Here is a 70,827-nt window from a genome sequence, read left to right as displayed (position 1 = left end):
AACAGTAATGGCAAGATCCAGATGGTGCAGATCCATCGGGTGTATGTTGAGAGCCTCAAAGTTCACTGAATTCCACCTTATTGTAGCTTGTCCAAAAAGATTGCAGAAATGGTCATGGACTAGCTGCTCCATTTCATCATGTTGTGCTGCCATGATGTCACCGCCCCTCAGCGATGCAATTCTCTTCCGTCTCTGCCCATCCCTGGCCATTGCGTGAAAATACTTGGTGTTTGCATCACCTTTCAGCTATAGAACTCTAGACTGTTGCTGAGCAATAGTCCGTTCAAGAGACAAGAGGTCCAGGCACTTTTGTTTCAGTTCTCGATGGAGCTCAATCTCCTCAGGTGACAAGACTCTAAAATCTTGTGCTTGATCAAGTTTGAAAACTACCTCCTTGACCGAGAGCAATTGATTACGGATGTTGCCAATCTTCTTCACGGACCAGCTTTACAACTCACGGATGAGATTCATGTAAAGTTGGTCAATGCGCTTGTAGGGATCCATGATGCTCGTGGGGGAAGTGACACCCTCAGGTGATTGCATCTTTATAACCCTCCAGCTTCAGCCAGAAGCAGTCGAAGTGGCAATGAAGCTTATGATGATATGCAGCACTAATGCATAGAAGCAATTGACGGTGGTCTGAAGCATCAGATGAAAGCGCTTGCAAGAAGCAATTGGGAAATTACTCCTCCCAGTCCACTAACACTAATGCACGATCAAGCTTTATGAGGATCGGAGAATCTCGCTCGTTGCTCCAGGTGTACAATCGAGCATGTAGGTGAAGGTCGAGGAGCTCCAGCATGGCCACTGTGTGGCGGAAATTTCTCAGGTTCCTTCGGTTTATCCTTGCATTGTTCTTGTCGCTTTCTTCCACGATCAGATTGAAGTCACCAATGATCAACCAAGCTCCCGGGCAGGCATCCCTGATTGCCTCCATTTCTTCCATGAATATCAGCTTCTCGTTGTCCTCCTGTGGCCCGTAGACAGAAGTAAGCCACCAAGGTGCTGTATTGCCCTGGTCCGTGCCCAACTCAAACTGTACTATCAAAGAGAAACAACCAAGGTGTACATTGGATAGGGCGTCCTCGCCCTACCTTGCAACAATCAACACACCACCACACGTGTGTGCAGCCAGGAGATAAGCGAAATCGGCGAATTGCACACCCAACATTGACAACATAAGTTCCGGAGTTACAGAGGCTAACTTTGTTTCCTGCAAACACACAAGTCCTGGCCTAGTTTCATCTACTAGGGTGCGCACCGTGTCGTGCCATGCCCTCAAATTCAGGCCGCGCACATTCCAAGATAGGATAGAGAAATTATCCATTGGAACCCAAAATAACTGCCTAGTGAAGTACTGGGCATACAGATCATGCCGCCGCCGAGATCGCCTTGCGACCCCTAAATCCAGCCGTAGATCTAGCTGACGGGAACAGCTCACGGATAGCTGAGAACTCTTTTGGCACAAGGTTGGCCTTGTAGAGCTCATCGTATGCCTTTCTAGCATCACTGGTGATGGTCGTGCCCTCTTGCACGACCCCGAAGCGCTTCATCATGAGAACTTCTCCCCTTCTAGAGGCCGGGATGTTCGCCATGGATTGGGTTGCTAGGCGTTGTCTTCTTGGAGGGAGGTTGTTCACGGGGTCAGTTGAGGCCGTTGCCGCTTGTGTAGCTAGGCATTTAGGCGCCAGTGGAGCCAATAGGGAAGGGACTCTGGTTTGAATCGCAGCGGCAAACCTGTCGAGCTTCTGGGCCTCCTCCTCGACCGACACCTCGATCACCTTTGCAGGTTAGGCCATAGAATGGGCCACGACCTTGTCTCCCAGGTGGCCCAGTTTGGCTGCTGAATCAGTTGGGAGGTCCGCGACCTGCTACATGACTGGTGGGCTTAACCAGGGGAAGACAGGTGAAGCGGCTCACTTGGCTATAAGTGCCCCACATGGCGGGTGCTGTCTTTTTTAGCTTGGCGAAGAGGTGGAATCTGCCACTATTGCCGACCCCACCTGTCCCTTCGGGATTGGGTTGCTACAGGCTGGGACAGCCACCTCCGTGCTACCAGCCAGAAGTACCGCCGTTGCGTCGGCCTGTACCGGTGCAGATTCCTCCGAACCCATCGAATGGTTGGTGGCTGATAGGATCAGAAGGGGTGGGGGAGCCGGCGTAGCTACGACTCGAAGTGGTCCTGACGGCATGCACAATTCGAACTCCATCAACATTGGATCCAGCGCGAGGCAGTGATCCCTGGTCGTGTGGCGATCCATCGAACAGATGCCCGCCAGGTCTACCTCATCAACGGAGACTGCTTTCCGTGGCACCCGGTCTTCAACTGCCATCTGGCTAGTCGGGCCAGGAACTATCTTTTTGTCTTGCTTCTTTTGGAAAGCGGGGAGGCTGTCCGTTGCGCTAGGGTCCGGGACAGTTGTAGCGGCATCTTCCGCTTTTTGCTTTTGCTGACAAAGGTTTCATGCATGGCCGCGCTCCCCGTGACTGCCGAGCGTGGTGGTCGATGCGGCGGCACCGCTGCCGTCGATGACCCTGCAGAAGAAGGGGAACCCCTGGAGGCGCATCCCGACACCTCGCGTCTTGCCATACCCGCGATCTGGGTTGCTGTCGTGGCCGCCGTCGCCATCGGAGGAGGTGGCGATGGCAAGGTGGAAGTAGTCCGCGAGGAAAAGTCAGCAGTGCTTCTGAGGTGGATGATGACTGAGTAGGTGGACACCTTCTCCCTGAGGTACAGCGGGAGGTTGCCGAAGATGAGATGCATGCCGGGGTCCTCGTAGACGACCGACACCTCATCCTAAGTGATGAACAGCGGCACATCGGTGGTGATGGCACTGGGGTTAGCCGTCCAGGCAGTAACCCTGAACCTGTCCATGCTCATCTTGTTCAGCGTTGCCACGTCGGCGTGCTCGACCCAGTAGTGTACGCGCCATGTTCAAGCTCCAGGTGTGTGTGTGGGAGGGGGGGATCCCCTCGAGCTCGAGCACCACCTAGAACTTTAGCGTAGCAGAGGCCGCGTGCACCACACGGGTCCATGGCCGAGTTGCGAAAACGGTGCTGCCGATTGGGATGACAGAGTTGAGGATTCTATCCCTGGCTACTTGCGTGGAGCAGGTGATGATGAAGCTCTCCGGGTAGAAGGGCGCATCCCGGAACTCGCCAGCCTCGACGCCGATGGCAGCGGAGATCACTGAATGTGCAGCATCAACGGAGTGGGTGTAGGTGGCGTTCCTCACCTGGGCCACCAAGGTCAGGCACAATCTCGCCTCCTCCACGTTGATGTCGGCGTCGCAGTCAAGGTAGAAGGGGTTCCCTCGTGGGCGGAGGCTAGGGTGGCCCCGGAGGAAGGTCGCTGTCGGAGTTGAGGTTCATCGGTGATGGTGAGGCCTCCCTGTGGTCACCCGGCATACGTGGGGTGCTCTCCTGTGACCCGCGTGGTGTCCCCAAGCTGTCCGGCCGCCTCTGCGCGGGCGAAGCTGCGTGTCTGATGGGCATAAGCACCAGTAGCGGCCGCGGTGCCTCCCGAGGTGCGGCGTTCCCGGCCAGGGAAGGCGGCCTGGAATCTCTTGATCCCCTGGGAGTTCCGGGGCTGCCCGGGTTGCACCGTGCGCGAACGAAGCAACGCGGCGAGGACCTGCTGTCGATGACGGGGGTGGCGCAATTGGGGAGTCGACGTGGTCTCTTGCAGTGCTGGGCAAGATGGTGTAGCCCACAGCAGTGCGTCGGTAATCTGCAATCCGCCCGACGGTGGGTGGTGAGGGGCAGTTGAAGCATTTGTCGGCAAGCTCCAACGGCAGCAGCCTCGGGGACTGAGATGTCCTAGGGGAGCGCGAGGCAGGACGACCTGCCGCCCCAGGATCTCCTGCCACCCCTCGGTGTTTGGAGGGGAGAAACGGCTTCTCTCGGAGGGTCGCGGGTCGAGCCGAAGATGGGCGGGGACGCAGGTCATCGGGGTGGCTGCCTCAGAATGATGGTGGGAAGGGAATGGTTGCCGCTCGGTGGGGCGCCGACGCGGTGGTGACGGGTGACGGCCCTCCGGGGCACGGTGGGGCAGCTCGTGAACCAGCTGCGACCGCGGGCGGCGGTTGTGGCGGCGCGGAGGCTGGTGGCTAGCCTCACGGTCACTTCCAGGAGCAACTCCCTCCACTGGGCGCTGATTCGGGGTGGGGACGATGGTGGAGCGGAGCTGGCACCGCAGATCTTGTTGCGGAGAACCACCAACGTCCACACAGCGGGGGACCTCCTCCGACGCGGCCTGCATCAGAAGGGCATCCGGCTTGGCCCGTGATGTCGAGGCAGAGGCAGGGTCCGAACAAAGTACGTCGCGGTAGGACGACGGCAGCGCGGCGAAGTCATTGGAATCGTCGTCGGAGTCGCTCGTCTCCCTCCACCATAGGAGCTTGGAGGCCGTTGGGGACCCCGCTCGGAAGGAAGGGGGGCTAGGGGAGAGAGGGCAGCCGGCGGGGGTTGTGGTGGTCGCTGGGGCTGGTGTGGAGATCGGCGGGCTGGTGGGCGAGGAAGGGGTGGCCGCTGGGGCCGCAGTGGAGGTTGGTGGGCTGGTGGGCAAGACGTGAGCGACCGCGTGCTGGTGAGGAGAGGGCGACATGCATCCCCAGCTGCATGCACGCCCAAGCCCATGCGGCCATGCTGCATTGCTGCTGCGTCAGACCGTCAGAGACTATGCGGGATGCGCAACCTGGTGCCGGCTTGGTCGCATGCATGCTATTACTGACGATGATCGGGACCATTGCATTTACTTGTCAATATGTCATCATGGCAAAGAAAGCAGTCAATCATCAGCTCTCACACGTGAGAACGCTCCCTCGCTCAGCTGAGAGCACCCAAGCCTGGCTCGGGATTCCGTCGGCTCGTCTTGCGAGCGCAATGCCCCCTGCCTGGTTTGCTTTGGAACTCCATCGGCTGGCGACAGGCACTCGAACACTGTATTCTGGCATCAGAACACGGTCTTCTTCTACCTTCCCGTCGCGTCTCCGATCTCCCTCTCCGTTGTTAAAACGAAAACGATGGTAGAAGACGAGACCATCTCAGCGAAGAAGAGCGAACGCCCGGCGGGCCGCTCGCGCGAACAGGAGGCGAGGGATCGGAGCAAACAATCCCGGGCCCGGCCTTGTAGTCCCAGGCCAGCAGGCCAGCATCCTGTGTCGCCGTGGGAGCCGCGTCCGCGTGCCACGGCCAATCACCGGGGAATTATTACTGCGGCAGCGCGTGGCCCCGCCCGCGCACCTCGCCGGCGTCGCCGCGGCTGGAGGAAGTGGCGAGTGCAGATGGCCAGCCAGAATGATTGCGCCTGGCGCGCTGTCGGACCGCCCCCCGACAGGTGGGCCTGGCCGCGCATCATTGAGATTTGAGGATCCACCCCTCCGCTATCCGTCGTGCCTCCTGGGCCCGGCGCGGTAGATCACAGCCACGGCTTGCCGATCACAATCGGCTTGCGGTTCCGGCCTTGCTGATGGGGAATTTTGATTTGTTAGTTTATTTTTTGAGGTTTTGATTTGTTATTTCTGGTTATGCTCAGTGAGGGCTAGGATGGGCCATGGCAACTCTCAGTTTTGCTATTTTAAAGAGTATTATTATGCATCAAGCATTAAGGTTAAATTGGAGTCTAAGCATGGAAGTGGGCAACTGACCATCTCTATCTTTTCATAATCTAAACTCCGTTAAGCATTGCCCCCCGCTGAATTGCTGATCTCGTGTGGCCGCAACAGCGTAGCAACCACCGTCACCAAGAACACATTCGACCCCCTGGCCAAAATTCTTAGAAATGGCACTTGTGTCCTCTATCTTCTTATTCTTATTCTATTCCTCCTTTGTTGACCATCGTAACACAAACCGATCTGTAGCAAATATTAAAATTTTAAAATCGTGAATAACGGTATTTTAGTAATGGCGGTGCTTGAAGTAACTACCCCCTTCATCCCAAATTATTGTTCGTTCTAGCATTTCTAGATTCATAATTTTTGCGATGCACTTGGATATATTCTATATCTAAATACGTAGTAAAAATTATACATGTAAAAAATAAAACAAATAGTAATTTGGGATGGAGGGAGTAACATCAAAGCTTCTACACTCTCCACACGTAAATTTAAGCATTTTATGACATTGGCATAATCTACGATAAGCTATTTTGAATAACATCTAATAAATAAATAAAAGAAATCATTTTTTAATTATTTTATTTTCACTAACGATGTATTTAGGATCAACATAAAGTGTTTATATCAGCTAGGAAACGAGCAAAAATGCTAGTCAGCTTGACTACATAGAGCACTTCCAGTGTGTTGTGAGAATCGGCTCCAACCAAATCATACACATTTGGGCGATCGAACACGAGACGCCAGAAGCAAAATTAGATGTTGTAGACGCGCCGAACAGAGCCCCGATTTAAATAATATCTATGGCGTACGGATGTAACCCCTACTCGAACGTAGGTGAATGAAACACATTTATGAACAAATGTAGGGAGGAAGGGAGTCACGCAAATTTCTTTACTGAATACGGGTCCTGTAGCTCGATGTCTACGCTGCAAACCATGTCTATGTTCACACTACTAAAAACGATTCGTAGGGCGCTTCGTTTTTTGTAAGGGCGGCCAAAATCTACAAAACGGGAGCGGTAATGTAGCTGTGGTCCGTCCCTTAAGAAACGTTTACAGGGACGGGTGATGGTGCCACCCACCGCTGCAAATTGGGGCAATTTTCAAGGGAGGGTGACGGCATCCCCGATACCCGTAAGGTATTACGCTACTCTGGCAGCTCGAACCTGTATAAATCTGTGTCTTGTGTCCTCACTTTTACCTTCGAATTCCAAGTCCAGCGATCCCGCACCAACCAATCTACTACCTCGGGATACCCCTCGGTAGGTTGCCGGGTATAAAACACCGACATCTGGCATGCTAGGTAGGGGTGATCGTCGAGATCATCGGACGAGCTTGAAGGACCGCATCTTCAAAATCGATCTACTCCACGAGAAGCAATTCGTTGAGTTCCAATTCGAAGTGAGAAGCTTGGGAAAACAATTGGATCACGGGCAATTCCATCCTCAGAAGCCACGAGTCCTGTCCAAGTCCCTGTCCAAGTTGAATCCGACAAGACGGGCAGGCACTGTATCAATCTTTTGCGGTGTCATGTGAACACGGGGCGCGTCACGCTGAGACGGAATCCAAAACCAAGTCTCCATGTGTTCCGTGTCCCCGGTCAAGGAGTCCGAATCAGAGCCGAACTGCAAACATCAAGGCCTTGTTTAGTTGCCCAATTTGGGTGCACCCAAATTACTGTAGCAACACTGTAGCGTTTCGTTTGTATTTGTGAATTATTGTCCAAATATTGACTAATTAGGCTCAAAAGATTCGTCTCGCAAAGTACAACAAAACTGTGCAATTAGTTTTTGATTTCGTCTACGTTTAGTACTCCATGCATGTACCGCAAGTTTGATGTGATGGGGAATCTTCTTTTTGCATAGTGCCAAAGTTGGGAGTTGGGGGTGAACTAAACATGGCCCAAATAACAACACATGTATCAAGATGGGACAAAGCATCAAACTACTATTGCTGAAATTCAATTCAAGTAAAATTACTACACGGATAAGGAAGATGTACCAGGGAAGCTGCCATGTACACCAAAAATCGTACCAAACAGGATTTTAGCTCGCGCGGCAAAACCTACAATCGGCAAGCCGACACACCAGCGACAACCTCGACTACTTCGACTACTCGTCTCGACTAGAAAACTAGTTGGGACAGACTTCACACCATCGGCAACTAGTCGGAATCGTCTCCGATTAGTCAGCTTCATCAACAACCGTCGCGGCTTCACGACGACCGCCACGGCTTCATCGACAATCGTCCATGAATCAAGCTAAGTCACTTTTTAATTATTTCATATAATTTTTCCGGCTCGTTTTCCGCATGCAGGGCAACGCTGAGTACGTTTTTGTGTACGCCTCTCAATGGAACTTACCCTCCAGAGCTACACTTTGCCAATTATTCCTGGGGCATATTGACCAACTGTCATGGGCTTGGTACACTGAATTACGAATGCTATCACCACGGGTTTGGTGCACTAAGTTCTGGAAGCTCCACCACAGGCTCGTTACACCGAATTAGGAGACTCCGCCACAAGTTTGGTTGCTGGAGGCTCACAGCAGCTACACCATAGTGAGGCACAAATTCTATGCGCGGCAAACACGCGCACTCCTCGCCAAAAGGTAGAAAAGTCTCAATAACTACTTTACGCGCAATCACGCTCTCTTTTTGTCACAATGTCAACTACTTATTTTTGTTGTCTCCTCTTAGCGGCCACTAATCTACTCGGGCAGAATACGCCTTAATGCGTGAAAGCCTTGGATCTTCTATCATGCCTAAACGCTAGGACGCGTACACGAGACAAAGACCTCAGGCGCGTAGCAGCAGTGCCAGTACGCGTACATGAGACAAAGATCTCACACGCAGTGGCAATGGCTAAATAGGGACTGAGAGCCTAAACGTAACAGGCTAACTACTCGGGAGAAATATGGCCAAAACAAGAGCATGACACACAACATTTACATTATATTCATCATTGAATAAATTTCAGTAGTTTAAATATTCTACAAATATGCTACATCATGTATGCATCTCTTTTTGCAAGTCAAGCTTCGGGATGACTCTCCAGGACGCTTAGTGTACCTCCAATGGCTCCGCTAGCTCCCAGGCTGGGGGGCTAAGCACCAATTATGACTTGAAATATCTCCAATGGCTTAGCTAGCTTCCAAGCTTGGGGGCTAAGTGTCAAATAACTACTCGACGTGGCTCCTACGGCTCACCTGGCGTATAAGCTCGGAGGCTGGACGCTGCAAAACTACTCAGACGACAACTGGTGTGAACACTAAAGCTTGGTAGACCCTCGGATTGATTATTTAATCATTCCAAGGCTTGGGGGCTCATAACCTACACCCAACAGTTGATTTTTTTCAAGATTTTTTTTACCCTCAGCCTGATTCTTCGATTCAACCTAAGGCTTGGGGGCTACTCCATATGGAGTGTGACTTCCGCCACCCTCCATATCACATTCCATAGATGAAGATTAAAAAATCAAGATGATCAAGGGCTTGAGCACACCATAGGCTCATGGTAGCTTTGAGGAACTTTGAAGATTCAGCCAAACAAAGTACTCTCGAAGAACACCAAAACTACTCGGCGAGGATCTGAAAAGTACTCGAAGACTGCTGCGTTCGACTATGAAGCGCTCGGGAGGTTATCGGGGATAGATCCCCAGTACCCGCAGAATCCTACTAGAATTCCTATGTAATCTTACTAGAACTCATACCATGTAATCCTACTATGACTCCTCTTTGTAACCGACTAGTAATCCCGCCCCCTGGAGTATATAAAGGAGGGCATGGGTCCCTAGATCGGTTGGAGAAGACCTCATATAACCACAACAGAGAACCAAATCCTTAATACCAAACAACACCCAAACAGGATGTAGGGTATTATGCTACTATGGTAGCTTGAACCTGTATAAATTTGTGTCTTGTGTCCTCACTTTTACCTTCGAGTTCCATATCCGGCGATCCCCCACCAAACAATCTACTACCTCGGGATACCCATTGGTAGGTTGCCGGGTATAAAACACTGACAGCACCCGCCCCCGTAAATGATCTTTCCAGGGATGGCTGACGGCATCACTCGCGCCTAGAAATGGGCGACAAAGCAGCCAGCTGGGCTTCTTTCTCCTCCCAACATCACAATCACTGCTCGGGGGAGGTGCCGCTCGAAAATTGAAAAAGTGAAAAAGGTGGGGGAAGGTTCTCAACTTTTTTTCCTTGGAGTTGGAGCTTATAGGAGGTAAGTTGTTGCTAATTCCTTGTATTGTTGAAGCTTATTGCATAGGTTTTAGGCTCAAATGGAGTTCCATATACCTCTAGATAGATCTAGATCTCCAAGGTGTGGATTAGCCATTTGGAGCTCCATTTACCTCAAACTTTTGGATGAAGCTAGGTTATTTAGGTAGGAGAACAAGATTATCTAATCATTTGTACTCAAATTTGATGTTTAGCCTCATTCATGAATGATGAATTTCCAAGATATTCATGGAGGAGAGAGAAGAAGATTTGGTTTTTTCTATATTGACCCATGCATGATATAATTTTCATTTTTTCCAAGATTTTGTGGGACAAAACAAGTTGACATGGATGATGAATAATAGTTTTTCATTTTTTCCAAGATTTCTATATTTTCATTTGTTTATTAGGAAATACTACATGTGTGTAATTATATATATATGGTGTAATTTTTTTTGCTGTTCAGAGAGATGGGTAGGAAATTGATGTACCAAGCATGAAGAACGGATGCCTATTTCTGTGGAGAACTTAACAAATTCATTAAAGGTGAGGAGAATAATGCAATGGTTCAGAAGACAAAGATGATGGCTTGTCCATGCAAAATCTGCAAGAACATGAGAGTATTTGGGAGACAACTACAATAAGATCGCATGTGATGGTTCAAAGTTTTGTTGAAGACTACATGGTCTCGACACATCATGGTGAGAAAGCACCCCCACAGAATCCACTCGACGAAATCATGGAAGATGTCAAGTTTGATAGAATGTTTGATGCTTATGATTGTTTTGATGAGGGTGATGGCGATGATGATGGTGGTGGCTCTGATGGAGATGATGGTGTTGACGAGGGTAGCGATGGTGGTGGTAGTCACAATGGTGGTTATGATAGTAGTGGCGACGATAAAATTGATGACAATGATTTCCTGAGGTAGTTGTTGTGTCAAACCAAAGCGGAACTATTGGTTGGTGCAAAGGCGTTAGGAAACTTCAAGACAGTGAAGGAATCAACGGAGGAGAATGTGTACGAGTGTTGAAAGGGGTGTCCAAAACACTAGACCGTGCTTCGTTTCATACTTGAGTTGTTGATTCTAAAGGCTAAGCACGGCTGGTCCGACGATAGTTTCAATGATCTGCTGCATATCTTGGCTTGGTGGCTTCCAAAGCCAAATAGAGTGCCCGCCAACACATATCGAGCAAAGAAGCTTGTCAGTCCGTTCACGATGGGTGTGGAAAGAATTCATGCATGTCTAAACCATTGTATCTTGTACCGCGGGGATACTTTCAAAGGCTTGAACAAATGTCATGTATGTTCTGCAAGTCGGTACAAAAACAATTCCAGTTATTGTGATGATGATAGGCAAGATCCAAACGATGGGAATAAAAGGAAGATGAAGGGTGCAAGGAATAGTATTGCCACTATTGAGCCAGAAGATACTACTTTAGGCATTTCTGAGAAGCAGAGTAGAATTCCTGCCTTGTTCATGTGGTACCTCATTGTTGCCGATCGCCTTAGGCGTCTCTTCTCAAACCCAAAGGATGATGAACTGATGCGATGGTAGGATTCAGATAAGCGCAAGAAGGGTGATGGAAAGCTTCGACATCCATCTGATGCTTGCCGGTGGAAGAAGTTCGATGAGCGGTATCCACAATTTGGAAACAATCCAAGAAATGTTTGATTTGCACTAAGTACGGATGAAATGAATCCGTTCGGTGAAAGGACCAGCACTCACAGCACATGGCCAGTGATCTTGATGATGTACAACCTGCCAGCATGGTTGTGCCAAAAGAGAAAGTACCTTTTGCTATCCATCCTTATACAAGGACCATAGCATCCTGGCATCGATATGTATGTTTTTCTTGAGCCTTTGATGCAAGAGATGGAAACTTTATGGAACAATGGTATTAACATCATTGACAGTTTTACATGGCAGGAATTTAATCTAAGAGCCATTATCTTCATCACCATCAATGATTACCAAGCGTTGATTGTCTTGTTTGGACAGGTCAAAGGTAAGACAGGATGCATTGTGTGCATTGATGACATGTATGGTCTTTCCTAGAAGGTTCTAGAAAGGTACTTTACTTTGGGTACAGACGCTTCTTGGTCGAAGGACACAGGTACCCAAGTAACAAGTTCTATAGTTTTTTTGGCGGCAAGCCTGACCTAGAATTTGCTCAAGAAAAACGAGTTGGGCACTATGTTTTCAGCATGGTTAGGGTCATCCAAGTTCCTTATGAGAAGATGACAAAAGATGGGAAGAAGAGAAATAGCGATAAGCCACATATCGATGGCGTGCCATTCAAGAAGCTGTCGATCTTCTACAAGTACTTGCCGTATTGGCCGGACCTTGAGGTCTGCCATACCATCAATGGTATGCACCAGAAGAAGAATGTGTTTGGTAACACAATCGGTCTCTTCCTGGAGACATCAGCAAAGATAAAGGATACCCTGAAGTCACGACAAGACTTGGTAGCCATGAAGATAAGATAATACCTTCACCCTATCGATAAGGGGAATGGAAGATATGAACTACCCCTGGCTAGCTACACCTTGACACTAGATGAGAAGAAGGCAGTGTGCCAATCGTTACGGGGGATTAGACTACCAAGTCGATTCTCATCCAACATTAGAAACTAGTCTCTATGAAAGATCTCTCGCTATCCGGATACAACTGTCATGATTGTCATGGGATGCTGATGTTTTTCCTTCCAATTGCAATTAGAGCGATCAAGCCTGTATATGTGAAGATGTTATCACTCGGTTGTGTAACTTCTTCAACAAAATATCTCAAAAGGTTTTCGATGAAGATGAATTGAAACACCTCCAAGAATTTATTGGGGAGACTATGGTGTAGTTGGAGATTGCTTCCCTCCGGGATTTTTAGATATTACAGAACATCTCATGATTCACATGGTCAATCAGATACGGGCACTGGGTCCACTTTACCTACACAAAATATGGATGTATGAGCATTTCATGTCAGTTCTCAACCGGTATGTTTTGAATCGTGCTTATCCCGAGGGATCCATGATAGAGGGATACAATACATAGGAAATCGTCGAGTCTTGCCTAAGTTACCTAAAGGGTAAACTACGAATTGGTTTGCCTATTCCACGATTAATGGGGAAGTTGGAAGGGATCGGAATAGTAGGGAGGAAAACCTTCATCGACAAGGACTTCAAAGATGTGCAACAAGCCGATTATAGCATCATGCAACACCTCACAATAATGTCATCTTTAGTCTGTCAACACTTGAGTGTGATTCGTGCTCAAAGTAAGGGCCGCTTAGAAGATTGGATCACGAGGGAACACAAGCGTCGTTTGACCGCATGGTTGAAGGACCTAAATCTACCAGATGGGGAAACCATGGAAGATCAAGTGATCAAAAGATTGGCAGCTGGCACGTCTAGCCAGGTCACGTCATGGCAAGGTTATGATATTAGTGGATATCTATTTTATACTGCCGCGAAGGACAAGAAAAATGTGTCTTGGAATAGTGGTGTTTTTCTTGAGGTCTTAGACGAGAGAACCGACCAAAGTACCACATATTATGGCGTCATAGATGATATATGGGAAGTCCACTATGATTCCAATATACAGATCCCAGTCTTTCGGTGTCATTGGGTCAAACACCTAAAAGGTGTTGAAGTGGACGGCTATGGGCTCACAATTGTTGACCTCAACAATGTTGGTTACAAAGATGACCCTTGGGTACTTGCTTCACAGGTCGCACAGGTTATGTATGTTATTGATCCTGCAAAAAATGCAAAGCACGTTGTAGTCCCTGGAAAACAAGAAATCTTAGGAGTTGATGGTGTCGAAGACGTTGAAGAATATAATTAGTACAATGAAATGAACCTCTTCACAGACCTACCAAAGAAGATGATGATTTTAGAAGCAAGTATAAAGAAAGATGAAATTCTTTGGGCACGCAAGGATGGAGAATCAAGAATTGTTACAGCATAATATATAGCTAGTTTTGGTCTATTTAACTCATGTAATATGTAGTTTGAATCAATTATCTCATGTATTTTGAATCAATTATGTCATGTAACTGAATCAATTACCTAACACTTTTGAAGTTGGCATATATGTTTTTTTCATTTGACAAGCACAATAACTTTTGAAATTTAATGTATCAGTATATGTGTGAGTACATGTGAATGTGTTTAGTGGATGTATTTTTTGATTAAAAACTTTTACAATTTATCTCGGATGAATATAAACTTTATATCAAAATTGTAGAGCTCAATGAGACATTAAACTTGGTAGTTGACAACTTTTGCATTTGAGATTATTTAATAGCTCAAAAATACATTTTAGAAGAAAAACAAAAATGAGAAACAATTTACAAGGGCAGGTGACGCCATCACCCGCCCCTAGAAATCCTTTCCAGCGGTGGGTGACACCCCATATATGGTAACGCCCGCGAGAAGTTAGCCAAATTTTTGGAGAAGCCCGCGAGACGCTGACAGACTACCAAAATTCCCCCCCTCCCTCCCCCGCACCGGCGCCGCTCCCCTTCCCCGCGGGCTCCACCGCAGCAGCGCCTCCCCGAAGCCGCCTCCACCGTCGGGCCGCGCAGCACGGGGCACGCCTCCTCCCCTCCTCTCCACCGCCACGGGGCTGGGCAGCCTCCTCCCCGAGCGCCGCCTCCTCCCTGCCAGGCTGCCTCCTCCTCCCCGCCCGGCCGCCTCCTCTTCCCCACCGGGCCTGGGCAGCCTCCTCCCCGAGCACCGTCTCCTCCCCGCCACCTCCTCGCTGAGCCGCCACCTACTCGTCGCCGGGTAAATTTCTTCCATTATTTTGTAAACCAACAATTGTAAATTTCTTCCATTAATTTGGACAATCATTGAAGTTGATTTTTGTGGAAAAATCTATGTTGTCTAAATTATCGTTGAAGTTGATGTTTGTGGAATAATCTATCTTATTATAATTTTATTTGGATAGTTTTGGCTAACTATGGCAAGTGGAAGTGGTGGTGGCGGCCATGGAGGTGGCCGCCGTGGTGGTGGCAGCCGTGAAGGTGGTAGGGGACATTACATATTCGAGGACCCTCCCGCTAGTGTAACGACCCCGGTTAATCCTTCAAGTTACCCTTAATCTAAGTCCCCAAATCCCTCTATCTCAGCCCTCCCCTGAGCTTAAGCGCTCCGCCTCCGATCAGGTTTCCCGACCCCTGAGACCCCGACCCACCCCATCGGTTCCTTCTGAGTTCCCCAAGGCAGTGTTCCTTCGATCTTAAGCAGAGGAGAAACCGAGAATGACCGGTGGATGGACGGGTGGACCCGCAAATCTTTTTCCCGGATCTCCCGAGGCAGATGCACTCGAGCGGCATGCATCGCTTCGGAGCTCTCCCACCGCGTGGCTCAACTTCTCTGACGCCCGCCGCTCCACCCAGTCGCCGGCCGTGACAGAATGGATTCTCGCGCCCTTCTCCCCCAATCGCCGCGGAAGCCCCTCTGCACCCTTTCTGCAGCGCCTCGTCTCGCTCGCGCCCTCGCCAGCCGCGCCTTGGTGCTCCGACGCCGCTATGGCAGAGCTTTGCCGCCTGCTGCGTCCAAACTGCCTCGCTGCTCGCGCCCATCATCACCTCGTCGGATCACCTGCTGCAAGGCCCGATGCCTTCCGGTTTTTCCGCCGCTTCTCCACAGTCGCGCCACCCCGAACTCGCTACGCGACGATTCCTCCATCGCCCACCCCGTCTACGGCCGCGACGGTTCTTTTCCGCCTTGCCAGAACTGTGCCCGGCAGACCGCCGCTCCGCGCTCACCCACGCAGCCACAGCCCGCCTGTCTTTTCATCTGTGCAACCTCGCTTGCAACGTCGTTCCCCCTGTCACACCCATCAGATCCGCCGCACGACGACGCGCACCTCCGCCAAATTTCAACCACCGGCAAAACCGCGCCTGCGCCGCCTTGTCTCCAGTGCCCAATAGCTGAGGACGCTATCTTCGAAGTCCTGTTCTGCCACCCATTGCCGCTCAATCGCCGCCATGGCAGCGCACTCCATCCTTTTCTTCCGGTCTTCGTGCTACTCCAACTCCCTCTCTCTCTGCGCAGCTATAAAAGGGAATGCCAGAGTCCTACTGGAGTTCCCTTTGCCATCGTTGCCTCGCCGCCTTGTTCCCCTATTTTGTGCTTGAGCGCCGCCACCTAAGTTCTTGAGAAACTCTCATTCCCGCTCAACACCCGCACCTCCCCAATCCACCCAGCCGCCTGCTCCTCCGCGCTGTGCTAGAGCTTCCTTGTTGCTCACAAGAAGCTCCGCCGCCACCGGAGCACCGCCGGACATCGCCTCCACCCCAAGCCTTGGTGCTTAAGTGCTTAAGCCCTTCCGCGCAAGTCTACTCCTTCCCGACCCCAAAGCTTCACCTATAAACCGAAGGTAAGCTGCCGACCCCTCACCGGTTCGCCCAACCTTATCTGTTCGCCCGACCCCTTTTCCGTCTCGCCCGACCCTGTCTGTTGGCCGACCTTTAGTTGCTTCGCCCGAGGACTCGGCTGTATCTTTTTCCTTGACCCGAGGGTATCTGTGTAAGATTTTGGGGACTTCTTTGTAATAGATCTGAGGACCCCAACCACAGTTATCCCCTAAGGTTTAAGAGTCAGATCATAAGTTTCTTCCAATTCTACTCTTGGTCTTGTTCTCTATCCACTGAAGTTTGAACCCCATACTCTTTTCGTAGCTTTGCTACAAGTTTTTGGGCTAAGACTTACAAGTGTTGCTGTTATAATAACCGTCTAAATGCTAATCCCTGCATTGCATGCGTGTAGAGTTTCGTCTTGCTGACGGCGTCTACGAGCTACACCCGGTGCCAGAAGACGGAGTCGTAGCTGAGCCACCAGTTCGAGAAGCTGAAGTCGCTCCAATCGAAGACCAGCTTCCCTCCCCTCCGCTTGAAGGCAAGCCCCGGAGCATGAATCCCAAAGTTTTCCCCCAAACTTGCGCATGCCTTCTTTCTTGTGTTTGTGCATTTACGTATAGGAGTTGTTTGCAACCTTAGATGCATGACATAGTTCCTTGATCTGAACACTAGCTGTTGGACCGAGTAGTCGCTATGCTTAAATAGGAAAGCGGTAAAAGTCGAGTGATTTCCTGTCACTCGCGAGTTATAGGAATTGTTTGTTTTTCCTTCTGTTACAACAATAAGGACGATGGACAGGGCAGGGTTTGGATAACTCTTTGGTGGTCGGCTGATCGTCCCGTCTGTCTATGGAGCGTGTTAAGGCCTGACGGTGGTGGTGTTCGTGATCAAGTTTTTGAAAGTACTAATCTCATACCTATTATGGGATGGGGAAGCCTAGTACCTGATTGAACTAGGACGTGGCTTATACCCCTGCTGTCCCTGGAACGAGGTTCCCATGGTGCATCATGTGGGTGCAGGTGCGGTCACAGTACGGTAGAGGCCGCGACTGTGGAGCATTGCATGCCAATGGAAGTTTGGACCTGACACGTGCCTGGGAATTGATGGGGACGGCCGACACAGGAAGCGACCCTTGTGGTGCGCGGATGTCGTGAGGTTAGGTTCACCATGCATGGTTAAGAAAACCCGAATCGATTCGTCTGCCCCTCACAGTTTGAGACTGCTTGATCGCTATGCTACACTGAGTAATGAAGGAGTCTGCTGATGACATGGTCTTGATGATGAGTTTATATACATAAAGTTGGATCCATGTCTGCTTAGAATAAGATGCCAATGTAGACCGGTTAATGAACTTAGAAATTGGAGCTAAAAACTTGAAAGTAAGGACCTAAATTAGTCGCTTTTGGCAAACAAACCCTCAGCCAAAGAGCCTTGCATGTCTAGATGTGGTGGAGTAGTTTTACCACCGATCGGTTAAGTCTTGTTGAGCTTAGCAGCTCAGCCTCGTTTGTGGCTTTCTTTTCAGGTGAAGTCGCAGCTCCTGAGTTCGCTTCTGTTGGCACTTGGCCGGCCCAGCTCCCTCCGGGTTGGACGGTTGAGTGGGACCCCTCCTCGGATGGCGAGGAAAGGGATCACTGATGTCCTGATCGGCCTCATCATGGACATCTGACCCCGGCGTTAGCCTCCGTTGTTTACCCTTTCCGCTGCTTGAACCCTGTAAAAACTCTGATTTTCGTTTGGATGTTGGACTAAATGATCAAATTTGGTTAACTCTGTGGATCTGTTGTATTTTCTGGAACCACTCACCTTCGTGTGAGTTTGCTAAACTAGGTCCTGTTGAGTGGTTTAATCGGATGAAATCCGACGGCACTTCGAGTTAACTTGACTAAGGCATGAGTGTCGCGTGTGAGGCGACTTAACTATGCTTTAATCAAGGTAATCCGAGGTGGATCCGCCACAGCTAGTTGTCTAGGACTTCACTTCCCTAATGGCGCCATTGACTTGCCAACAAGCAATCGAAGGAGCGGATCAGTTCCCAACATAGTAATATTCTTTCCTTCTTTTAATTGATTTTTACTACACATGAATAAATTCTAAATTTACTTATACGATGTAGCTTATCAACCCTATTAGATGGCTCAAAGATGTTGTCGAAGCTATAAGTGGTACTTCTATTGTAGTGCAAACCGAGGTTGTTGGTGAACCTCATTTTAAAATAGTACATATCTCTTTTCAAGTACCTATTCGAGATACAGATTTCACCTCGATGTCACCAGGAGAAGCCATCCCGATGGTTTCAATTGCCGCATGGGGTCAAGTAGCACAAAATAGGGTAACTTTTGAGAGGACCGTTAGGGAGGCCTGCCTAGACTTGTCATATTTTTGAATAAAGCAGCTCGAGAAGGGAGAAGGCAATGTGATTGTGACTACTGAGAGGCTTTGTCGGCTTAATCAGCATGACATGGTATGGAACATTCTTTTACCATTCTTAACTTTAGTTATGTTACATCTTTTAACTTTCATCATGGTATTATCATATTTTAGGATATATTTGGTACTACCATTGCGGCAGTGAGCTTTTGTGCGATTCTGGATCAAGTCTTGGATGTGTGTGACTTACATGGGTGGAAATCCGATATTCACAAGAGATTGGAAGTTTCAGGCTCATCTCACTTTCTATAGGCCACATCAATTAACATCTCCATTGTTCGAGATTTATAGTAGTGTATGTGACCGTTCATGTGAAGTGAAGGAGAGTGCACTCATCCGTGCTCTAACTTATTTTGATGAAGTTCTAGGCTAGACGATTGGAGACCTTAACTATGTTCTATATCTAAGGAAGCAAGCCGGATTAGTATGAAATATGTAACATGCATGGTTGTACCCTTATCCTTTTCTTACGGATTTGAACTTGTTCTCTCTAGGACATTTAAGTATTGATGTATGAACTTGCACTATTATCAGAACTGGTTATATTGTATTGTGGTATGAGATGTACCCCTACTCTTTCCTTATTGACGTAGGAACTGGTTATATAACTTTATTGCATGTACAGTGTTCTTTGAGTGTTGGATCTGAATGGGTTGATTGAGAACCACATTTTAAAAATTTGGCACGAAAATGGTATAAAATTTTGGCGGGAATAACATTTCCAGAGGTGGGTGATGGCTTCACCCGCCCTTGAAGACACTATTACTAGGGGCGGGTGATGGCGTCACCCACACCTGCAAATACACTTCCAGGGGCGGGTGATGGCGTCACCCGCCCCTAGAAACGGCTTTACAGGGGCGGGCCTTTTACTCGCTCCCGCAAACAACTATTTGTAGCTGTGAAAGCTAGGAGCGGGTGGCGCGCCCGCCCCTGCAAATACCATTTCAACTGCCCCTGGAAACCTTTTTTTAATAGTGTCAGCTTCTATGGATTTTAAAGTTTGAACAAGGACTAGAGTTGTCCTTAAACTTGTGAGCTGTGAGCCACTTCGTTAATTAGATTCACGAGCTTAGCATACAACATTGCGTGGTGATGGAGCTTATGACTAATGAAACTCGTATATCCAAGGCAGCTCGTTGATTAAATATCTAGTTATCTGGTATCCTAAATATGTCAAATTTTGGATTCTTTGGATCAACAATCAAAGTATCTTCCCTCATACAGATATATGAAACCCATACCTCTACACTATATGTTGCCACCCCCAGCCTCATCGGTTCGACCCATTCCCCCACCACGATGCCCCCTCCCCAACCATTGGTTCGCCCGCTGCCTCACTTTCTTCCTCCACTGCCATCTTTCGGCTTTTCCGTCTTCCGCCACCACCCGCTTGGCTCTAGCAGCATCCCCACGGCCAAATCCATCGCGGTGGCACCCCTCACTATTGCCATCACCCCGTTGCCTATTCCGTCCATCGGGGGGTCCACCATTGCCCACGGCGTCCCCGCCACCTCATCGGCCTATCCCCGTGACCGCGAGTGCCACCATCGATGGGTTGGCCAACTCCCCGATAGCCGGCGATCCCAAACCCTTCTAAACCCGAACTTGTAACTATAAAGCTCGTTGGAGTTTACAGAGGTCGTCGTTAGGCGTAGAGGAGACCAATTCAGCATGAATCTTATGGCCAAATCCTGAGGTTGGTAATTCAACATACCGAGAGATGTCTAGCATTTAACTTCTAATTAAGAGCAACTCCAATAGAGTTGCTATCCAACTCCTAAAATAAATTTCAGCAACTCAACATGAGAATCGTGGTCCAAAGGAATTGCTATCTGCATTGCTATCCCATCTGGCTGGCTAAACTTCCCCTCCCGCTGGCCAAACTTGGCAAGCCAATTTGCCTTGCCAACTTCCCCCACGCCATCCTATCCCTTTCTTCTGCGGTCCCTCCTAGCAACAGCATCATTCCCCTTCCTCGCGCGCCCAGTCCTCTCGTGATGCTGCCGCCGCGCTGCCGTCGCTCTCGCACCACCGCGGTTGCAGGCTAGCGAGCTCCCTCCCTCTGGTGACGACGCACCCATCTGCGCCCCTTCCTCCTCTCTCCGTTGCAGATGGGCATGGTAGGGCATCCCCTTTCTCTTCTCTCCACTACAGACCGGCAATCGCCTCCAACACTAGCCCGGTCTCCCTCTAGTGCCGCCGTCAGCCCGGTCTCCTTCCAGCACCGTCACTGTTGGCCGCCGACTCAGTTTGCCTCCAATGGCCGCACATCGTCGCCGCCGTTCACCACCGCCCCGGCCTACTCCTAGTGCCCACGCAGCCGCTGCCGTTCTCCACCGCCCCGTTCTGCCTCCAGTGCCATTCGTTGTTAGTTTCTCTACCCTCTCCAACGCTGGCCTCGCCTCCAACCACATGAAGGGGCCCTTTGGGGTGGGGGTGGAGCAGCGGCTGGACCGCACAACGCCATGTGGCCGCGCGGGGCGCGCACGCAGGTGCGGCCGACGGTGGGCCTTCGTCGGAACAAAGAGCAAGAGAGAAAAGAGAAGAGGGGAGAAGAGGAGAACGAGAGGATGAGAGAGCACGAAGACCGAGAGGATCGGAGAATCAACGGTGGAAAGAAAAAGAAACAAGGAAGGAAAAGAAAAAAGAATGGGAAGAGAAAAATAAATAGAAAGAAAAAGAAAAAAGAAAAGAAAAGAAAAATATAAAGAGAGGTTTACAACTAGCCGTTGTCGGGGATAGATCCCCAGTACCCACAAGGAAAGAAGAAGACGGACTTCTACTAGGATTCCCCTATAATCCTACTATGACTCATACCATGTAACCCTACTAGGACTCCTCCTTCTAATCGACTAGTAGTCCTGCCCCCTGGAGTATATAAAGGAGGGCAGGGGTACCTAGGTCGGCAGCTCAACTAAGCTCAGAACCATCAAGAATAACCAACCATCAGGCTACTCAACACCTAAGCGCAGGGCGCAATATACAACACCTCACATAGGACGTAGGGTATTATGCTACTCTGATGGTCCGAACCTGTATAAATCTGTGTCTTGTGTCCTCGCTTTTACCTTCGAGTTTCAGGTCCGACGATCCCCCACCGACCAACCTACTACCTCGGGTACCTTCTCGGTAGGTTGCCGGGTACAAAACACCGACAGCCGTTGGAATATGGAGAGTATAGAATCTGTTGGATTAGACGGGGAGCCTTTATTTTTAGAGAGGCAACTTGCCGTTGGGATTTTTTTCTCGAATACGCAGGAGAGCTGCGCATCATTGTATTAAGTAGAAAAATAATTTTAGTTTTTACAAACTCCGTGAAGCCTAAGGCTCAAGCCAAACACATTGCACCAGAAATCTATTCCTACTTCTACTGCTCCTACTTAAGACTACCTGGACGCCGAGCGCCTGCCGCCACCCAGAGATCGATATCGTTCTTGATGCGCTGCATCAAGTCCTGAGTCGTGGATGAGGAGGGGGTAAACAGTTGTGCATTGCGTTCCTTCCAGATGCTCCAAATGGAGCATAAAGAGTGTGTCCAGTCCCTTCCTTCTGTCTCGCGGCTGCTGTTTTCTAAACTTCACCCACCAATTTTGCAGCGAGGTGTTCACATTGCTGAAGCGGCAGCTGCAGTCCATTCCAGAGAATGCTTCCCACCAAACTTCTTTAGCGTATGCACAATTGACAAGGATATGACCTGAGGTCTCGTCTTCCTGGTCACTAAGGTCTCGTCTTCCTGATCACTAGTCGTTGGGATGTTGGGATATGAAGAATGAAAAATGAATAATCTGTTAAAATGAGCAACTTAATATGGAGAACAGAATTCTTTTTAACGATATTACGTCGGAGATACTCAAGTAAACATACCGAAGCGACCATGATCATGGAGTACGCGAACGCGAGTTCCGCCGCGGCGTTCAATCTGGCCCCAGAGGCAGTTGTAGGCTTGAGTAGTAGTATCCGTCAATCCGTGTATAACGTCAACCTGGCGCTTCACCAATCATCATAAATTCGGAACGGCGAACAAGTTCTCTCGTCTCTCTACCTCTGGCCCTCTGCCATGCTGCCAGAAGCCTGACCCGGGCATAGCTTCTTCGTGCCGAGCGCTGGTGCTGCTTCAGTACCGAAGCGAGCGCTAGCCGCTAGGCTACGACGCTAGTAGGACGGAACATCAGCAGCAGACCACTCACATAGACAGAGAGCCGACTGCCAAGCACCACCTCTGCCGCTCTGCGCAGCGCAACGTCGCGACGGCTTTTGTGGTGCGAGAAGGTAAAAGCGAGGACACAAGACGAATCTATTAAGTCTAATTAGTCCATGATTTGATAATGTGGTGCTACAGTAACTATTTGCTAATAATAGATTAATTAGTCTTAATAGATTCGTCTCGCGAATTAGACTTGCAATTATTTTTGTAATTAGCTCATATTTAATCCTCCTAATAGCACCCGAACATTCGATGTGATCTTATTAAAGTTTAGCACTCGTATCCAAACACCTCTAAACCAACGACCGTTCTAGCTGAGACATCAATGCCTGTGGCAAGCCAAGCGTGGTCTGTGGAGACACGGAGACCTTGATCAGTGTCTCGAAAGGAACGAAGCTCCTCGCTCACTCGAGCCATCACGCCAGGGTGAAGGAGACCAGACCATCCATCCTGGGCCCCGGCCGGCATTGGCCGCCTGCATCTCGAGTATGATCTCCGTCTGGGTCAAAAGATCTTCCCCAGCTATTAACAGCAACCGCGACGTGACCGTGCATCGCGATAGCCCTGTGCTGCGCCTGCGCTACGCAGTGCGCACCGCCGCGCTGCGTGTGCTCCTTCCCTTGCCCCACACCTATCGCCTATCGGCCCTCGGCTCGCACAAGGTCCCGCCCCGGCCCCGCGACGACGTAGAGAGGTGTGTGATGAGCAGAGAGCGCCGAGCAGGCAGGGTGCACGACGTGGTCCCCCGTGGGGCCTCGCGCGTCACCTGTGCTCCCCGGCCGGGCCAGACCCTTCCCTACGTGCTCCGTGCCGTAGCATCGGTGGGGGCCGGCGCGACCCGCCGCGGCGCTGTCTGCCTCTGCCCGCCTCGGGTCTCCACCGAGTGGGCGCTGTCCGTCTGAACGGTTCTGCGCGGAGCACTTGATTGCCCTGCGTGGCTTCAATAATTGCCGCGGCCGGCCGGCGTCGCGAGCCGTGGGGTGACTGGGTGGAGTGGTGCCCGCCGGGCGGCCGGCCGGCGCGGCCCACCTCTCGCTCACTCGCCACGCCGGCCGGCCGGCGTGTCAACAAGCGTGACGCCACCGCCGCGCGGACCCCCCCGGCTCGAATAATGCGGCAGGGCCCACGAGTGGTGTGTGCAGGATACAGTACACACCGTATGCTTCTCCATTTTGGTTGGCCGTTGCTCGTATGAATACCCGTGCGTGTGTACGTGTATCGGTAGCTAGAGAGTGGAGTACGTTGCAGCACTGGTGGAGACTGGCTGTCATCAGATAAGGCTACGAGCACAGCGCCTGACACCAAGCGATAGGAGGAAGGAGCAGCGGCAACACAGTAGCCCTAGCTGATACGGGGTCGTAGACTCGACTCGTAGTGGTAGTAGTAGGCTGGCAGCTAGGCCTAGGGAAGCCCAAGTAAAATCACGTCCAACAAGATAAGGCCAGACTGACACGGCCGAGTAACTGCAACGCAGGACGCAGCAGCGCTCTCCCTCCTCTCGCCTCATCTCGTATCCATGACAAATGCCTCATGCTTTGCTTGCACCCACATGCATCCATCTGTCCGTGTTACCGTGTACAGTGGTAGCTGCTGCCAAGTAGCAGCTGAGCTGAGCTGAGCATGGAGGAACCAACTAGTCGGGCACAGGCAGAGGCAGCACAGCTACACGCTGCCGCACATGCCGTGGCCGCGCTGCACGCATCCTGCGTCCTGCCCGTGCAGCGGAGCGGCGGGGCCCGGGGGGCAAAGCAGAAGGAAGGGGTGGCGCCGTGCGGCTACAGATTGGCGCTTGCGCGGCCTCGGGCGCGACCCACAGGACCATCGCCCATCGGCGGCATGGACCAGCGCGGGGAGCTGCAGCTAGCAGCTCAGACAAGCAGCGAGCTAAGCGAGGGCGAAGGCAGCAGCAGCAGGCATTGCACGGCGCGGCGCGGAGCGGACAGGGGGCGCGCGCGTACGCCCGTCGTCCTTGCATGGCGCCGCGTTAAATGCACGGCGACAGACGGAATTGAGCAGGGTTGCAGCAGAGGCAGGCACAGGCGGTGGGGGCGGGCGCCCGATGGATCGACACGCTCGGCGAGCCCCCGGCCGGCAGGTCCCCGTGCCGACCCCGCTTGGCATTTACGCGGGGCTGCGTCTGCGTCGTGCCCGTCGTCCCCACACCACCCTGCCCCCGCGCGTGATCCCGTCACGTAGCGGCCGTGGTGCGCCGACGGCGACGCGAACACGCACCGCCCGCCGTGGCCTGTGAGATGCGTTGTGTGTGGCACTGGCCACGGATAGCCGGATAGGCCTGCCGTGCAAGTACGCAGCGGCGTGCGCGCGTGCGTGCTCTTGCTCGCTTCCCCCTGGGACACTAGGCAACGCACTAAATTTTACCTGTAAAACCTTCCTTTCAACAATGTTCCGCTACGAAGCCGTTTCTTTCGTGATGGAACCTGGCCGCCACGCCGTCTTTTTCATCTGGGACGAGCACGACCTCCATCAAGCGCCTGAGACAATACACGAGCGTGCACGAGAAAGAACAGGTTAACAGGACACACGTACTCTTACTAGAACTGCCATTTTCAGTTCTTTTTGCACGCATGCATGTCGTAGTAGAAGTAACCACTCAACCGCAAGCACCGCCGGCCATCATAGTACCCCATCCCACGTTTGGCCGCGACCAGCAGCAGCGAGCACGGGCTTGGCCAGTGGCCACACCCACACGCAGTGAGCGGCCGGCGAGGAGACACGCCATGATTGGGGCTCGCTCGCTCCATGATTGGGGCGAGCCAACAAACCCGTCGGTTTGTCCCCAGCGCACGCGCCAGGAGGATCGCCGATTGCGCAATGCTAGCAGCTATCGCGTCGCGCAGGTGAGAGTGAGACACACACACACACACATGCCATGCCGTGGCCATGATGACGTCCGACGAGGGAGTGATGGCCGTAATCGTGCACATGCGTCTGTGTCCGTTTGCCTGCCGTGCGCCCATCCAAGAAACAGTTTTGGCCTGATTTGTGTTCTAGTGGTCTAGTCTACCACCACATGCTAGGCTTTGCCGGTTTAAAATAACAAGAGGTTTAGGGTAGGGCGACATGCCTGCAGAATCATTGCGCGCTCAAAGGCGGGTGAGGTATCATGCATGCCGTGGGCTATGCAAACATTTGGTCGTCATCACGCCGTCTATGACTTCGGATGTAGTACAAGGCTTTCTTGCGAAAAGTTGTAGACGATTCCTCATTCGTATGGCGCATCGCGTGCCGTGTTTGGTCCCCGACCGTCTCTAGCACTCTAGAACATCTAGCTAGTACCCTTTTTATTACAGTTACTAATAGAAGATTGATGGTTCTTAAGGGCAACAGAAGTACCTTAGACCATGTATGCCAGTGTTTTAGCTTAAAAGAAAACTAGAAACAGCTCTATTGCTCACTTGTACATTTCTAGGTCATATTTCTGATTAGTTTGAAACATTTTTTTTTCATTTTTACTGGAATATTTTGATGCTTTTATGTAATAACTTTTTAATGAATTGCCGATAGAGAACAATCCTACTAATTCTTAGAACATTTTTCTTCTAGTTTGGAACAATATAATTTTTAGTCAACCAGAATATTTGTTTTTTCTCCAAATTTTTTTTTGCAATGGCTTGCTAATGGAATAATTTTTTATATTGTTGAAATTTGGAATGAATATATGTATCATTAGAATTTTTTTTATCTAGAACATTTCTCTTTGGTCATGGGTGAAGGTTTATTACCTTCCACCTAGGTGGAACATAACAGAGGGGCTGCTATACTTTACCTGGGTGGAGTTTAACCCATCTCCACCAACTCAACCAGGTGGCAAACTATAGGTAATTTTTTGGAATAATTCCTCACATGTCATTGCTTAAACTCAAAATCCCTTATATACCACTATGAGTGACTATGGGGGGTCCCACATGTCATAGACACAACAATGACATATGAGGGATTACAAGTTTTCTCGATGACAAATAAGGAAATTCCCCTAATTTTTTTTCCTACAGACATAGCAGAAGAACAAACAAACTAATAGTAGTTATATGAACATGAAATTTAATATTAGAAAACTTCAATAAGAGAAATTTATGTATAAAATAGGTGCAGGTTAAATAAACCACTACACAGGAAAATTTTGAATTTAGAGGGACAATGAAATGCACTATCGATGACATACTATTGGACACAATTAACGTACACTATTAGAACATTTGTATCTCAACAATTAGCATACAGTTCACAACAATTGATACACTATCAAAATAAATGAGACACACCAGTGACGGAGCTGATAGAGGGACTGGTAGGGGCCATCCCCCCCCCCCTCATGGTCTTTTTTTTTAAGTGAAGATCTTTAGATTAAGGGCCTGTTTGGCAACCATGTGTTAAAGTTTAACACCTGTCACATCGGATGTTTGGATGCTAATTAGGAGTATTAAACATAGGCTAATTACAAAACTAATTGCACAGATGGAGTGTAATTCACGAGACGAATCTATTAAGCCTAATTAGTCCATGATTTGACAATGTGGTGCTACAGTAACCATTTGCTAATGATGGATTAATTAGGCTTAATAGATTCGTCTCGCGAATTAGCACAGGGTTCTGCAATTAGTTTTATAATTAGCTCATGTTTAGTTCTCCTAATTAGCATCCGAACATCCGATGTGACACTATTAAAGTTTAACACCTCGTATCCAAACACCCCCTAAGACGAAACTAATTGTGTGTTCTAGTGTTTGTTTCATGAATTAATTAGCTGCCCAAATTTCAATCCGAGCTCTATCCCCGAGACACACTATCGGAACACATGATATACACTATGAACAGAAATAATATCGGGACAATTGGGATGCACTACATTAACAATTAAAATTCCATTGTTGGAACATCCTAAAAGAAGTAAGTTCAAACGCCACTGGACACATGCTATTCATTTCCCCCATTTTTTCTATTCTATAAAATACAATGCCTTCATCATTTTTACAAATACTGTTTGAAGCGCGATAACGCCATAGGACAATTTGCATCATCGTATTTTATAGGGAAACAATGGCTTTATGTTGAGGGGAGCCATAGTTGCATGTCTTGTTTACCATGATCTGCTACATCTAAGGTACTAGGAAATCCTGAACATTTGTGCACCAGACGATCCATGATGGTTGAGGAGAACACTTTTTTTTTTTTTTTGTCTTTGGGGGCAATGGCGGAATGGCCGTAAGCGAGAAAAAAATAGCCCTGATTTAGTTCCCCCAGCTCCCAACTTTGACACTATGCAAAAAGAAGATTCCCCATCACATCAAACTTGCGGTACATGCATGGAGTACTAAATGTAGACGAAATTAAAAACTAATTGCACAGTTTTGTTGTACTTTACGAGACGAATCTTTTGAGCCTAATTAGTCAATGTTTGGACAATATGCTACAGTGTTGTAACAGTAATTTGGCACCTCCAAACTTTGGCAACTAAACAAGGCCATAGTAAAAGGGAAAGCCCTGCTCCAAGTTGCTCGTTGCAGCACCTGGGACAAAAACAATACGCTCCCCAAGAAATACGCGCATCCCGGCCGAGCAGGGCGGAGCCGGAAGCCTCGGCCGAGCATGCAAGCACGGCGCACGGCGGCAGGGCAGGCAGGTGCATCTGCGCGGCCCAGCTTTCTGATAAAGATCGTGGGCGCTACTAACCAAAGGGGAAAGATACGTCGCCCGGGCGCCCTCGGTGATGATTAACATAATTATTAGCAGCTCCCGCTGGCCCATGCTGCCGCTGCCGCTGCCGCTGCGCTCGCTGCGGCTGCGACGCTGCTGCTGGCTGCTGCACCTGCGTGCCATCGCCATGCCATGCCATCCGGAAAAGAGAGGAGAGCACGGAGAGCGCCCCCATGCGGCCATGCCCATGGCCCTGCGGTTTTTTAATCCTGCCCTCATGATTCGATCCCCCCTGCCTGCTCCCTTTTGCCGGGCCACTCACGTGCGCTCGTCAAACCCATGTCCCGGAGGGTCAAAACCAACATCCCCAGCCGGGGAGCCCTCTTCCTCTGATCCTCCTCTCTCATCATCTCGTCTCTGCTAGCTGAGCTCAGCTCGGTCTCTCGCCGTTGTCACACTCCCACTGTCTCACTCCAACGCTGTCGCGCACCCGCTCAGCTGCTACCTAGCTCCACCGCGCCGCTCGATCCGCCGGCGCTACGATAAAGCGTGTCGTTGCCGCCGCTGGCCTCCGGCTCGCCGGGGCTTGTCTCTTTGGTGTGGGATGGAGCTGGGGTTGAGCCTGGGGGAGCCGGCCGTGCCGGACGCCGGGAGGGCGGCGCCGGAGCTGGGGCTCGGGCTTGGGGTCGGCGCCGCGGGAAGTGGGCATGAGGACGGGATGGGGAGCAGCAGGGCGGCGGGGAACGGAGCGGGAGCGCGGTGGTGGGCGGCGCCTGTGGACGAGCCGGAGCCGGCGGTGCGGCTCAGCCTCGTGTCCAGCCTCGGCCTTCAGTGGCCGGCGGCTTCCGACGGCGGTGAGTGTTGCCCTGCCGTGTCCTCGCTTCCTTCTTCTCGGTACGCATGCCCGACGGTGTCCCTGACGGCGGCGGGCGGTGTTCCCCGTTTTTTGATTGTGGCGCGCAGGGCGTTCCTCCGAGGCGCCGGCGCGCGGGTTCGACGTGAACCGGGCGCCGTCGGCGGCGGCGAGCGCGCTCGCGGCGCTGGAGGACGACGACGAGGACCCGGCCGCGGGGGCCCTGTCGTCGTCGCCGAACGACAGCGGGGGATCCTTCCCGCTGGACCTGGGCCGCCGCGCCGCCCACGCCGACGGCGCCACGGCGCGGGCGGGCGGGGAGCGGTCGTCGTCCCGCGCCAGCGACGAGGACGAGGGCGCGTCCGCGCGCAAGAAGCTGCGGCTCTCCAAGGAGCAGTCCGCGTTCCTGGAGGAGAGCTTCAAGGAGCACAGCACGCTCAACCCCGTAAGAATCCTCTGAACGTTTCTGATCACTGTAAACTAGTATTGCTACCTCGTTCAATTCGTTCATGGCGTTGACGAACTTTGTCGCTCGCCGGCGGCGGCGTGCAGAAGCAGAAAGCGGCGCTGGCGAAGCAGCTCAACCTCCGGCCGCGCCAGGTGGAGGTCTGGTTCCAGAACCGCCGAGCCAGGTGCATGCACAGAAAATCCCTGCTAGTAGCTCCTAATCATCCCTCCGACCCTCCCCGGAACGGCCACGGGGAGCTCAGGCTCGGCTAACCTTGCCTTCTCCGGCGACGGATGAACGCGCGCATGCAGGACGAAGCTGAAGCAGACGGAGGTGGACTGCGAGTACCTGAAGCGCTGCTGCGAGGCGCTGACGGAGGAGAACCGGCGTCTTCACAAGGAGCTCGCCGAGCTGCGCGCGCTCAAGACGGCGCCGCCCTTCTACATGCACCTCCCGGCCACCACCCTCTCCATGTGCCCCTCCTGCGAGCGCGTCGCCTCCAACCCCGGCTCCGCCCCCACCTCGGCGCCCGCATCATCCACGCCGCCGGCCACAGCCACCACCAACAACAACAACAGCGGTGCCGCCGCCGCCGCCGCACCCGCGCGCGGGGAGCACCGGCCCTCGTCGTTTGCCGCACTGTTCGCGGCCACCCGCAGCTTCCCGCTGGCCCCCCATCGGCGGCCGCCGGCGCCGGCGAGCAACTGCTTGTAAATACGCGCGCGCCGCCCGTCTCCGCGCGGTTCCTCCGCTGGTCGGTTGGTTCTCGTGAGAATTTTTGGGGTTTCCGAGGCCGTCCGTCGCCGTCGCGTCGACGGCTGGGATGCGAGAAGCGGAGGATGCTGCTGGCTGGGACTGCATTAACCCAATTTTTTTTCTCAAAGTACTCTCTGTTTATGATTTTAAGAACATGCAGCGTTCGTGTTAAAGCACGAATGGTTCAGGGTTTAAGCTTTGTTTAGGGCGAAGAAATTTGTTTCATTTTTTGGGGTTTGATCGATCCGCAGCTCAGCTCAGATCGAAGGACACTGTTGCCACTATTTATGAAGTGCATTTGCTTCGTAGTTCGGCGTTCGTACGAGGGGTGCAGATTTGCGAAATTATGGCAACGCACGAGTTCCGAGGGATGGAAATTTTCTTGAGATTTTACTCGCGTCGGCGTGCTGTCAGATCGCTTTGTGAGTGCCGGTTACGTGATTGTTGACGTGTTGTTTATTTGACACCGTTGAGAGCTCTGGACACTAAAGGAAGGAACAGGATTTTGCCCTAAAAAGGTGGAGGAATAGGATTAAACGTGAAAACAGTAGGTGCAGTTTATTCAAAATCTGCAGCACTGTAAATTCTTAAATTTGATCCCTTCATGGAAACGCTTTCGTTCACAGGTACTTCCACCCGCCTCCACCGTCCAACTGTGGGTCTACCACTGTCCGATTGCTGCCTCCTCCCCACCGTCTCGACCTCCACCACTGTCGGCCTACGAGCCACCTGAAGCTTACTCTACACCTGCAGGTCATAGGTAACCCTACTCTAAACCTTAAATCTCGAACACTAACCTCCCAGGATTGATTGAGCGGTAAAAATTAAGTATGGAAGGAGTAAATCTGCTAGTACGACGTAGCAATCCCCAAAAAGAGAGCCTGGAAATCATGGGAGGAAGATGAACAATAGGGATTGTTGAGGCATTAGATGGTCATCTAGTGGATATAGAGGTGTAAGCAAGCTCATTTTCATTTGATTGTTAGGTAGAATCCCCCTCTTTTTCTTTGCAATTGTCATATAGGTGAGTAAACTCTTTTTTTCATCCGATCCATTTGTCATTTTCACTTTTCCAGATTCCTAATTTTAACCATGTATCTATACATACGTTATGTCTAGCTACAAATATATAAAAAAAATCAAAATAACCTTTAATTTGTAACGGAGGGAACAGTCTCTTCTTTTTTCCCATTTATCAAGCACAAAATCAATCATAAATTAAGGCCATAAGATACACTATTAGCACAAAATTACTAGAGGGTTGATCTAAGATAGTGTTTGGTTCGTGCTAAGGTAATATAAACGCAAAGGGAATCAAATTATAGTGTATTTGGCGGCGGAATAGGTGATTACCCTCTTTGTTTGGTTGAACTCTGGTAACGTAATCAGATTACGATGTGAGTGTTGTATCTGATTACGGTGGAAGAGAAGGGGTAACAAACTTGTATAGATATTATTTAGATAAGAGATTCGATTACGGTGCCAATTAATTACAAACTACTAGAACTAAACATATGTAATGGGATTCTACGTTTACCTTTAACACAACCCAACACCACCTAAATTCACGACCTCGGGTGTGGTCAGCACTCAGCGGATCATGGCGCGGCACGGGCCCCTCCATCTCCATGATCCATATTTTAGCCGACCAGGTGATTAAGCCGAGCGTGACTTGACACTCGACTACCAAAATGAAGCAAGATAGAAGATACTGTCGTTAAGCATGTCCGCACTTTATTACAGAATCATGATTATGCTCGTGTAGGGCTGACCCGTGACCAGTAGACAAGGCGTTCCCAAGCGTTCCGTTTAATCATTTATTGTTCCTTCCAGATGAGAGAAGCACGCGCAGAGGCACAGTATGTCCCCTCTCTGAACCGTTCAGAACCCTTCCCGGATCGTTGATGGCCTGGCTTGTCACTGTGGAAAGGTCCAGCGGTTACGCATCCTCCTGCACGGTGCAGGTCTGCAGTACATACTGTTCTCATCTTCCTACAATCATTTTGTCTCCTGCATCTGCTTAATGGGAATGAATTTTAACTTACGTGTATACTCGTATAGGACAGGATGCGTCTACATCCGTGCATAGTTTTTTTTTTAAAAAAACCTGTTTGCTTTTTTAATACTTTCACAATTTAATATTTATGGCATGTTCATTTAAAATGTTCCTGTTACTTACTATTACGCCAATGCTTTCAACATCATATGCATACACGAGAGCTGAATACTCACCATTATGATGTTTAGCTTAGAACATGCAGGCGCAAATCCATCCAGAAGTAGCTAGGGTGGTGGTGGGGCACCATAGTTCTCCCATCTCCCTCTCCCTCCCCTTCCCTCTTACTAGAAACTTCTAATAGCCAGATACCGATGGGAAAGGCCCAAAAACCATAAAAAATTATTTGACAGCCATCTCTCTCTCCATCTACCTTTGGCTCGTCTCCATTTAGGATGGTAACGATGTTCGACTAGTCAGGGGTGTGTGTGTGTGTGTGTGTGGGGGGGGGGGGGGGGGGGGGGGGGGGGGGAGGATGCCCAACTGTTGCCGTCTTTGATCGAATCGACTATACCCTCTCAGACCTTCAGGCTTTGTTGCAGCCCGTCATGGCGACGATGGTTTCTTAGCACACGCCACGTTTGTGAAGGACGGCATGGAGCCATCATCGCAAGCATGATGTTGTCGTCTGCCGAAGACATGGTTTATTGTCTGGCACATTAGTTGGCGGTAGCAGCACGGGGTCGATCTGGTGCAAGCGCTAATAGCCTTGATGTACATCGTTGGTGTAGTATGGGACACACACTGTCGACTTTCAGGCAATGGATGCTACATCTCTTGATGATTGGCGATCTCATGGTATGGGATACGCTTCGTAGATTATACCATGGTGGGACGAGGTGTGCTTCCGGAGCCATACTAGTCGTGGTGCTGAATTAGACGAAGACAACACCTAAAGGTGATGTTTCCCTTCTTGGATGTCCATCGTATGTCCCCTTCCTACCTCTCTATAGGATCTCTAGGTGAAAAACTTTGCTCCGATTTCGGACAGGTAGCGGTGACCACAACTATTGTCGTATCCTTGGTGGAGGTGTTGCTTTAGGTAACTTGCAAGGCCGCACACTTAATGCGGGTACTATGGTTACCCAATTTAGAATTGATGTTGATAGCAACAATCTTGGTTCAAGCACAATACACATAGTTGTTTTTTTTTCCTTATGTTTGCTATGATCATGCTCTGGTTCCGTACTCACCCTGAATTTTGGTAAAGTTGGTTCACTTGGAGTCGACATTACAAAACAAGAAAGAAGTATTACTGAAACTGCAAATTAGAGATTTTGAATTTTTTTCCTTTTCTTTGAGCTGGTTTTTCCGATTGAACGCCATTAAACTTTGATGTCGATTACATGTTGCTCAGGATATTACATAATTGTGGTAGCTATGCATGTAGACTAATATTTATTTAGATACATAGTTAGAATTGTATTTTTTTTGCGGAGGGAAGATACATAACTAGAATTGTCATCGGGAGAGAGGATATTAAAGCCGGAAAAAAATCAGACAGCGCAAAACAAACTCTTTTTACACGTAAACTCTGCAATGATCGGTGTGCATCGTCACAGAAAAAAATCCGGTCGGTGTGCATCGTCACAGAAAAAATCCGGCAAGCAAACTGTGGTACGGCGCCGGTCGTCGTAGGATTGACGGAGGTGGGCCCGCGCATGCTTCGCCCGGCATGGTGATGAGCAACGAGGACGCCGGCCAAGCAGGAAGGGCCCGTTGCTGCGCCGCGGGCAGACTAGGCTCGCTGCGAGGCTCCATGATTGTTGCATCTTGCCTGTCCTCCGGCGTGTTCTGTTCCCCATCGCTGCCGCCACCGATCTCTGACGCCCACTCGCCGCTGCCTGCCTCCAACTGTTTGATTGGATTTGGGGTTGCCGGGTTGGGGCCATCAAATCACTGTCTTCTTGGAGCTGGGCCTGCTGGGTGATGGTCTGAGATGGACCTACTTTTCCAACCTTCTTTTCAGTCATTCCCTGCCTCTCTCTATGGGATCCAGGAAACTGCCTCTTCTTTCCCCCTTTAATCTGGGCATTACATGAAGTCTAGTGAGATCAGTGAGCAGCCACGATTCCTAATGCTCTGCAAATTTGGTACAGCAGCTTCAAGTGACACAACTTGTACTGAACATCTAGATAGCTATATGGAGAAAGACATGGTCACTTGGATCTGTTGGATAGGAATATGAATCGCTCGAATGTGTGCGCGTGTGCCAGTACTGAATCATCAGGCTCATGATTCCTGTGCTATCGTTTCCTGCCGTTGCAGTCGTTATCCGTCAGAATATTCAGAGTAAGGGCATGTGTTGTTTTAACTCTTGCCAGCAGAATGTTCTAACGATGAAGAAAGCTTCCTCGCAAAAAAAAATCAAGAAAGAAAAAAGGAAAAGAAGTTCTAAGGATTTCATGGGAATAGAATTTTACTTGCAGCTACATGCAGACCTAAGCCTCCCACTACAAATTGTACAAACACCCACGAATTATGACCCCAACAGATACAACTCGCGACCGAGTAAACCTTTTGTCCTCGGTAGCTACTGGTACAGATCAGGCAGCTTGATTTGGCGTCTGGTTCCTTAAAAAAAATGACTTGGCGTCTGGGCCCTTGACCCTTGTTCATGGTATGGGAATCTTTGAAAAGAAGTCAAAAGATTCTTATACGCCCATGATATGCGATGCGTGCAAAATATATTCCCGACGTCAAAGGTTCCAAATACTTATAAACGGTATGTGAATGCGACCGTGCGTTAGCATGCAGTCGTTTGAAGCTTGAACTAGTTTCAATTCTAGATGAATTTACACAGTTTCCAGCAAAATTTGGGAATTCTTGCTATCTGATGAATAGCCTCGTTGTTTCTTCATTCTGGCTACTTGACTCAGGCAGTGGTTTCATCGGTTCATTTTGGCGAATCAAAAAATGATGTGCCAAGTCTTCCCTGAAGTCGTGCACACAGCACACTGACTCTGCTGCATTGACCTCTGAAGCCTGATTCTAGCTCTCAGAAACTCAGGCACGATCATTCAGTACGGTGAGTGGATCAATACCGTATCACTCGTTGATGTCTCTTGGAAATAACTGCATGACTTCAGCGTAACCGGAAACATCTCTGAAGCAGTAATGCAGTACTACATCAGCTTAATGCAATGGCCGATTTTACAAGACATGGAGGGATCCAGCGCGAGGGGCACTACAACAGAACATCTCAAGAATGATCCTTGAATCAGTATCGCAGCATGATATTTGCAGGGATATCCTGCTTCCGAATATATGCTCATAAATATGTGATGATCTTACAGGATCCACAAGACCAAGACAGTCGAGCCAATCCAACATCCTTTTATTCGATTCCATTGAAGCCATTGTACCTGTCATTTCTCAAGTGGTGAGACCAGCTCAAATGCTGGCCCTCACATCTGTTTGCAACAGGATTCAACCTGATAAAACCTTACCTTCCATCAAACAACCTCATAGAATCAGATGCCAAAACTTTCTTGCTACTTTCCCATCCTAACTAGAATATAATCTGATGCCAAAAACCTTACCTTCCCATATTTATCTACCAATGCAGGATTGCAGGTCAAGTCACAGCTTCGCAGAGCGAACAACACCAACTGTACACAATTATACTTATTACGAAACAAGTTTAACCAATATACAAGACATTGAGAACCCATGCAACGAATGCCCTTGGTCTCCTCATAGGACAACTTAATTCAGCATGTAACAGCATGCTATGGTAACAGCATGCTATGGTCTAGCAAGAAACCTCCTCCGATCAAAGACAGGAACCTGACAAACAAGGCATATGATGGTCTCCTTTCTACTCTTGTTGGTTGACAGCTAACAACCACCTTATCGCCTGAAAAAGGGGAGATGACTATGAGCATGTCAACTGGAAAGACTTTGCAAGCTTTAAGGAATAATAGACAGTAACAGCAAAATCGTAACACAAAAGAATGGCTCTTAGGATTGTAAAGTCAAAAAGATGCCATCGAGTGGCCCTTTAAGAAGCAATCGCGAATCACCTACAACTTTATTCTCTGAAATATCAGTTCAGTTCCACATGAAGGATTTATTCATTACGCAAGTTGATAAATAAATGCTACTGCCACATAAGACGTCCTGCTTTATTGCCCAGCTAGTTTGCCACCACTAACTACATCCCTCATTCACCAAAATAGAAATTAAGATGGATGTTTCTTTGCGTCAACTAATTCTAGCAGCATAAAGGTGCTTTCTGTGATGTGTAAAGTGAAGTACTAGCACACTCATAAAGCACTGTACTTCAGCTTTCTTAATAGCAAGCTCACAGGAGCAATAGAAGTCAAGTGGTCCACCATTTCTTCAAATAACAGCATATGCCAGTTGAAGCAGTTGGATAACTTTTTCAGTTCTTCTCAAGGCTGATGTAAGAATAAAACCTTGACAGACAGAAAACCAATCACAAAAAGGATAAGCAAGTCTCCAAGGCCTAGGTCGTGCGTGGATCCTACTCTATCAACCTCTTTGCTGTCGAATGCACAGAATTTCCATCAGCCAGGTACATCGCTTTGCTTGAGCATGCAGTACTCATGTTTACGTGGCCATCAATCAGACAATTAGTTATTGCATTGTTCACAACACAGCAAGAATGATGTATATATATATGAGGTTATGAGCAAAATTAGTTAACAGCAGAGAGATTTGGTGGAATATATGTGTTCATGCTGTACAAAAAAATAGCATGAAGCAGGAACAGGAAGCACAGCAGATAAAGAATGGAGGTGTTAAAAACTAACCAACAAACTACCAATATGGAGAAGATAATATATTTAGAGAAAAACGCAAGAAAAAGGATTCAGGATAAGGCCGTCAAAGTCAAACTACAGCAGCATGGGCTAATTTCATTCATTTGAAGGACATCAAGACAGAATCTGCAAAATCCGTTTCTAGCACCTCATCGAGGAAAAAACATACTAATCAAAATAACAGGTACCAAAGAAAAGTTAATTAACCTAGTGAAGTTGATTGTAAACAACACCCAAAACGAACATTCTAGCAGATTAAACAGGTACATTGCATTGATCAAACAATGTGGTAAACAACTTAAACATGCATCAGCTTTGTTAGCTCTGCCTTTTCTTTTCTTCAATCAAGATTCTGCAGAAAAACAATAATTTTTTCTATATTTTCGTGCACATCTACATCATGAAAACAGAACATCGAGCACTAAAGTTATCTTCTAGCCTTAGACAAATAAGACAGGATGATGATACTTTAAAACCACAGATAGGCATGTTCAGTATTGCACAGTAATTACTAATCACTACCAGCTTTGCTATGACCCAAGATACTGGCGCTAAGACAACAGAAACTTGCCGATGCACATCTAAAATGATTAGGTTGCTTTAATCCAGTCATGATTTATAAGCAGGTGCTTAAATTCAATTAAGAATACCGAGCCAAATTAACAGAAAGTAACAACAATTTTACAAGAAGACTAATAGATATACATAATCTTCAACAACACGGAGCAGGGCTCATATAATCAACAGCAGACAGTGCCTAAATAACTCATTGACAATAGCTTCAATTTTTGTAGTGCCCAGAAAATTCAGCTTCATGCAATTGATTATTCAAATTCCACCTGAAGAAAATCAGCTAGCCAAACATTTCCCTGATCAACTAGCGGAAAACATACAGCCAAATAGAAAAACAAAATGTAACACGACCTACGACATGTTATGATCACTATCACAGAACATGAAAACCATTGACTCCACTGAAACTGTTTAGTTCACAGAGGCTAAACAATTCAATTCATGCTCCAGGGACATAATACAAATATAGGGAGTATAGTTGAGAGATTAGCTGCGATTGTTTACCTGATAACTTGAATCCCTGGATCAATCAAAAGAGCCATCCTCCTCGCGGGCCTCTGACATGACTGCATCGGACTCAGGGTGCCGAGGCCACTCAGACGACACGGTCTCGCCGCTATTGGCAGGCCCACCAGCTCCGTCCCCGGTGACAGCCTGCGCGAGCTGCGTGGGCGACGCCGAGACCGGAACAACCACCGCCGCATCACCGTAGAGGACGCGGCTGCGACGGCGGGTGCTGGTAGTAAAGCGGATGGTGATCCGCGTGGTCGGCGAGTCCGGCTCCGACGGCGCCACGGCCTCCTCGGGGCCGGCGGCGGAGGGGATGCGGAAGCGGCAGACGGGGCAGGAGTTGTGCAACTCGAGCCACGTGACGATGCAGGAGGAGTGGTAGAGGTGGGCGCAGGGGAGCTTCCGCGCCTGGGAGGCGAGGGGCAGGTCCTCCTTGCAGATGGCGCAGGCGGCGGCGGGCTCGGCCACCTCGACCGTGGGCAGCGCGGCGATGGACGTGGCCGGGGCGGGGGGCTCCCCGCCCCTGGCGGCGGCGGGGGCCGGGGGGAGGTCGAGATGCCTCTGGATTATGTCGTTGAAGGCGTACCTCAGGCCGCGGCGGGGGGGGTGGTGCCGGAGCGCGGACATGGTGGCGGCCGCGGTGTAGTTGCGGAGGGGCACGTCGTGGGAGCCCTGGTTGACGAAGCTCCTGATGAATTCGCGCCCGGCGTCGTAGTCCGCGCCGAGGAGGTCGACGTCGTCGTCTTCGGGGTCGTCGGAGAGCTCGGAGGAGGAGGAGGAGGAGCCGGAGCCGGAGCCGGGCGGGGGCGGCGGGGAAGATGGAGGTGGAGGGTTCTCCTCGAGGAAGCCGCGGGAGCAGCCCGGGCAGACGCGGTGCGGCGAGGAGGGCGGGACGGGCAGCGGCATGTGCAGGTCGACCGTCCTCCCGCACTCGTAGCAGTAGAACAGCACGGGCTCCGGCGGTGGGGGTGGCGGCGGCGGCGGTGGTGGAGGAGGAGGGTTCCCCTCGAGGAAGCCGCGGTAGCAGCACTGGCAGACGCGATGCGGCGAGGAGGGCGCGGTGGGCAGCGCACTCCCGCACTCGTCGCAGTAGAACACCCCGCGCTCCGGTGGCGGCGGCGTCGGCGGGGAGGGCGGCGCGCCGGGGGGCGGGGAGGGCGCGGGCGCGGACATGGCCGAGGCCGATCCTCCCGCTTGGTGGGCTCCGCCGCCTTGGGGTCCTCCTCCGGGTCGTCGCCTCCTCGGCGTCCTCTTCTTTCCTCTGCTCTGCTTGGGCCTGGGATTTGTTGCGGGACGGGAGCACAGCGCTGCGCAGTTTCCCCGCACTCCCAGCGTGCCGCTCGCGTCGCGCCCTGCCCTTTCGGCGCGGGCCCGTTTGGCTGCGGGGGCCACGCACGGCGCGGCCGCGTTAAATTCCGGGCCCCGGAAGTCCGGTGGGGGCCGCGCAGGCGTGTGCTAGTGAACTGTGTGCGCTATGCCTTGTCCAGTTGTCCCGGGATTGTTGCGGCGCTTGAGCTTTTCAACCTTCGAGCGTTCTTTTGGGTTTTTTTTTCCACGCTCCTGTTTAGGTTGAGTGCTCAAAATCATCGATCGGGTCGGCAAAGTGAGCGTTAGAACTAAAGTTATGTTGATTAATATGCTGATGAAATAAAGAGATTGCGCTGGGTCTACACATCAATTTTTTCTTAAAAGATACCATGGTAGTATATGAACTGTGAGAGAAGATATCATCTTGATTGAGAAATCAGGAGGCCTGCAAATGCACGTCACGTATTCATCTTTATCTGCTATGCCGTGGCAATCTTACGTGAACGGTGGGCTGCATGTTCAACATGTGTCGTGGGAACCGAGGTTACGTGTCTAGTGGTGCATACTAATATCTTTTTAACGAAATTTGGCGGATCCAATTATCTAGAAAAATATGAGTACATGCCACATCTTATCGTTCTTTAAAGGCGTCGCGTTGTTGTGGTGCGTTGGAAGTACGACGTTTCTGTCATGTGAGCTGAACTTTTGCATGTCGTGAGCGCTTTAACTCTCTTTTGGAGGCTGACAGCCTGTTCACCACAATACAAATTCCACCTCATATATGTTGGCTATAACTTTGCTTTGACGGTGTCTCACTACATTTTCGACATTTGTCACGTGAGGCAGATGTGTGCGTCAATTGCATTTGGTTGCTACTTCCCTCAGTAGGACATGGTCGAGGTCGATCCTCCCTCTTGGTGGGCTCTGCCGCTTTGGGGTCCCCCTCCAGGTCGTCACCTTCTTGGCATCCTCTTCTTTACTCTCCTCTGCTTGGGGTTGGGATTTGTTGTGAGACGGAAGCACCGCGCAGTCCCAGGCACTCCCCCATCATGCGGCCCGCGTTGCGCCTTACCCTTTTGGACATGCGGGGCCTGTTTTGCTGTGGGGGCCATGCCCGGCGCGGCCTCATTAAATTCCAAGCCCTCAACTCCGATGGGGCCGCAGACGTGTGCAAGTGAAATGTGTGCACCATGCCTTGTCCAGTTGTCCCATGGTTGTTGCAGCGCCGGGGATTTTCAACCTTCAAGCATTCCTATTGAGGTTTTTTTTTCATGCTCCCGATTAGGTTGAGCCCTCAAAATCATCGATCGACTCGGCAAAGTGAGCGATAGAACCAAAGTCAGTTGATTAGTATGCAGATGAGATAAAGTGATCTTACCACATCTACGCATCAATTTTTTCTCAAAGGATATAGTGTTATGTGCAAGATATATATGACTGCATCAAATATATCTTCTTCATGGAGGAACCGTGAGACCTGCAAATGCACGTCATGTATTCATTTTTATCTGCTATATACCGCGGCGCTCCTATGCGGATGATGGGCTGCATGTCAATATGTGTCACGGGAACTGAGGTTACATGTCTGGTGGTGCATGTTAATGCCTTTTCAACAAAATCTGGCGGATTCGATCTTCTAGAAAAACACATGAGTACATGCCACATCTTATCGTTCTTTAAAGGCGTCGCGTTGTTGTGGTGCGTTGGAAGTTCGACGTTTCTGTCATGTGAGCTGAACTTTTGCATGTCGTGAGCGCTTTAACTCTCTTTTGGAGGCTGACAACCTGTTCACCGCAATACAAATTCCACCTCATATATGTTGGCTATAACTTTGCTTCGACGGTGTCTCACTACATTTTCAACATTTGTCATGTGAGGCAGATGTGTGCGTCAATTGCATTTGGTTGCTACTTCCCTCAGTAGGACATGGCCGAGGGCGATCCTCTCGCTCGGTGGGCTCTGCTGCTTTATGGTCCCCATCCGGGTCGTCGCTTCTTCGGCATCCTCTTCTTTCCTTTGCTCTGCTTGGGGCTGGGATTTGTTGCGAGATGAGAGCACTTCATAATCCACTCCGCAGCGTGCGGCTTGCGTTGCGCCCTACCCTTTTCGGCCATGTGGGGCCTGTTTGGCTGCGGGGCCATGTCTGGTGTGGCCGTGTTAAATTTTGGACCCTGAAACCTGGTGGGGGCTGCGCAGGCATGTGTGAGTGAAATGTGTGTGATGTGCCTTGTCTGGTAGTCTCATTGTTGTTGCGACACTGGAGATTTTGAAACTTCAAGTGTTCCTCTTGGGGGTTTTTTTCGTGCTCCTGGTTAGGTTGAGCACTCAAAATCATGGATTGGCGATAGAACCAAAGTTAGTTGATTAACATGTTGATGAGATAAAGAGATCTTGCCACGTATACCCATCAATTTTTTTCTGAAAAGGTATAATGGTATGTGCAAGGTATATGATGGCGTCAAAGATATCTTCTTCATTGAGTAACTGCGAGACCTGCAAATGCACATCATGCATTCATTTTTATCTGCTATACTGCGACGCTCCTACGCGAATGGTGGGCTGCATGTTCAACATGTGTCATGGGAACCGACGTTACATGTCTAGTTCATACTAATACCTTTTCAACAAAATCTAGCATATTCGGTCTTCTAAAAACACGAGTACACGCCATATATTATCATTCTTTAAATGCGTCGTGTTGTTTTGGTGCGTTGGAAGCTTAGCATTTTGCCATGTGAGCTGGACCTTTGCATGTTCGGAACGCTTCAACTCTCTTTTGGCGGCTGACAGCCTATTCACCACGATACAAATTCCACCTCATATCTGTTGGCTATAACTTGCTTCTATGGTGTTGCGCTACATATTCAACATTTGTCGTGTGAGTGTGAGGTAGATGTGCATGTCAATTGCATGTGTATGCTCCTTCCCTCACAAGGATGAGAAGAATTGGCAAGAATTGGTTTGTATTGATGCTGATGTCATGCTAAATGCTTGATACTTGTCATGTGACCTAGAGGCTGCTTGTAAAGTATTCACTAACACCGCTGCACTTAGACATAATGCCACATATATTTATCATAAGAATTAAGGGTTGCCAATATGCTTACCTATGTTAAAGCAAGCGATTGTTCTTGTTGAGTTTCTTATCCTCGGGTTGGATTTGAGTGCCTGAAATCATCATGTCGACCAACGGTAATCAACAAGAAAGATAAAAACAAAGTCACATTAATTAGAATTTGATGTAAAGAGATTGCGGCATGTCTATGCATAGGATTTTTCTCCTAGGGACTTATGCTATGTGTAAGGTATTAGGCATCATCAAAGACACTACATCGAGAATACGTGAAATCTGCAAATACATGCCATTATATCTTCATCTCTGTCTACTATCGTGGCTCTCCTACGAAGACAATGTCCTGCATGCTCAACATTTGTCATGTGAACTAAATGTTGTATGCCTGGTGTACGCTAATACCTTTTCAACAACATGGAACGCAAATCTGGCGGCATCTGGTTTTTAGGAAACACAAAAAGGACATGCACTATATATATGTGATCATTCTTTAATGGTTTTGCATTGTTGGGGTATGCTACAAGCTCAACATTTGTCATATATGTGAGATGTATCCTGCGTGTTGAGAGCACATTAACTCTACTCGGTGGCTGACAACATGTTCACACTACATATAAACTACACATCATAATGGTTGGCGATACATCGCTTCAACGGTGTCGCACTACATGCTCGCCACTTGTCATGTGAATTAGAGGTACGTGTAAATTGCATGAGGATGCCCCTTTCCTTGCATGATGAGAAGAATCAGCAAGAGTTGCTTTTCTTCTCTTTTTTTAGACTTGCATGAGAATAAAAGAATAAAGGAGGGGTTTCAAATAAGGTTGACATACCTTCTATTTAAAGGATGAAAGTTTAATTAAAAATAAAATTCTTGTCCGAAAAAAATTATTTTTTGTTCAGGCCCGAAAAGATCAGAATTCACGAATTCCTGACGGGATTTGTTTGAAATTTTTAACCTTGCGCCCGAGTTCAAGTCAACGAAGAAGTGTACACACAAGGGAACCAACTGCGTGTATCGAAGAATGCATTGGAATATTTGGTTGGATCAAGGAGTGATCTACACTTGTAAGCTTGGTACGCTTGCACCTTGAAGCCTTGGTGGCTCGCGCACATAAGTGAAAGAAGTTCCATTTTGTATTCTAGAAAATTCGTTTTCCACTAGCAAACACAAGTCGTTCTTACCATACTGTGATTAGTTTTTTATGAAGGTTTATCCACCGGCAATTCTTTGTTTTTGATGAATATGTTATATAAGTTCAAGAATTATCACTTTGGTTGCAGCCTGGGTGTTACATGCTGATGCTAATTTACTTATCGATAAGAGAAGAGTTGGCAGGCTGGCAATTTATTCATCAGCGGAAGTTGCTTATTTCATTTGTTATAAGTTATTTTGTCTTTTGCCAATCCTTGTGCATCCAATACACATACCATGTTATTTCTATCGTTTTCGTTTTTCATTTCAAATTCTTTTGTTGAGGTGCTCTATGGTTCCATTCAAATACTTGTCGTGTAAGTTACATGTTGAATTTCTAAGGCCCCTTGAGTGCTTTTCTCTCTGCTCAAACCCGGTTGATTCAAATAGATGGGCTATTGACATGAACATGCTAGGAGTTTGGTCCATCCAAATATGTCCCTAAGCTCCTTCAACTACTTAGAAGAGAAAAAAAAGAGAACCCGTAACACTTTTTTTATTTCACTTTTCTTAATGCAATTGACAAGTGTCAATCCGTTGTGGCTGTGTGCGGTCGTCGAGGCTGGAGATAATTTCATTTTGTAAAAAGAGTGTCAATCCGTTTCATACGTTGGTCATTGGCACATTGCTACTGTTTTACCTACAAAATATTGTCTCTATGAAATTTTTTAGAGGAAGCTCTTTTACGGTGCACAATACTACCAGGTGGTAGTACAAAGTATAGACTATTTTTTGGTATGGGTAAAATTGTAATTAGTACAATATATATTGTTCGGGGATTTTTTTTTTCCGCACGCCATTTCCCCACACGCCACGGCGCCCGTCGATCTCCCAGCGCTCGGTAAAGAAAACACATTTAAGAGGTTTTGGCGAGAAATCCAATACAAGATATAAACATAGACTATCAGGTAGTTGTTACAGTATATTGCAGTCTGTAAATTTCTGAAAAATCAGCCATGTTAGCCATGCTGTTAGAACACGAGAGAAATGTTCTGGGCCCAAGGAGCTACTGGTGGCCGCAGCACGCATGAGGACCGCGCAACGCCGTCCTGCAATCTGGCTACACCGATCCGAGCACGCGCTGCTCGCTGCCGCTTGCCACCCTCCTGATCAGTGGCCAATCCTCGTGCGAGGGCAGCCTGCTGCCATCCCACAGCCGGCCGTGGCACACGCGAGGACGTCCGCATTGCCGCGGCTGCCGCCAGTACTCGAGACAAGGAAGAAAGGAAATTTGTCTACCATCTGCAAATTATAATTCCACTTCACATCTTTTCCATCATACCTCTATATTACATATACTACTCATGCATACTACCTATATTACAGCTTAAGGTTTTAGTAGTATATAATTAATCTCAACTGTCGGATCCTTACATACGAATCATTTTCGAACAGTAGTATAAGGTAGTATTGTGTACTATCTCCCTCCGGAATGGTATATTTGGATTGGCGTTTTTTGCCAAGTTAGATAGCCAGCTATTATATAGCTAGAAATTCGATTTAGTGACTATTAACAACTGGCTATTCTTTCAGTCGGTTTCAATCATTTTTTTACCAACGAGACTATATATGATGTGTTGATGAGAGAAAGTACAGCAAACAATTAGAAAGATATCCCAAAATGGATTGAAAAATGAGGACAGACCAATCAGGAGGCATGGTCACGTTGAGGCTGTTGACGTCAACCACGACGAGGTTGTCGCCAATGTCCCATAAGTCCATAACTCCGCGTTGAGCACGATATCGGGCTCGATCGTGGAGAGGTGGTCGCTCGCGTGGCCATTGTCGGCGACGTTCAGAGCAGACACATGAAGTTGGAGTGGCCCGGTAGCAGCGCGGAGAAGTTCCTGCTCGCGGAGATGACGAAGGCCATTCCTGGTTGCTCATGTCCGCCTTAAACTGTTTGCGAGCTATCCTTTATCAAAAAAAAAAAAAAACTGTTTGCGAGCTACAGAACTAGTAGGCACTAAACTGCGAGTGAGAGTAGTGGATTTTGCTGCTGCGATAGCTTCAGCTTGCTAGAAATCATAAAAGACATTCTTAATGGCTTACTCCTACATGCCAAGGAAAAGACTTAGATTCTAAAAACAAAGACTTGAGTTGACTAGATTAACCCTAAGTAATTTATATGCAGCGAGGATTATCCTAACAACTGCTCACTAGTCTAGTCTTTATTTACAGTTTTGGTACGTTTTACCGGAAAAATTGGACAAAACTGCAGGGCCGCACTTGCCAATTCGTCAACGATTTCTTTGTCATGGTTGGTGATGGTTTGGATAGTGTTCGGGCAAGTGACTTTCGTTGACAGGAGTCTGGCTGCTGTTTACTGCAAGCGGTACTGACTGATCCCAAAGGTAACAATTCCAAATGTCACGGCGTGACGATCCCAAAGAAGGGTTCCAGTGTATGACTGGGCACTGCAGACGCGACATGGAGTTGAATTCGTCTGCTCTGTTTGGATATTGCATAGGAAGATTAGGCACTGATGTTGGTCTAATAACCTTCTTCCTTTTGTCCTGATTGATCAGACTCATTGAATCAGACATACAAATGAGTGCACAAGTGAGCTGTCCTCTTTTCTATAAACGAACGAAGATGTTAATTGCAACTGCCAGGCATGACCAGAAATGCATCAGAAGCGTTTGTAGACAGTCGCTGGTAATTGCTGGTACTACTGTTCTACATGAACTCTGAATGATGTTGCACTGCTACAGCCCGCGCTGATCTTCTTTGGCCCTGAAAGTCATTTTCGCAGGATAGATGTACGAACATCCTTTCAATTTTTATTTTTTTGTATTTCAAATGTGTTGCACTGCTAGAGCCCCGCGCTGATCTTCAAGCCCCAGAACATAGTCCTTTTGGTGCGCCAGCCAATTGTTGTTATCTTTCGGCCAATGAAACGACAGAATGACAACAACTATAAAAAATATGAATCACAAAGCGGTTTAAGCTGTCGTGTTCTGGCTTGAAAACAATACCTTGTTTTTATGGGAAAGGCTTGGAGTGACGCGTGCACCCATGTAGCTTGTTGGGTTTGGCCCAATCTAATCATAGTTAGGATCATGCATGACCAGGCCCTGAACTAAACCGAGTCGATGCGGGGAATGATCCTCTTCATTTGGGATTACACGTTCCTTTTGTTTCCCACTAAACTCGCACACCTTTCAATTCGGAATTCTCCTTGAACAGCGTAAGTCCATTTGATCCGGCACATAGCCACGCAGAACTACGGCTACGGCTACTTGCCAAGTGGTCGGGCATAGCTGTGACTGAATTTTTATTATAATAACACACAATTGGTTGATGCGTCAACAACGACGCTTTGGCCGAGTGGTTAAGGCGTGTGCCTGCTAAGTACATGGGGTTTCCCCGCGAGAGTTCGAATCTCTCAGGCGTCGTTTGTTTTTGTCTATTTTACGCAGGATAGTTCTACGAACATCCTTTCAATTTTTTATTTTTTGCATTTCAAATCTTAATGTTAAGAATAGCAAAAATACCAAAAGAATGAGAGCCTAGATTTTAGCCCCTTTTAATATTTCGAATATGCCCTCCAAAAATTCGTGCAGTATTTTGAGAATACAACACCAGCAGATATAATATTTAATTGAATTCACTTCTTTTTAACATGTTTACGCTGATCTAAAAATGAATCTTCTGAATTTCTGATGCGGAAAAGCTACGTATATTCCCGTTCCGGACAGGACATCGTAACGGTGGAAGGAACTTACCAGACACCTTCCTCGTTTGCCCCTGGACTTCCAGAGTATTCCAATCCACGACCGAAGCATCCAGAAGCAGCCGCCTCCTGCTCTAAAAAAACTCCCCCCCTTCTTCCGGTCATCCTCCCCGCACCACAGACCACGCGCAGATCCAAACGCGACCCGAGCCCGACCAAACCCTAAGCCCCGCCTCCCGCCTCCCCACTCCGCGCCACCATGGCCAAGTACGGCGAGGGCGACAAGCGGTGGATCGTGGAGGAGCGCGCCGACGGCACCAACGTCCACAACTGGCACTGGGCGGAGCGCGACTGCCTCGAGTGGTCCCGCGCGCGCCTCTCCGCCCTGCTCGCGGGCCTCACCGTCCTCGACGGCGAGGGCGGCCTCACGCTCCGCACCGTGGCCCTCGACAAGCTCGACGGCGAGGCCTACGTCAACATCCGCAAGGGCAAGGTCATCCCGGGGTACGAGCTCTCCCTCACCCTCTCCTGGGAGGCCGAGGCCGCCTCCGAGTCCGGCGCCGCCAAGGTCGCCGGCGCCGCCGAGGTCCCCTACCTCGCCGACGAGAACGCCGACGAGGACCCCGACCTCCGCGTCACCGTCCGCGGCGACGAGACCCCGCTCGCGCGCCGCGCGAAGGACGCCTTCCTCGCCCGCGGCAAGCCCCTCGTCCTCGAGAAGATCCGCGAGTTCGTCGCCGCCATGGCCAAGGGCGGCCCGGCCAAGGACGAGCTCGAGTCCAAGAAGACTCCCGCCAAGGCCGGCGCCGCCCCGGCTGCGAAGAAGGAGGAGCCCCCCGCTCCTGCGCCGGCTGCGAAGGAGAAGAAGGCCAAGGGGAAGGACAAGGAGGGGTTCAAGACGATTGAGATGACGGAGAAGTTCTACTGCCGCGCCAAGGACATATATGAGATCTTGATGGATGAGAACAGATGGAAGGGGTTCACACAGAGCAATGCGAGGATCAGCAGAGAGGTCGGAGGGGAATTTAGCCTATTTGATGGGTCCATCACCGGCATCAATGAGGAGCTGCAGGAAGGGAAGCTGATTGCACAGAAGTGGCGGTTTGGGAGCTGGCCAGACGACCTTTACTCCTCGGTAAGTTTCTCACACGATGGATGCCTGATTTATCTATGCCAACAAAATCATTTTGGTATTGCTTATGCCCAACAATAGCGTATCAAAACTTAGGTGAAGTGTCAACAGTTAAATTCAGATGAGTGACTCAACTCGAGGATTAAGATTTGTTTTGTCAAAGAGCAAATAGAAGTTTGAAATGCCTACTTGGGGCTGTTATTTGCTATGCATGGTAGTTTACTCCCATCAGGATTGAAACAGCTAAATGAATAGTAGGAGGTTAGGATTCATGCCAACCAATTTAAGTGTTCGCTTTGTTACCTCAGGCCACCAAATGCATTTCACAACAAACCTTTAATTGTGGTCGATCAATTTTCTTCAGTGAGCACTGAGTACACAAAATATCCAGCAACGTGTCCCAGTAATGGAATCATTCATTTTTTATCACGAGTTTAATCTGGGAGTGAGTGCTTTAAGTTGCTGAAATTTCTTCTATGAATAGGGGTGAGGGTCACCAATTTGCACTGCTATCTGTGAATATGCAACATTTGCTGCCGAATATGCCCTATTTTTTTTTTGTCAAGACTTAGCAATTGAGTGTTAAAATTTGTGTGAGTATGCAAAACCTCCCTACACTGCAATAGGATTTGTGGGCTCAAGTAATTTCAGATGTTTGTGTTTAACAATTGAGTGTTAAAGTTTGTGTGAGTATGCAATAGTATGCCCTGTTTGTTTGCTTTTGCTTAGCTTGTGTTTTGGGTGCATTTTTTCGCGAGGAAGTGTTTTGGGTGCTTAATAAGCTAAGATGTTTTTACTCTGTTCAAGAGCTGCTTTCTGGCAATTGCTGTAAGTTTTCTTGGATAAATAAATATAGTTGTAACTGTGCATGCAATGTGGATTACTTTAATCATGTTATTTTCAGTGTCACCTTACTGTGTATGAACCTTGAAATGCAGGTGAGGTTGGTGTTCGATGAGCCTGAATCTGGGGTTACAATCATAAAGCTCAAACAAACTGATGTGCCTGAGGAAGACAAGTATGTTTTCATTATTCATCGTGTCATTTCCTGTGTGTTGAACTTAAAATCTGCTCAAACTTCTCCTAGTACTTACATATGTTGCCACTGCGCTGTCGCAGGTATGGCAATTCAACTGTGGTAGAGAACACGGAGAGGGGCTGGAGAGAACTCATTTTCCAGCGGATACGCGGAGTGTTCGGTTTCGGGATCTAAAGAAGTGATACAGCCTGAAGCTGGATTTCTAATTTTTACGGAGTCAGGCTTTGAATGCCATAGCTATCCATGTTTTACTCACCCAGTTGTTCCATGTTGTTAAAAGGCAAAACTCAGCATACCATGGGGGTTAAAAACATCTGTTATTCATCACGCTAGAATGTGTCTGCCTTCGTACTCTTGTTTGTTTGGTGAACATGATCGTGTTGTGATTGTCTGCCAGTTTCACAGGATGACATGCCTAATAGCCTGTAGACAAGGAGCTGCGATTGAAGTTAGGTTTATGACTGCAGTAGCGCCATGCGCCGGTCACGATCTGAAGAGAGCTTCATTTTCGATCATTTCCGATAAGCTTCATTCGCGATCTGGTAGACTGGTACTGTGTCAGTAGTGGGCTAGTGGCAGATCGTATCAGTCAACTTCACTAATTACTTGCCTCCAGGTTAAGCGACCCTCCAGTTGATAGTGTTTTATTCAACATTACTTATTCACTTGGATTTTATCCCAAACACCAGTTTTGATGCAGTTGTATGTAGGAATTTGTCATCTTTGTATGAATTAATCTGGAAATATTTTGACTCTAGGTTCTGCAATGGCCAAGTTTCAAGTTTCTTTGAAACTTCAAAGTATGTTTTTTGATGAACTTTTTCCCCTGTTTTCAATGTTTTGACCTTTTTCACTTGAGATGCACCGCCTGCATCGATAGGGAATCCATAGAAGGGGTGTCGGTTGGCTTGAAAAAAAAGTGAAAGTGCATCTAGAATGCTGAGTAGGTTTTAGCCAATTAATGATAATGCGATTAAGGGGCTAGCATGTTAATAACGCATATGAGCATATTAGCTCTGCCAACTTCGGCTCTAATTTTAGTGAAGCTTTGTGAGTTGGGTGAGCGATTGAAGTCTGAGTGGCTTGTGAGCTTTCATTCCATCTTTTGATCACCATGTGTTTGATACTCTTCTAACTCAATTTGTAGATCCTAATCATTAGGCATCGCTCAGTGGGCACCCAACTGGTGTGGAGAGATCCTCTTGGTTAGGGAATGGGTTGATGACCAATTCTTGTCTGCATGTACTTGTTTGTGTTCTTCATTGTTCATGTTGAGTTTTGAGCGATTCATCCGTAACAACCTAGCCTAAGAAAACATCTGCACGCTGAGTAGACCACACCTACACTGCAACATGCTTATGCTTTCATCCTTGCTTTGTGTAAAAGGGTTAACCTTACATGCCTCCTAGCACCGGCTATTTAAGTTGGCCTTACTCTTAACACTCCCACCCTCAAGGACTCAACGTCCTCGTCAGACAAGGGTTCAGGATCGACTTCCTGACCACGTTCGTACGATACACTGCAACATGCTTTTCATTCTCGCTTCGCGTAAAAGGGTTAACCTAAGGTTGCAATGCCTCCAAGCACCGGCTATTTAAGTTGGCCTTACTCTTAACACTCCCACCCTCAAGGACTCAACGTCCTCGTCAGACAAGGGTTCAGGATCAACTTCCTGACCACGTTCGTACGTTTGTCCGCTCATGTGCCAGACCGTGTCCACACATGACACATGGGTCATGCACACCATGCCCGCGCTCGTGACACAGCGAAAGTCGGCTCTGATTACCAATTGTAACGACCCAGTCTAGGAAAATATCTCATACCCACTCTGCACGCTGAGTGGACCACACCTACACTGCAACATGCTTACGCTTTCATCCTCGCTTCACGTAAAGGGTTAACCCAAGGTTGCAGTGCCTCCTAGCACCGGCTATTTAAGTTGGCCTTACTCTTCTTTGTGCTAACTTATTTAACCATGGCTATGTTTTTTTTATCTTTCTTTGCTTTTGTTTAAATTTATATTTTTTTTGTTAAATCTATTTAAGAGGTTTATAATAAAATCAGAATGAGTGGTAGATTAGTCTAACAAAATTTAGGTGATATTGTGGTCGTAGGTTAATGGGTTGTATCTAAAAGTAATACTAATGATTATCCGAGCTCATGTGGATGGAGAAATTATCATGAAATACATACCATATCCTCATAACAATATTCTCTTATCACTTCTTTCCAGACCCACTAAGTTATATAATACATTAATTTTTTATTTTGATTATGTAAAATATTGACATGTTTAATTAACAAATTTGGGGTTAAGAAATGTATATTTCAATGATTTTTGTGTGTCTTTTCCCTTTTTCTCTAAATGTATTTGCCTTTTACTTTTATATATTTAGGTTTCACATCATGTTACTTTACACAAAATTTTTTAACTACTATTTTTTAAATTTATGATCAAATTTGAATTTATGATTTATTAATCTTTTTTTGCATAAAAATAGAATCCACTATAACACAAATATTATATATTACTAATATTCTTCACACACTTAAAAATAATATAATCATTATATTTGTTGAATCCAAACTCCTCTCTAACATATTTAGATTACTGGAGCTGTTGAATAAAATTTAACATGGCACGAACAATTTAACATGGCACGAACAAGTAATATTTATTTAAATAAAAATATGATACATTTTTAATTGTGGCGAAACCGTCGACTTAAATTGGCTTAATTGTGGGAACAGCAATTATCCAAAAATGCACTTAAAACAGTGTAAGCCCGGTAGTCCGTCGAGTGTCCCTAGGACGCCTCGAAACATCCCTGACATGTTTCATAGCCATACATCAGGATCGCTTCCACGAAAGGAAAGCATCAGCAAATATTACATTTTTACATACATACATGAGATACGAATTATTACAAATCGTAGATTGAAATAAATTTAATAAAACAAGTTAGACCATTACTAGGAGTTTTGAACATAAACCAGTCCAAGGCAAGTAATTAAACAATTAAGTTTTATTCTAGGGTATCATGTGACTCATACAGTACCCTCGTTCTTCGGGACTTCCTCTTCCGTTGTCCCCTGTGTTTCTGAAAACAACATACCCTGAGTACGAGGGTACTCAGCAAGACTGACCCGACTAGATAGATTTAAAATAGTGTATGATAGCTTTATGGTCTACTGGCTGACTCACCTTTTGCGGAAAAGCTTACTATTAGTGGGATTAATAATTATTTGTAATTAATTTCCAATATTAAAAACTTAAATCCTATGGATTAATAATTATTTGTAATTAATAAAGATTATTCATAATTTTATTCATTTTCTAAAGATTAAGCATTTATTTAAATACCTTAAATAAATGTACTAAATAAATACCAAATTTTATTATCTTTTACTAGGGTTTAAGAATTTTTAATGCATAAATAAAAATAAAACAAACCTAACAAAATTGGTTTCACTATTTTTTGACATTTCTATAAATTTTTGTGAATTAAATATGAAAACTGGATTTAAAACTAATATCTAAAACATCTAAATCAAATTTTCCCGAAAACCCCTTGGAAACTCTATCCTCGCCCGCGCTCCCCTACCCACGGTCACTGACCAGCTGGGCCCCGGTCAAGGCACAGTTCCTCCGCCCTTGACCGCGGCACCCCCGACGGGTAACGGCTCTAGCTCGCCGCCGGTGAGCTCGCCGGCGACGAGGACTAGCCGGGCGGACTCCCTACTGGTGAAGTTCTTGGCCTGGGCGATGGGTTGAACAGCGGCTGGCGGCGGTGACGGCGGATTGGGCGGACCCGGCCGGCGCGCAAGAGCGGCGACTCGAAAGCAACAAGCAGCAAGGGTAGCTCTCCTATGGCCTAGGCAACACAACATCACCCCAACCCGAGGCAACCCGTGGCTGGAGCTGAAAGCCCCACAGCGGCAGCCATGGCCGATGCACGGCGCGCGGCGGCACGCGTTCCGACCAAACCGGCGGGCCTCTAAGCCAACAGGACCAACCTAAATGTTCCCTAGCTCACGCGCGACCCACCCCGAACCTAGGACCGCACCCAGAACTTCGGCACCAAGGACTTCCATGGCGGTGCCTTACCTGAACACGCGGCGGCTCGAACCGAGGAAGAAGAACATGGCGGGGAGGTAGATGTGGTTGTTGGGGTTGGACAATGACTGGCGGAACAGGTTGAGGAGCTCACGGCAGAGGTTCTGACGGAGCGGATGGGCTGGTGGTGGCAGGACTGCGGCGGAGCACGGCGATAACCAGAGCGGACGAAGAACAGGGGACGCGGTGAAAACAAAGCGGCAGTTAACGGATAAACTCCGGCGGGTGGGAAGTGATTTATACAAAACTTTTATCGCCTTCCCGACGCCACCTCCTGCCTGTCTGCTTGCCTCCGTGGGAGCTCGTTCTTGCCGTCGCGTGGCACGGCGGCGCCGCGCTGGCCATCATTGGCGCCCAGCTGTTCTGCACTGTGACCTGTCCCGTTCCTCTCTTCTTTCTTCCCAAAAACTGAAAGTTCAGATCGATTTTGCGACAAAACTTCAATTCCGACCCTCAGATGGCCTTTAAGCAAAGTTGTAGAGGACTACATACTCTACACTTGATTGATTTTCCTCAAGTGCTAAAAATTGCTCCATCTTTGTGAATTTCAGTTCCAAAGTCGGGCTGGTGTTCTGCTCCTTAACTGAATTGCGCCCAACTCGATTCAGTTTTGTCAGAGTAGCAAAACAGACCATGGCCCCATCTTTGAATTCGAATTCAATCATTTAAACCTCAGTTAAACTTGCCCAATAACTTCTGGAGTTTGTTAATCATACAACCAAGGTTCCATTTTGCATGTTAAGGTCCAACGTGTAGATACAATTTCTTCCAGAAATTCAAACCAAAATTTGCCATTTCTCATTGTGGGTCGAACTGAATGGCTTTTGCAATTCAGTTTCGTCAGTAAACTTGACAGTGCACTTCTCAACTTTGGTTTCCAATTAAAATACTTAAATCAACTACCCCTTATCTAACAGCTACTGCCAATGATAAACCACTTATCAAGGATTCCATTTTCAACTTAGAGTCCAACTCTTATACCAAATCTTCCAAAAATTTAAGCCCACAAATTTGCTAAAGCTCATTGTTCTTCAAATTGAATGGCCCTTGCCATTCAGTTTCATCAGTGAGGTTGACAGCACAACCTTCATACTTTGAGCCCCACTTAAAATACTTGAACCAAGTCTTCCTTGTCCAAAAGTTACTGAAATGAGTTAACCTCAAGTTATATATATCCCATTGTGCATGTTCTTGTCCAAGGTCTATATGTAGAAATTATCAAAAATTGGATCCAAAGGAGGCCTCGCCTTACTGTTTTCAGACTTAGCTCATTTTCAGCAACTGAGCTGAAAACAGTCCAACTTGCAAACTTTGAGTCTTGTTTAAAATTTGAAACTTTTGACTTCCCTGAACCACAACTTCTCCAGATTACACTCTAATGGCCCACGTTCAACTGTGGTCCAAGACCTCACACAGTTTATATGAAAAACCTTTCAGAAATGATTTTTCAAGTTGAATGACTGACTGAAAAATTTCAGATTTGCAACAGTAACTCCAATTCACCCATTTAATCTCTGCATTTTTCTTGATGCTTCTAACTGAAATTTGGTCTCCAATTTGCTTCCCTTAAGTTTTAAATACTTCCAAGACTCAACTTCACATATTTGTCGCATTTCTTCAGTTTTGAATCCCAAATTTGCATTTTTAGTCAAGATTTGACTTAAAGTTGACTTTGACCATAAAACCTTCTTAGCTTCCAAATTTTGACATTAATCTCATGATAGCCCTTCTTAAGCCTTTTAACACCTGGTTGTTACATTAATATACATAGGTAATACTTTCCTCTTGTCGTAACGCACGAGCACTTGCGTAGTACACCATAATATTATTCCTCAAATATAATCTTTCAACTATTTTGAATGAAACACAAATGAACAGCATATTGTTTTATACTACAAATATTAAATGAACAATATTAGAGCTTAGCATTGTTGCTGCTCAACACATCCAAACATAACAGTGCGTTCTAATTTTTATAATAGCTCAAAATCACCACGTGCATTTAGAAGTAGCAAATTTAGTTTTGAACCATGGTGTACTTAGTGTATTTCTTGATTGATGAAATAAGAACAAAAGTGTTACCTCCCTAAGGCCCATGTATGGTTATGTCTTATGCATACCCTATGGTGTCTCTAGTGTCATGGTTATTATAACAAGCATCAGTTATATCTACAAACTACATAGCCATTAGATTTATGTCAAGTGGCATATCCTAAACCCCACATAGATACTTGATAGTCAGAAATCACAACTAAATACATACATCTATTTTTAATCACTTTATCAAAAAAGCAGATAGGGTGGCTTTATTACATGCCAAATATGTTATTCTTACATATTTTTCTACAAAATATTAGCACAACAATTTTTTAACACTAGCTAAGTCACGAGTGGCATATGTAAATTAAACACGAGCATTTTGCGGGCTAGGACTAAAAGAATCCTAAATAGTTTTGGGTCTAAAAGTTTTGCTAACAACGATCCATGAGAGTTAATGGGCCTGTTATTCAAGTGGGCTCAGGATTCCCACTCTTTTTTTGAGAAAATAATTAAAACAAATAGTTTGGAATGTTTTGAGCTTTGTTTTACTCTGTCTAAGCATATTGAAGGCCCAAGATCGAGAAGATCAAATGAAAACCAAAACCAAAGATGCAAAGAAAGTAAATAGCACGACAACGGCAATTGGGTTGGTAACATTATTGTTGGCAACTTGGAAAACAATGCTAATGGTGTTAACATTATTGGCCACTTCAAAAAAAATGGCGAAGGCAAGGGCGAAGCCAAAAAAAAAAAGCTACCGGAGTTGGTACAAACTAACGAGAAGATGTAGATTCTTATAGTGCCAGGTGCACTGATAATTGTTTTTTTATGAAACAGGAGGGCATAAGCCCCTACTGATTATATATTAAAAAACTGAAAGAAAAGTTTATATAACAGAGTTGAAAAGAAAACAAAAGAAAGAAAAAAATTTACAAGAGAGGTTGAAGCCATGAGTCTATCGCTAGATGATATTTTGCCTTTGCTCCGTAGATAACTCTGAAGAATTCAAGTTTGAAAATTTCTTTACACCGATAATTGTGATTGCTAGTTTGCTACTAGTGGTGCTCACTGCTCATTAGATATGATACGGAGAATTTTTACTGCCAGTAACTAACTATACTAATTCTAGGCTCAGATTACATGAGGACCTTTATTAAATTAAGATATATAAGCATGCTATAGTTGCAAAAGGGACTCTAGCATAGTAGTTAGAGCATATGAGTAACACTCAGTAGGTCCAAGTTCGACTTCCCGTGAAAGCAAATTAAATAGGTCTAAAATAATAAATTATAAAAAATAAGTATGAACTTCCCTACTGTAAAAAAAGGCATGCTATAATTAGTCTATTATTAACCCTCCTGGCACTTTTTTATCCTCCGACCAAACTAGTGTTACCCACCTGCTATAATACAGTTTCTAGAAGTCTTGGTACTCAGAATGTCACTAAAAGATGTGGAGCATGTTTGGTTTGTGCTCCGTGTAGCCTTAAAAAAATTGGTCATGACCAAATCAAGAGTGTTACCAAATGGTTGGTAAAATTACATTTGAATCATAGCCCTACCAAATCTTGCCAATCCAACTTATCTTCTCAATATGACATGTGGGATCCACATGTCATAAAAAATGTTATAATTTTTTTTACGCCGAAATATAGTCAAATGATATCTTGTTTGGTACATTTAATTGTTAGGAGTATTAATACTGAATAATAAGCTGTTCCGTAGCCGAGCCAGCGACACAGCCACCGCGCCAGGCACCGGTTTTCCCACCACGCACCTTCGGTTCTCTCCCCGCTCACCGGCTCACCCCGATCCCGGTTCATTGCGCCGCACCCGCACGTCTCCCATGAACCCCCACCACTACCCACCTGCTCGACGCCAGTTTCTACCGTCCCAATCTGCTCGCCCGTTGCACGACCGTGGGTCGCGCCGGCTCTTTTTGGACGCGACCGCGGCCCCTGCAGCGCCGGCGGCAGTCACGCCGTTGCCGCCTGACGCAGGCCACCCTCCATCTCGACGCTTCGCCGCTGCATCTCATCAGCGCCGTAAAGGAAGAATGCGGCCTCGCGGGACTGGACGGCGGGTTCTGATCGGCAGGCGTGGTCCTGTCCGCTCGGATCAGCTTGGGGATGAAGCGATTCGGGAGGAAGAAGGGCACGCATGGTGATGTGCAGACGGGTCTCCACCTCCAAGTTCCTCGTGAACCCCCACTATTGTCTATTGGTATTGTTGTCTAGCTCAATCCTTCAAATCTCCCACCGATTCCATGGTATTTCTTCCAATCGGCTGCTCACACATGGGATTTTTGCTGTATCTGTTCAGCTGCCGACGCCTATCCCCAACCAACGAGTTGCAGGCGACGAGCAGACGCCCGACAATGTGCCTTGAAGCCCCATACCTGTCCGGCTCCGACCCGAACACCGCCTGCACTGCCTCTGTGGCTATGTCCAGGTGTTGAGCGCCAGGACAACTTCTTGCAAACTTCTCCAGGCTCTAAGGTAGAATCTGACTGGTTCCTTGTGCTTTCCCATTGTTATCAGACTGTACTTCAGCTCCTGTTCATTTGTTTGGTTTTTGCCTGAGATGGATCCAGCAACTGATGTCTTCTTGGTATTTTTTCTTTGTGGATTACTAATTCAAGTTTGCAGTAAAGAGAGGATTGGGAATTGTAGAATCCACAGTTTGTTGGCTGAGGGATGCTGGTTCCTCAGATAAGAACTAGATGTTTATTTGTTGGTTGAGGGATTCCTGTTCAGATAACTAGAGCTTTATTAATTTCCCTTTTTCTCTTATAAACGAATTGATGAGTTTTATTGGTGAATATGTCTAGATGAGTTCCTGTTCAAAATTCAGATATGCAACTTGTTTTCATTCAGTGATGTAAATGTTCAGATGTGCATGCTTCCTACTGGCTGATATGCATTCATTTCATCCAAGAGATGCTGATCTGATTTGTCAATCCAAATTTGGTGCTAGGTGCAGGCTTGGTTTGATCACCTGATATGAGTTAATATATTTGGATCAATATACTTTGTTAATCATTCCAGATGTTTTTGAAGCTTTGCACTTGAAAACATTGTGGTTCATGAGCTTGCCTGATCAATATGCCTTTTTTTATCTGAAATGATTATGGTATGCCCGATTGGCTTCTTTTTTTAGCCCCTGCGTTGTGGGTTGCTGTTTTTCCAGTGATGACAGGATGGGTCCTGCTGCCGAGCCCATTCTTACTGACAAGCTGTAGGCGGCGAGCAGAAGGCCAACATTGTGACGTGAATTCCCCAACCTCTGCTGGCTCCAACCCAAACACAACCTTTGGAGCATCCTTTGTGCAGGTGTTGAGCGCCAGGCCTATCTTCTTGTGAAACTTCCATGTGCTGAGATTAGGTTCCTGCCTGCAGCTTTGATCTGGTTACCCATTTTTCCCATTCTATTCTTCAACTCCCATTCATTTTGTTTTAGCTCTTGCATGAGATGGGTCCTGCAAACTTTTTCTTCTTGATATTAATATACATATTTTTTAAATTGATTACTAGTTAAAGTTATGTAGTAGAGGGTGGACCAGAGTGCCACTTCCGTAGTTGTTATATGAACTAGCCGTTGATTAATTTTCTGGAATCCTGTCAGTATCCGGTATTCTTAAATTGCATGTGTTGAACTTTAGGCATGCCTTTCAATATTGATATATCTATGTATGTGGTAGCCGATGTTACAGATTTAAGGTTCCTGGATTTTACAGCTTATAAATTGTTTGCTTAGGAGTTAGGACACCTTGCAGTGAGATGGCATCCAATAATCTCTGTTGCTTTGTTCGATTTGGTTGGCACTACTCTTAATAATAAGTCAATCAATACAGTTTCTGCTGAAAGTAGATGCTGTTTTTCCTTAACCACAGTTAGGTGCAACTGTTCTGGGTCTTCTTAGCTTTAGCAAAAATATTTGGGTTTTTATTTTCGTCTCAGAAGCGATAAATGATTGTGGTTAAGAACTAATCTTTCCAAGTTCATTCAAGGAAAGAAATTTTCCACCTGATGTACTGATCTTCCTACTTTTTTCATTCCCCTTCAAATCTCAGTAATAGCAAACTTGAGAATTAGAATTAGATTCAGTTAGAAACTGCAATATTTTGGTTTCTATATCCTGGCGGTAGAAGAGTACTAGGAACTGTTGGGTGTCCTAACTGAAGAGACTAAGTTTTTTTTTTATACTGTATGCTAGTAAACTAGTATGCCATATACCCAGCTTTCTATGATAACAATTTGAGATTAACTGAGTGCCACGGATTGTTGTATTCGAGTTGGAAAATACTTGCATAATTTTACATATCATTGAATTTTTTGTGTGCTCGCACAGCATTATTTGCAATCCGACTTCTGTTCACTAGTTTCATTATAACATGGTCTGTGCGTGAAGAGATCTTTGCATTCAAATACATCATTATTTGCAATAAGAAAAACTAAATCAATGCCAGATTACATAAAATCTATTTTTTTGTGTGTTTGCACATGATATTACTTGCCTTCAGGCTACTTTGGTTCCAAAATGACTTTTATGGTTAATCCATTTTATATGGAAGACAGTGAAGCTTTTGCATGTACATCTTATTACTTGGAACGAGAAACCAAGACTGCGTGTAATTAAAGTTTTGTGGTCACACATCATCCTATTTATGGTCAGGTCAGTTTGGTTGCAAACAACTTAGGTCTTATGGTTCAGTCGCTTCATTTTGGAAGATAGCAAGATTTTACATGTAAATATGCCACTATTTGCCACAAGGAACCTATCTTGATTCTTGATGTTTTTCCAGTGATATATAATTTATGGTTATACTACATTGCATATAATTGAATTTTTATTCTCAGAGTCAGACATGACACCACTTGTGGCGAGGTTATTTCAGTTGCAAGGATTCACTCACTTCAATTGGAATGTAGCAAGGTTTCTGCACCTATATTTCATTATTTACAATTACACAATCATAGAAGCTTTTCTATCCACATGTGACATTGTTATACGCAACCTTTTGTTATCATGTTCTATTGCAAGCTCGGGCGGCAGTGAGTACAACGAGGTCACAAGCAAACTTCAGGAACGAATACACTAACAGAGATTGCGACGAGCTCACTATGGTCTGCTTCTGATTAAGACACCAGGAATTAGTAGTGCAATGCATAAAAAGTTGTACTATTGTTTAGATGTCCACATGTTTCAATATGTTGTTTTCACGATCCGATTTCAGTCTGTTTGTGTACAAGTAGGTCACAAGCAAAGTGACTACGAGGCTGATGACATTGGTTACAGAGAAGATAGAGAACAAAGATTCATTAACCAATTAGTATTCTTGGGACATGTGGCTGCTCAGTCTATTGCAAAATTCCCTGTGTCATGAAATTGAGATATCTGGTCGCCAATTTGTATGGCCAGATTTATCACGAATGTAAAGATCTCTCGGTCGTTGAGTATTTACTGTACTAGCTCACATTTCAATTAATAAAAAAAGATAAGTTGGACCTTAAAGACCCTTTTGATATGATGAACAAACATTTTGATTAAGGAAACGTGACAATTTCAACAGTTCAATCTAAACATCGATCCGTTTACAAACTGAATTCTTGAAACAACAAATATACAATTTTAAATACTTTTTTAACCAGATAATAATATTCTATATTTCTAACGATCATTATTAGGCCAAATTGGAGATATTTACTTTTACCCACCGTATGGTTTGGACGCATAACAGAACGTTATCAACGGATTAATCTAGTGCCGATTGCTTTCTGCTGCGCGTTGTTTTTTTTCACCAGACTTAGGCACGGCAACGATGCAAAAAAACCCGGTTGGAGGATAGCCAGAAGCCGGGGTGTAGGAAAACCGGTTTAGAGCAACTCCAAGAGTTCTTCAAAAAATTCTTCCCCAAAACGAGATATTGGGACCTATGCTAAAAAGTTTTTTCCCAAAAAACATAATGCTAAAAACTACCACCCAATATTTGCCACGTCATCGTAATTGGATCTGCCTCCACAACGGAGCCTCCTCTACCTCCTCCGACGGCAGGTGAGCGATCCCCACTGGGAGCAGAATTTTGCTCAGCCAGTGGAGGAGATGCAGAGTTGCATACAGTCACGGCGGTGCCGGTGCTACCCACCATGGCAGGCACGAAAGACCCTCCTCCTGTGACCTCATCTTCTTCCTCTTCTTGTTGCTTTGCTGCTGGTCTGAGTGGCGCCCGTTGATGTGGAAGAGGGGAATTCGAGGCGCGGGGCGTCGTTGACGTCCACAGGCCGCGCACGCTGGCCCGCTGCCGCTCGCACCAAGCTTTTCGATGCCGCGGCTCACGTCGACCTTTCGAGCTCCGCACCGTCGAGGTCTTCTTCGAGCTCTAGGACCTTGCCGAGCCACGCCACCTGCCGCCGCCGCATGGGGAAGTCTAGGCGCCGCTGTCGCTCGGGGAAGTCCAGGCGCCGCCGCCGCCGCCGCTGCCGCTGCCGCTCGGAAGTCCAGGCGCCGTGCGGCCGCACGGGAAAATGCCACGCGCGAAAAAAAAAGGTGCGAGTGCCAATCGCGGATGCGCACGGATTGACTGGGGAAGGATGTGCGCCGCGCATTTTTACGGGAAAAATAGCTACGGATGCGGGTACACGCAAAATTGCGGGAGGTTTAGGGGACCTGTTGGAGCAATTTTTTTCTATTTTCTCCTAATTAAGATTTTAAGGGTAATTCAAGGGAGCTCTTGAAGTTGCTCTTACATGGTGGAAAAATCAGATGCGGGAGCCGCGTGGAGATGGACGAGTGGGTGGGAAAAGTAACACGGGAGGGGAGCCTGTGAAGAAACGTCGAGCGCGTGGGTGACGCGCACATACACACATATATATAAACGCTTGAGTTGCAACTTAATTTTCTTCTTGGTCGAAACCATTTTTTATTGAAAATTTCAAACGAGATTATTTAGATGGTGTATTGATTCGATCTCGCTCGGATGAGGATCATACGTTGATAAATCCAACAAATGAAATCCAATTAACGGACTCAAACGGGGTAAAAAAACGTAAAGCGACAAAGAATAAAACAGTTGGGCTTTCCTACGGTCTCTCTGGGCTTAAAGCACCATGAGCACGCGCACTCGGCCCAACAGTGAATGAAGAAGAAAGAAGCCCACTCATGAATGGGAACTAGGGTTAGATGAGAGCTTGTCCCCTATATAACCAGCACCAATGCCCCTCTCTGCATCTCCATTAAGCCGCCCCTGCGCCCGCCGCCTCGTCATTGCCGGCGCTAGATTGCAGACGCCGCGAGAACGCAGGGGCGTTCGTCTCTCCCGGCCACGCCCCTTCATCCCTTACGCCAACCTCCTCTCTCTTTCTCTCTATCCCTCGTTTTGGGGCCGATGACTGGAGATCTTTTGTCCGTACCATCTGATTTTTCTGATGAGTCGCTTTTGCCAAATTTTCTGAGGCCCCAGATCAGATCGACCTACTCGATACTGTTCGTTGCGTTTTTGTTTTGTTGATTTTTGCTTCTGGTTGTCGCCGCGTTTATGCTTTTCTGTTTCTGGTGTCTTCAAAGGCAACAAATTAGAGTCTCTGATGCGCTTCTTTCCGTAGCGCATTCAGCGCTGTACGTTGCCGACAGCGAGCTCGGAATAAGTTATCATGCATTCGCCGTCCTCTCGTGCGGCTTGTGCATCCCGATGTCCAACACTTCTCGCATCAGTTCGATTGTTCCAGTCCCAAATCCCTTATCTTTCATCTGTTGATGTATGCAGGATCTTGGTTTTTATTGTTACTGGACGAACGCTTTTATCTTGCTGCATCTGCTGGTTAATTGCTCAGAGGACAGACATTGCTGTTTTGGTGATGCTCTGGTACAGCATGAACGTTTTTATAAATAAATCGCTGTATTTTTGTAATAATCTGGATGACTATAACAGCCAAAGGAGCCTGAATCGTTGCAGTACATATCTTTCATCTGAAAGCTAATTCCAAGCCGTAATTTTTGTTGAACATCGAACGAAAATTTACACTCGAGCTACATTGTCTCAAATGTTATTCCTACTCGATGACTGAAGCAAAATCCTTTGGCTGTGTGACCTACGACACTATGACCTTGGCAATATCTTGCCGTTGTACATCTTATCAAGCAGTTGCTTTGCTTCTGGTCGCCGGAGTAGGCCTTTGTTGTTCGGCAGGCCAGTTCCAAGACAGACTGGGCATACCAGCTTCCCTCGACCTGACGATTTAAATAAGTAAAATGGTTAATACTTAAAACATTGGTAGCATGACAAGCTAAAAACTTGTAAAAAATGCTCATACAGGAATTAAATGCGAAGTTTGGAAATAACAAAACCAAGGCTGTATTAGTAATGGGCATACATCTGAAACTGACTAAACTCTGGATTTTCAATGGATATGCATTTGAAACTAACTAAACTATCTTCTGCATGATCAAACTAAAATCGCTCGATGGACCAGAAGAGCAGAAACCATATGCATCCATAATCAAATGACGATGGAAGGCACAAGCGTACCGTAGCAATTCGGGCACTCTGTGAATTCGTAAACATCTTTTGCCCTCTTTCGGTTGAGGGCTTTCCATTTTCCTGTGCCACCACACATATCACCTGAATCCAGCTGAAAATGAATCCACTCCAAGAAAAAGGAACTACCAGTATGTAGTTTTACCAGAAACATACTCCATACAAGTTCCAAAAAAAGAGAAGGAAGAAAAACTTGCTAGGCAGTGGAGTATGTCAATTTTAATTAAATCAGTCGTGCAAATAAGCATTGAAACTAGACCTGGTCTGTTGTTTTTTTACTAGAATTTAACCAAGTGAAACGAGAAGAGAAGTGCAAAGCATGACTTGGCTGTATTTGCATCTGAATGGCATACTGTGTACTGTTAGCTATTTCAATCAACAAAACTATTGTATCTATAGTTCTATTTCCTATTGAAGGAGGATTCTCTATTTGATAGGACTGTAGCGATTTTCAAGAACGTGAATCTTATGGAGTCTAGAACTGATAAGTCATTCAGCATCAACAAGGAACACACAAAGCGATCAAGTGATGTGAGGCCCTTACATATCACAGCACCGCTACCATTACAATTTCTGCAAACAGCTTTCTGTATCCCAGGCTTGTTCATCATATCCGCAGCGAGTCCGTTTGGTGTACTAATTGTTGGTCCTGTTGCACTGATCAATGTTACAGCACCTAGACAGACAAGACATTTTCGTCTTGACGGCCTAGTTTCTTCATCCTGTATAATAGAGGGTGCATCAGAACACTAGGCCAAATACCACAACAAAGGTGCACTTCAGTATTTGGCTTACATAAAGACCACTGATTAGAATCAGCTCACTGAAAATGTAGCCCAAATGTATTCCTCAATGCCAGGATTATGGTTGTTAAAAATCACAGCTCTAAAAAGAATTTACCACATAGAACAAAATTACGAGCACAGCTGTATCTGGGGTCTTGGTAGTTTCAATTTGATGCATCCATTGATGCTTCTTAAGCTTGTTATTCCAAATAAAACAGAAAACTAATTGTGACAATCTAATATGCCTGTATCCTAAAGATATGATTATAGTAAGAACCTACTACCTGTTTTTTCAACTCTAGGGGATGACTTAGCTTGAACATTACAAATGTTGTACAGGCTACTGCAATTGGATATATGTTTGCTTAGTGAACACCACGAATTGGAGATGAGAAGGCAAAACTCACAACCTTGCCCTTGGGCATGTCTGCACATCCCTTCGAATCGTCATCTTTCGCGCAGCATCGGATCTGAGGTCGCACTGAAGCACAAACACGCCAATAATCGGAAGTTAGCCTCATCATTCACCACCACAATCAACACAGCTATAGTTCTCCAGGAAAACCATTTACCCTAAAATAAGCAGAATACTACGCATAACTCGGTGTTTTTCACCAGAACATCGCACGGAAACAAAACAATTCTACACCCTGAAAATTAGCTGCCCGAGAGTGAGAACCGGAGAGTGCTCTCCACTAGAGCAAGAAGAAGGCTGACCTTTACTCGGCCGGCAGGCTCCCCTACCGACGGCGGAGGCTCGACGGCGCGAGAAGAACTCAGGGGAGAGCCGCGAGGCCGGCGAGAGGAGCGAGTGGCAGCCGGTGCCCGCCATTGCTGCTCGGCTCTCTCCGTCTCCTCTCGCTTGCTCGGTGTTGTGCGGACGAGAAGAGGAGCGAGCGCTGCTGGAGATTGGGGTGGCAAATATCTGGTCCGGTACTCCGGTTCGGGTCCGCGTCCGACCATGTTTGGGGTGATCGGGCTGGACCGGGCCAGGTCCAGTTCGGCTCAGACCCAACGAGGCCGAGCCGAACCCAAGTGGCCGGCGCCGAGGCGAGCAGGCAGACGGCGCCGCCAGCGGGCCATGCCTTCCACGCCCCGCCTTCCGCCTGCCGCCTCGGGCGGCAAGAGCCAGGCAGAGGAGACGATCAGACGAAGCGGCCATTCTGGCCAGCGGCGGACGACACCAAGCCCATTCTCCGCGACCCAGTTCGTCCTGACTCCTCCCAACTGACCTCCCAATGCCTGCTTGTGCGTGTGCGGTCATGCTGGTGCGCTGAGAATGGCTGCTCTGCGTGCAGATCTCGCAGTCGGATGCCGAGCAGACCGGGCTGTGGCTGTTGACGATTTTGCCAGGTCTCACCTAACGCCGTTCGATTTTGCGAGGTGCGACCTCTCTTGACGAACACAGTTCCGCTCTTCCGTGGTGACCCGTGAGCAGAATTTTGTTGAGACAATTGCAAATGCCACGCCAATACAATTCCCTCCAATGAAACACGTATTTTTTCTCTGAAAATGCTTAATTTTTTACATGGTTGGTTGGATGCTTTGGTTACCAATGGATTGGAGTATGCAATAGGAACTGTGCTCCTGGGGCCGATGCAATGTTTGATCGACTTGCTAGCTTACATGTAATTGATTGCTCATGTGATCCAAGGCCCAAGGACATCACAACCTTTGTGGATCAGAATTCAGAACAACACTATTACATATTCAACTGCTCTTATTGTGCCCAATCAATGTTGAATGACATCTCTTCCTAAAAAAAAAAGAACTCTGGAGTTTGTCTGTGTGAGTGTGAGGCCATATGGTAATCCTATCTAAATGGACATGTATATGTGCAAAGTGTGACACTGCCCAGACATGGCACTGTAGGTAGGTAAGTGAGTGTACCGTATAACATGTGTATTGGCAAACTGCCTTCCCTGAATTCATTCAACATTTGCTGCACCAAAGGTTTCATCATTTTCATCTAGTTTTTGTAAGGGAGATTCAAACCCTTTTTTTGTACGCATATAGAAAAGAACAAGATGGGGCAGCCAAGCATAAGCTTTCGCATTGTAAACTGGAAAGCAATTTTCAGTCAAGAGGCAGCGCGCAGCCATATGCCTTTTTAGAGATATATTATGCTGACTAGAAAGATCGGACCTATAAGCCTTTGAGTCATTATTTGCAGGAAAATTCACGAAACATTTAGCTAGGGGAAGGGAGAAGCAACAATACTACTTCATACGAGATGATGTAAAATTAGCAAATTCACAAGTTGCTAAAAAGAAAGTAACAGCAGTAGATAACGGGAAATAAAAATCAGCAGCTGAACTAGTGAAATGCAATTCCTTGTTTTGGGCGACTTTGGGAACGCAAATCCCCCCAGGGATCCTAGCGATTTCCCGGGGATGAAAGTCCCCGTGGAGAATCAGCCACGGGCCAAATTGACCTCGCCTTTGGAAACCCTCACGAAGAGGCTCGCCCACCCGACCCAGGCATTTCCCCCCCGAGGCAACACTCTCCCACCTGGTTACATCGGGCGTGGCTTCCCCATGCATCACGAGCGCCGCCGCCCTCCCCTTCTCGGCCTCCCTCTTCGACCCTACGACTGCCTTATCGCCGCCTCCTCCTCCTTCTCTCCGATCGTGGCAGCGGCATCCTCCTCCTCCCACTGCAGCCAATCCACTTATCCCTCCACCTCGTAGCCGCGCTCCACTCCATGCCTTTGGAGATCCAGTTGGACTTGGATTGCTTTCTTCGTCTCGTCTCTTGGGTAAGATTCTCTCGTCCTTAACCAAGATAGATTGAGATTGCTCCCATGGATGATGCATGTGGCCCTTTTCTATTCTGCGTGATGCTATCCTTTCTTTCGTTGCCCCTAGGAAGTCAGGAATCAAATCCACCAAACCTTTATTGCGGAATCCACCGGTTTCGCCACGGATTCGTTCGTTCATTCATTTTGACTTGGTTTGATGTCATTACCCATGAGATTTGGTCGCACTGCCGTCTAATTTTGACTTCGCGATATGTGTACTGCATAATCCTCTATTTGAATAGTGAAGAAACCAATGCAATAATTGATTAGAGTACTCTGATCTGCTTTTTGGGGCTCTCTTGCTGCTTATCATCTATGTTATTTCCTGTTGAGATATGTGAAAATAGAATTTTAATTGGTTGCAAGTGTTTTTTTACTGTAGTGATATTTCTGCTAGTTTAAATGGTTGCTTGACAGATCTTTGAAAGTGTATAGTACTCATTCTACTAACTAATAATATTAGGAGAAGGTTAGGCGATTCAGGTTAGCTGCCTGTAAGCTTAATTCAATTGTAGCCTTTTACTTTATTCAACTTGGGCAACCCATCTTTGCTTGCTGAAAGTTTGATTTCTCACCAATTATTTAGTAGCTTTGAGGGGTAAGTTGTTTTTCTTCAGAGCATAACATGGAAGGGATTTGCTATGGAAAACTCATCCTGCTGTTCAGTAACTATCTTATTCTTTCTGCTACAAGGAATAATGTGATTATATTTAACCAACTATACTTATATAAGAAAATAAATTTTTTCCCAGGAAGTACTTTTATAATTGGTGCAGACACTGCAGCTAGGCTTGTTAATGTAAGAAGTACGACTCATGATAAAACTACCTACTAGTCTGTTTCCTCTCACCTTTATGAGAGGATGTCTTAGTTTTTGGTTTCAGTGGTTGTGTTAATTAGATAATAATATGCAACCCAAATACCCAATGTTCGAGTAGCAACTTACAGTTTTTTTCACTCTTTTAGTTTCTTATTAGCACACTTTGTACTTACTTTTGAGCATGTATTACCTTCACGGTATTTCATGTGTTCAAATAGAGTTGTGCAAATTCAAGTTTCAACACAAAACTTTCCTCACATATCTATCATGGAAGCCTTTTTGAGCATTGAAACTACTTACAAGAAGTAGTAGCACTATGTTTGCTTTGACCACATCCCCTAAATCTAGCTGGTGTCCTGCATATTCAGGCTGCTTGCAAAAATGTTCATTCTTGATTAGTGTCAGTGCAGCAGCTATTTCTCATGCAGGTGCCACTAAGATCATCTAGGCCTATATTCAACTAATCTACCAGTAGGGTAGCTGTTTCTGGAAGTACAAAGCTGTATGTTAGGTAATAACATTTCATTTACTTTTTGATTAACGCTTGACAAAAAAAAAGTGTTACGATTTAGTAGTGAAATTATATAATTGGATTTGCATATGCTGTTTACATTAATGCTTGTTTAATTGGCAATTGCAGGTGTCTTATTAGATCACATCAGCAAGGGGGACTCGCTGATCTTGCATGGTTTTGTCATCGCTTTTCAGATCCATACTAGTAAGATTGTTAAAGTTTTAAGTTGGTGCCTAAATTAAAAGTTGGAAGTGATACTTTGTACGATTTGTGTTATGGTAAACCTTGAGATGCGTTGGCTTGGATGCAAGTGCGAACCCAACTAAAGCGAGTCTTTTTTGCAATGAGACGTGCCCTGAAACTTAATATGTGAAGCTGGCATTTGTATGTTGATGTGAATGTATGGATGTCGATGTGAATGTATGGATGATCATGCAATCCATTTTTGTTCTTAGGGATTCCCATTATATTATTTTTGATGAATTTTTTAAAGCTGGTATTCATGCTTACATTGGCTAATTCAGCAGATCCAACAATAGCAGATATATTGAACATGCAGAACAAAAAAAAATTGGAACTGCATTGATTTTTTTTTCTTTTTCCTAATTTTCTGAACCTTTATTTGCTCTCAGGGGTTTCTCTCCCTTTACTCCCAAACAGCCAGTAGACAGGGAATTACTAGGAAAACAACGGAACGGACTTGCTGGAAAAATCCCCCTCTCGGGACGTACCTACCTGGGGTTAGCGCCCCCTCGTTTCCAAACTAAGCCTTAGGGAGAAAGGCCGCAACCGCAAACAAACCACGGCATCATGACGGGCCTGTAAGAAGAGTGGTAAGTGGGTTCGAGTTTTGGGCCTACAAGCCTATTGCATGTTGGGCTTGGCCCATGTAATGAACCTGCTGGTTGTTATTGAGAGTTTACCGCTGGTTGTCTGAGGAGACGCATCAAAGTTGAACAATATGAAGTTATGAACTAAACCTCCCTCCGATTCCCTACTGAGACCGATAATATTTTCATACGCGCGAGACATTGAACTGTGGTAGTACTCCAGCTCTTTTGTCCATTGCACTTTGCATCTAATGGTAGCTTACTTAATTTCCATTGCACCTGGATGTATGCATGCCCCTAGCCAGTTCCTTCAACCAACCTCGCAAAGACTCCCATATGTGCTCTGTCTGCTAAGTTGTCGCGAACGATGCAAAGCAGCCTATATAGAAGGTTTTCTGAAACAACCGTTCGTTCAATCGTTCCAAGTGCCACTACACGTATTACCGATGATAATATACAAGTAACATACCGTAACAAATTAACC

The 70,827-nt window shown here is 47.1% G+C and overlaps 4 protein-coding genes, 1 long non-coding RNA gene and 1 other non-coding gene across 6 annotated transcripts; 4 read left to right on the top strand and 2 right to left on the bottom strand.

The window, feature by feature from the left end:
* The first annotated feature begins 28,658 nt into the window (after positions 1–28,658).
* On the top strand, positions 28,659–30,860 carry LOC101754251 (homeobox-leucine zipper protein HOX27). The gene is made up of 4 exons (XM_012846662.2): positions 28,659–29,353; positions 29,463–29,797; positions 29,905–29,984; positions 30,112–30,860. Exons 1-4 carry the CDS (start codon positions 29,104–29,106, stop codon positions 30,512–30,514), a joined length of 1,068 nt encoding a protein of 355 aa, XP_012702116.1. The 5' UTR covers positions 28,659–29,103; the 3' UTR covers positions 30,515–30,860.
* A 5,276-nt stretch (positions 30,861–36,136) lies between these two features.
* LOC101754639 (E3 ubiquitin-protein ligase RING1) lies at positions 36,137–39,794 on the bottom strand. The gene is made up of 2 exons (XM_004973586.4): positions 38,477–39,794; positions 36,137–36,471 (listed from the first exon to the last, which is right to left on the bottom strand). Exon 1 carries the CDS (start codon positions 39,653–39,655, stop codon positions 38,498–38,500), a length of 1,158 nt encoding a protein of 385 aa, XP_004973643.1. The 5' UTR covers positions 39,656–39,794; the 3' UTR covers positions 36,137–36,471; positions 38,477–38,497.
* Positions 39,795–47,374: 7,580 nt separating this feature from the next.
* Positions 47,375–47,456, top strand: TRNAS-GCU. Its single transcript has one exon. It is a non-coding gene; the product is annotated as a tRNA-Ser (tRNA).
* A 419-nt stretch (positions 47,457–47,875) lies between these two features.
* Positions 47,876–50,312, top strand: LOC101753566 (activator of 90 kDa heat shock protein ATPase homolog). Its single transcript, XM_004973584.4, has 3 exons — positions 47,876–48,869; positions 49,805–49,884; positions 49,986–50,312. The coding sequence occupies exons 1-3, from the start codon at positions 47,994–47,996 to the stop codon at positions 50,077–50,079; spliced, it is 1,050 nt and encodes a 349-aa protein (XP_004973641.1). The 5' UTR covers positions 47,876–47,993; the 3' UTR covers positions 50,080–50,312.
* A 7,558-nt stretch (positions 50,313–57,870) lies between these two features.
* LOC105914524 lies at positions 57,871–61,432 on the top strand. Its single transcript, XR_002678055.1, has 2 exons — positions 57,871–58,284; positions 58,384–61,432. It is a non-coding gene; the product is annotated as an uncharacterized LOC105914524 (long non-coding RNA).
* A 2,483-nt stretch (positions 61,433–63,915) lies between these two features.
* On the bottom strand, positions 63,916–66,297 carry LOC101752898 (protein PHOTOSYSTEM I ASSEMBLY 2, chloroplastic). The gene is made up of 5 exons (XM_004973582.3): positions 66,097–66,297; positions 65,790–65,860; positions 65,139–65,316; positions 64,586–64,678; positions 63,916–64,287 (listed from the first exon to the last, which is right to left on the bottom strand). Exons 1-5 carry the CDS (start codon positions 66,209–66,211, stop codon positions 64,157–64,159), a joined length of 588 nt encoding a protein of 195 aa, XP_004973639.2. The 5' UTR covers positions 66,212–66,297; the 3' UTR covers positions 63,916–64,156.
* Between the last annotated feature and the right edge of the window lie 4,530 nt (positions 66,298–70,827).

Source organism: Setaria italica, chromosome VI (assembly GCF_000263155.2).
Source record: "Setaria italica strain Yugu1 chromosome VI, Setaria_italica_v2.0, whole genome shotgun sequence".
NCBI classification, from domain to species: Eukaryota; Viridiplantae; Streptophyta; class Magnoliopsida; order Poales; family Poaceae; genus Setaria; species Setaria italica.
Note: the sequence above shows the minus strand (reverse complement) of the source record. Positions and strands in the feature narration are given on the sequence as shown.

Excerpts from the sequence above, each read along its gene's own strand:
- LOC101752898 (XM_004973582.3), bottom strand. The coding sequence starts at position 66,211 with ATGGCGGGCACCGGCTGCCACTCGCTCCTCTCGCCGGCCTCGCGGCTC. Across the intron at positions 65,317-65,789 it reads CAGACATGCCCAAGGGCAAG|GATGAAGAAACTAGGCCGTC; the intron begins GTTGTGAGTTTT and ends TCTATTATACAG. Across the intron at positions 64,288-64,585 it reads AGAGTGCCCGAATTGCTACG|GTCGAGGGAAGCTGGTATGC; the intron begins GTACGCTTGTGC and ends TTAAATCGTCAG.
- LOC101754639 (XM_004973586.4), bottom strand. The coding sequence starts at position 39,655 with ATGTCCGCGCCCGCGCCCTCCCCGCCCCCCGGCGCGCCGCCCTCCCCG.
- LOC101754251 (XM_012846662.2), top strand. The coding sequence starts at position 29,104 with ATGGAGCTGGGGTTGAGCCTGGGGGAGCCGGCCGTGCCGGACGCCGGG. Across the intron at positions 29,798-29,904 it reads AGCACAGCACGCTCAACCCC|AAGCAGAAAGCGGCGCTGGC; the intron begins GTAAGAATCCTC and ends GGCGGCGTGCAG. Across the intron at positions 29,985-30,111 it reads TTCCAGAACCGCCGAGCCAG|GACGAAGCTGAAGCAGACGG; the intron begins GTGCATGCACAG and ends GCGCGCATGCAG.
- LOC101753566 (XM_004973584.4), top strand. The coding sequence starts at position 47,994 with ATGGCCAAGTACGGCGAGGGCGACAAGCGGTGGATCGTGGAGGAGCGC. Across the intron at positions 48,870-49,804 it reads CAGACGACCTTTACTCCTCG|GTGAGGTTGGTGTTCGATGA; the intron begins GTAAGTTTCTCA and ends CTTGAAATGCAG. Across the intron at positions 49,885-49,985 it reads GATGTGCCTGAGGAAGACAA|GTATGGCAATTCAACTGTGG; the intron begins GTATGTTTTCAT and ends GCGCTGTCGCAG.